Raw genomic sequence first — 71,500 nt, forward strand, 5'->3', positions numbered from 1 at the left:
CACCGCGTACTCAGTATACGAGTAGAAAAGTGTTGAAATTATCAAGATTTATAAATAACGACCTGCAACCATGTACAATGTAGATAGATAGGGAACACACATTGATTGTTTTTAAAAGAATCCAGGCATTATCATGAATCATGGAACGAGTGCGTAATAATGCTCTATGTTGCGTTTTGACGATGCTGAAGGAAGGGAGCCGTCGCGATTTACTCACAACACACGCACAGAAGTCCACTCGACTGCAATTTCTGACACAAATTCATAAATCCACGAGTACGCCGAGGAAGCTCAGCGGATCTCCACAAGAACTTTCGCCCATCACCTGCAATGGAATATGGGCTGTATGATACGACCAGTGGTTAACACGGGAAGTGGCGTCATTTTCCACAAATCTCGTTTCATTCACAACCATTTGACTGCAATTCAGTGCAATTTCTGCCACAAATTCAACTCCACGAGTACGAGGAAACTCAGCGGATCTCAACACGAACGTTGGCCCATCACCTGCAATGGAATATGGGCTGTATGATACGACCAGCGGCTAACACGGGAAGTGGCGTCATTTTCCACAAATCTCGTTTCATTCACAACCATTTGACTGCAATTCAGTGCAATTTCTGCCACAAATTCAACTCCACGAGTACGAGGAAACTCAGCGGATCTCAACACGAACGTTGGCCCATCACCTGCAATGGAATATGGGCTGTATGATACGACCAGCGGCTAACACGGGAAGTGGCGTCATTTTCCACAAATCTCATTTCGTTCACCCCAACTCAAATAAAAGTGAAGTACAATTAGGGATTTGTCTTGCATTTCCATCGCCTCAGAATAAATTAACTTCGATAAACTGAGAGAGAATGAGTGAGGCAGCTGGAAGATGAGGATGAAAATAGAGATCAGAAGACTCGACGGAGCAATCGTCTCCGTGCTCTAAGAGAAATAGGAGAATCTCCCAATTAGTATTTCAAGAAGACATCACAATTTTCGAAAATATTAATTTCCTTGCCTCGCAACACCGTTCCCTGGCAGCGTTCCCCGGCAGCGCGAGGCAAAGATGTTTTCTGGGAATGTGTGCCGTGTCCTCTCCCGGGCTTTTACGACTCCCTGGTTTGAACACTCGTTCCACCAACTATACCACTTTCAATAAATCGTGACGCCATTTTGTTTTAACACGCATACGGTCCATTGGCAAACCTGTCGTAGCATTTTGGCACATTCTGTACTACTTTGTAGTAGATTTGGTACTCGAACCGTATGCGCAACGGATCGGGAGCTGGCTCACCGCCGATGTCTTGCGGCGTGTTGTAAAATGATGTGTTGTTTTCCTGTGTGATGGCATTCCCCAAACTGTCTCGTCTAGTCGCGTGCATGTGTGAGCATGCGCGATTTTGTAGTCGAGAGTCCTTTTGTCAGTCTTCTTGTTCGTCCCTTTGAGTGTTGTCTCCATTTCCGTAATGTCCAAATATAAATAATGTAACAAACCAGTCTTGTCCTTTGTGTCCTGCGTCCCGGGGAACGGAATGGCTGTGATTCCGTTACAACGTGGTGCCGAAACCCGGGACGCAGAGGATGAGTAAGTTTGTCATGAGTCTGTTCGTCGTCGTCAACAACTAATAGTACAACTAGAGAGTAAGCGTGGGGATGGAGGTGATCAGGAGAGATGAGGAGCTGGTGGAAGTGGAAGAAGACGCGGAGAGGAGGCAGAGAAGGTGGTGGACCGGCAGAAGCTGGGGACTGGAGCCTGGGACGGCAGGTACCGCATGGAGCGTGTGGCCGTGGCTCGCCAGAGGCCAGTGGATGAGTCTGGCATCACCGACTGTGTGTCGTCCTTTGTTGTTCGTCTTGTTGTTGTTTTGCTCGCTGTGTTGTCTGATCGTGTTTCTCTCGCAGTTCAGTTGGTTGCTGTGTTGTTGAGTTTGGTTGTCGGTGTGTTGCTCTTCTCGTCGTTCTGCATTAATTTGCGTTGTAGATTTATTTTGCGCTGCTGCGCGCATGTTGTTATTTGTTGGAGCTTTGGCTCTCATGTTTCGGTTGGCCTTGTGTGCTTGAGTTTAGAGCGTCGGCTCTTGTGTCTTGGTTTGGCGCTGTGTCGTGGCCCAGTTTTGTTGTGCTACAATGTAAGCTGTTGGTTGGTTTTTCTGTTTTGCTGTGGTTCCTTTTGCTGTTGTGCATGTGGAACGTGGTGTCGGTTTATTATTTTGTGGAATGTCATCAAGGGGGCAGGTGTTGTGAAATGATGTGTTGTTTTCCTGTGTGATGGCATTCCCCAAACTGTCTGGTCTAGTCGCGTGCATGTGTGATATGAGCATGCGCGATTTTGTAGTCGAAAGTCCTTTTGTCAGTCTTCTTGTTGGTCCTTTTGAGTGTTGTCTGGATTTCCGTAATGTCAATATAAATAATTGTTATGTCTGGCCCTAAGGGCCCACACACAGCATTACTCAGGTTCGTACAGTTATTGTAATAATCAAGGAAGAGAAAGACAAGGAAAAGAGAGCTCACATTCTCGGACCTAGTCCAGCACAGCAAGCATGCAAAACCAGCCACGAGCCCAGGCGCGCATGCGCGCCTTATCACATCACGTACACAGCAATCGCCCCCCAAGAATTTTTCCCGGGGTAAAATTATAACATAAGCAAAGAGGCACTCAAATTTGGCGCCGACAGATATAGCTGTTGACACTACAACGGCCAGATAATACAAAAGCAAAAAAGTTCAAAAACATTGCACACATATACTTATAACAGTTACTGCAGCTTCCAGAATAGTCCATGAGAGCTGAGCTATAGATCGAGGTAGGAATGACAGATAAAGTCAGCCAATATTGCATAGCGTTGGGGAATTAGATCAGATCAGAAAAGGAACCATGCAAATGTTTCAATGAATTAAACGAAAACAATCTTATGTGAAGACTGTTCGTCATGACCTACATGTAGAATATTCATCTGGCCCAGAAATGTCCACTTCCTACACTCAGGCCGCATCAGATCAAAGTAACAGGACAAGCAATACATACTCAAAGGCAATAGTACGGATACTTAGCAGTTCTCAATCAAGCGCTTGGGCGCGGAGACATGTCGGTCGGAGCGACGCAAGGGTGCCGGTGCAACAACACTGGGAGCCGTCTCGACTCCAACGGCGTCTGCTGCTGGGGCTAGCGTATCATCCGGCCTGACAGTGCTACTGTTGCTGCTAGCGTCCGGAAGTGGTAGAGGAGAATCTAGCACTGTCGGCGGGTCACTGGTCGGTGTAGGCAGCTGTGCGACCGCCTGGTCCGCAGAAGACGAAACGGGTACTTGGCCAAACTGCACCGCCCGCGGTCGTAGTTGGTCCCTATGGCGCTTCCAGACGACATCATCCACCTGTACTCCGAAACTGTGAGGGCTGTGGACATGCACTACAGTAGCTGGTACCCAAGTTGCTCCACGACCAAAGTTCAGGGCGAACACAGCGTCACCGGTGTTAAACTTTGGCGTAGTCAAGCTCTCCTGGTACACCTTGACCTGCCGATGACTCTCAGACTGCCGCAATGCACTGAGCCGGATTCTCGGTTGCCGGCCCATTAACAGCTCCGCCGGCGTCTTCCCACTGGTGGTCGGCGTTGTTCGATGCGCTAAGAGAAACCGGTCGAGCCTGACGTTGAGTGGTTCACCAGTATTCGACATTTCTTTCATCTTCTGCTTGAAGACGCCAACGTAGCGTTCGGCGAGGCCATTAGTTGCTGGATGACCTGGCGCCGTTGTTGTGTGTAGAATGCCATTGCCATCCAGGAACGCCTGGAATTCCGCACTCGTGAACTGACTGCCGTTATCTGTAACCAAGTGCTCAGGCAAACCAAACACAGAAAACAGATGGCGTAAAGCAGAAATCGTGGTCGCACTGGTTGCATGAGCCTTGGGTATTACATCCAAGTACTTAGAGTAAGCATCTACCACCACCAAGAACATTTTTCCCAGAAATGGCCCGGCAAAATCAATGTGTATCCGTTTCCATGGACCCGTCGGCCATGACCAAACACCGGGTTTTGCCGGTGGGCATTTGGCATTCTCTTGGCATTGCAAACACGCATTGACTTTAGATTCTATATCCTGGTCAATATTGGGCCACCACAAGTAGCGCCGGGCCACTTGCTTCATTTTCACCATGCCAAAATGCTCTGCATGCAGATCTCGTAGCAAGAGCATTCGAAGTGAGTTAGGAATCACCACCCGGTTGTCCCATAACAAGATATCATTCTCCACAGACAATTCCATTCTCTTGCTAGCATATGCCTTGAGGTCTTCCTCAATTTCAGCAGGCCACCCATTAACCGTATAGCGAATTACTTTAGCCAATACAGAATCCTTTGCCGATTCTGCTCTCACCACAGCTGCTTTGATTATTGAGTCGTTCTCGATAAGCAAGACCTGTACCGTGACGGTCTCCTCCTCGCTCGGTGACACAGATTGCATTGGTTGTCGCGAGAGAAAATCCGCATGGACGTTTTCTTTCCCCGCGAGATACTGCATTTCGTAATCATATGCCGCCAGTTGCAATGCCCATTTCTTGATTCGATTAGAGGCGAGAGTGGGGACATCCTCGTGATTTCCCAGTAACTTCAAGAGTGGCCGATGATCAGTGACCACTATGAACTCTCTACCGAGTAGGTACTGGCGAAATTTGGTCACTCCGAACACCACAGCCAATGCTTCTCTTTCAATTTGAGCATAGCGTGACTCTGCTGGGGTCAGCTTACGCGACATGAATGCGATCGGTCGTAATTCACCATTCTCCTGCTTCTGCAGTAGGACTGCGCCAAGGCCCACTCCCGAAGCATCCACTTGCAACACTGTTGGCCTTTGTAAATCATAGTGTGCCAGTAGGGCTTCTGAACACATAGCATCTTTCAATTTGCCAAAAGCTTGCTCGTGAGTGGTCTCCCAGTGCCATTTCCCACCCTTTTTCAAGAGGTCGTACAAAGGAGCTGCAATTTCTGCGAAATGAGGCACAAACTTCCGCACGAAATTTGCAGAACCGATGAAAGATTGCAATTCGGCAACATTCTGTGGTGGTTTGGCCATTTTCAGTGCCTGTATCCTGGCTGTTGAAGGGGAGACGCCCTGCCCACTGATCGTGTGACCTAAGTAAGAGAGTGCCTCAGCCATGTAACAGAATTTCTCCGGATTCAATTTGAAACCTTTCTCATCCAGTCGATGGAGTACCCGGTCCACGTTTTCCTCATGGATTTCATCATTTTCCCCGGTACACAGCACATCATCAATGTACCCGCCGCTGCCTGGTAGCGCAACCAAGGCTTCTTCCATTACCCTTTGGAAAATGGATACGGCACTGTGGAAACCAAACGGTAAGCGTTTGTACTGGTACAGGCCCTGAATTGTGTTGATGGTGGTGTATTTCCTGCTTTCCGGTGCTACCTCTAGCTGGTGGTATGCTTGGGACAAGTCGAGTTTGGTAAACTTCCCTCCCGGGCCCAACTTGTGCAACAATTCCTCGAGGGTGGGGAGTGGGTACTGTTCACATTCTGAATGCTTGTTAATAGTCCCACTGTAATCTGCGCAAATCCGTAATCCTCCTCCTGGTTTCTCTACTTGTACCGTTGGTGAGGCCCATTCGGAATGCGTCACTTTCTCAATCACCCCATCAGCCTCGAGTTTGTTCAACGCGTCGATGTACCGCTGTCGAATTGCTAGAGGTACTGGTCTTGCTCGTTTGTAGACCGGTTGTTCATCTGACACGTGCAGCTTTACTTGCACCCCTTGCACCGTGCCCACAGTGGAGTTGTCAAACAGATTCGGGTATTTGGTAACGAAATCGGTAGTGGATTGCCCGCCAGTGCCCACTTTGAATATAGATTTCCATGGCAAAGTAAATCTGGACAAGACATCCCGGCCTAAGAGAGAAGGACCATCACATTCAGTAACTCTGACCAGAACATTCTCCTCTACACCACCCAAAGCCATTTTCATTTCGATTTCACCCAGACATTTGATTGGATTTCCTGTGTATGTAGATAGGGTGATGCTGGATGGTACCAGCTCAGACACGGAGCCATTGCATTTCAGAAAATCATTTTTTCCTAGCAGTGTGACGGTGCTACCCGTATCAATTTCCAAGTGCACCTGGACCCCATTTAGCTCGACAGGCGTAGTGTACGGTGCTACAGCTCTGTCACTCATGGTGGCATTCACATTCAACATCGGTACAGAATCATTACAAGGAACAAGCTCACCGGGGTTTGATGTTGTCCCGACATGCTTGACGGACCTGGCCGCTTTCTTCTTTAGGCAGGCTCGTTCGATGTGTCCCAGTTTGCCGCAAGCACGACACTTCGCAGATTTGAAGTGGCACTCATCCGGTCGATGTCCCAGCTTGTCACAGCGGAAACAGGGCTTGTCAGATTTGAACGTGGCGTTGTCGGCGAGCCCCGGCTCTCCGCGTACTGCATGAACCTGCGTTGAAAACTTCTCAGACTCGCGGAAAGCTGTCTCATGAGCCGTGGCCATGTCGACAACCTGCTGAAATGTTGTCGTCTCCTCAGCCTTCGCCAGGATTTCCTTCGTCGTGCTGGTAGAACCGATCGCCGTGATGAACTGGGCACGCAAGGCCCTGTCGAGATAAGCTTCAAACTTGCAGTCCATGGCTGCCCGTTTCAATCGAGCCGCGAACATGATCGCAGACTCGCCCTCCTTCTGCAGGGTTTTCTGAAATTGATAGGTGGCAGCAACTACACTGATCTTGGGCTTGAAATAATCACAGAGGAGCTTCAGCAACTCTTCGAACTTCTTCTGCCCTGGTTTATCTGGGAGGCACAAATTCTTCAATGTGGAATAAACCTGACCGGATAGTTGACTAATCAGCACGGCGCACTTTTTCTTGTCTGCCGCTGCCTGTACTGTCTCGGTTGCATCGTCTGCAACTTGGCCAATGTCATTAGCCAGAAAATGAAAATTGAGTCTCTCTGCATACTCGTCAAAATCCCCAGTTTCGAAAATTTCTAATCTGGAGTTGCGTCCTGCCATCTTCGTCGCCAATTGTTATGTCTGGCCCTAAGGGCCCACACACAGCATTACTCAGGTTCGTACAGTTATTGTAATAATCAAGGAAGAGAAAGACAAGGAAAAGAGAGCTCACATTCTCGGACCTAGTCCAGCACAGCAAGCATGCAAAACCAGCCACGAGCCCAGGCGCGCATGCGCGCCTTATCACATCACGTACATGTAATACAAACCAGTCTTGTCCTTTGTGTCCTGCGTCCCGGGGAACGGAATGGCTGTGATTCCGTTACAACGTGGTGCCGAAACCCGGGACGCAGAGGATGAGTAAGTTTGTCATGAGTCTGTTCGTCGTCGTCAACAACTAATAGTACAACTAGAGAGTAAGCGTGGGGATGGAGGTGATCAGGAGAGACGAGGAGCTGGTGGAAGCGGAAGAAGACGCGGAGAGGAGGCAGAGAAGGTGGTGGACCGGCAGAAGCTGTGGACTGGAGCCTGGGACGGCAGGTACCGCATGGAGCGTGTGGCCGTGGCTCGCCAGAGGCCAGTGGATGAGTCTGGCATCACCGACTGTGTGTCGTCCTTTGTTGTTCGTCTTGTTGTTGTTTTGCTCGCTGTGTTGTCTGATCGTGTTTCTCTCGCTGTTCAGTTGGTTGCTGTTGACTGACTCTAAGACAGTGGCAGCATGGCGTGTTGTTGAGTTTGGTTGTCGGTATGTTGCTCTTCTCGTCGTTCTGTTGTTCTGCATTAATTTGTGTTGTAGATTTATTTTGCGCTGCTGCGCGCATATTGTTATTATTTTGTTGGAGCTTTGGCTCTCGTGTTTCGGTTATCATTGTGTGCCTGAGTTTAGAGCGTCGGCTCTTGTGTCTTGGTTTGGCCCTGTGTCGTGGCCCAGTTTTTGTTGTGCTACAATGTAAGCTGTTGGTTTGGGTTTTCCTGTTTTGCTGTGGTTCCTTTTGCTGTTGTGCATGTGGAACGTGGTGTCGGTTTATTATTTTGTGGAATGTCATCAAGGGGGCAGGTGTTGTAAAATGATGTGTTGTTTTCCTGTGTGATGGCATTCCCCAAACTGTCTCGTCTAGTCGCGTGCATGTGTGATATGAGCATGCGCGATTTTGTAGTCGAGAGTCCTTTTGTCAGTCTTCTTGTTCGTCCCTTTGAGTGTTGTCTCCATTTCCGTAATGTCCAAATATAAATAATGTAACAAACCAGTCTTGTCCTTTGTGTCCTGCGTCCCGGGGAACGGAATGGCTGTGATTCCGTTACAGGCGCCGATTTTGCTTATGTGAACCAACCCTAATGTACCAGTTCACCATCAACATTAGAGACCATACGGAGTCGGTTATTTTTAAACATCTTCAAGGTTCAAAACAAATATGCCTTGAAACACAGCACACTCATTGGTAGCAAAATGAAAAAAAGGAGAGGAACAGCAAAATAGATAGCGCAGTGCATGAAATACCAGCTTTTTTGTTTCGTTTTCAATCAAACTATAGTGTAGAGGACAAGACGAAGAAGAGTCACTAATTTTTACTCTGGCTTTATAAAATAGAGTGAAACAGCTTGACAGTAGGCAGCTTGAACGCAAGTGGAGCACACATAGGAGCAATGAATTCAGAAAAAAAGAGATTCCAAAAAGATAGTTATTGAGAATAGCAGCAGCAGTTCGGTTGGAGGGGCGCGTGTGGTGACTACATGCATGGGCTAGTTCAAATCAGGCAGGCAGGTGATGAATGCAGGCCAGGGAGTATATGCAGGACTCTACTCACTGATGCAGAATGGCGCAAATGCACAGGCGCTTATCAGTATAATCTAATGCATGCTAAGCGCAAGTGTCTAGAATCAAGGTACAAGAAATAGTGGTGCGCAGATACTATAAAGAGTAGATGGACATTTCGATTTTAAACATGCAGTCGTTTGTTTGTTCCTCCGGTATTTGATGAGCTCACACAATATAGTGCATACTCATTTCTTTTCTTTCATTTCATGCCAATGTGGATGGATACACTGGGGATCATAAATTAGACAATAAAAAAGACAGTAGAAGTTGAGAAGTTCTTCGCAGTGGCTCTCTGGAGAGCATTGCATAGGACACCCTTTATAAAAAAAAAAGTCTGGAGCAGATGAGAGAAGCAGTGAACACTCCCCTTGCTACAGCGGTACACTGACTCACGGTGCAAAGTCACAAACAATTAGTACTTAGCTAGGGGCCGTCCGGTTACCGATTGTTTTTACAAAACGAAAAGTTTTAGTATTTTTCAGCCCCCACCCACCCACCCACCTTTACTGCAGGTAAAACGAATTCCAATAAAATATTGAAGTCAATTTTCGACACCCAGAAGTAACTGGGCATTCTCCATCAGCATTCAATATAGTATTATCAAAACGAAACTCCATCAAACCCACCCACCCACAAACGAAAACATTTCGTTTTGAAAATATTATTGGTAACCTTGGACGGCTCCTTATGTACACACCATAATGACTCACAACAGACAAACACAGCAGACTGACACAAAAGACTGATACAGTACTCACAAACAGACTGACACTCGCAACAGAATGACATTCACAACACTATACACGAGACGTTTTCAGTTTATCCTGATCTTCCTCATTGTCAGACATGGTTTGCGGGTGCTGCTGCTGAGCTCCTTGCTGAGGGGTGGTGGGTTGATGTGACACAATTTGTAATCCAAGCTGTTCTTGTTGCTGCTGCTGTTGCTGACCCAAAACTCGCATCTGCGTGCCTTGTGGAGATGGAATATTGGCAGGGGGCATGTAACCACCTACATGTACACTTGGAGATCTTGCACACTCCGGGGCCAGAGCAGGCTCCTCCAGAGTGCCTAGCTGCTGGAGACCCGGTTGCAGTAAAGGCTGCAGGCACTGTTGACGGCGTTCAAATTCACGACGTGAGGCATACTGAAGGGCATCCAAAATAATCACACACACACAAACACACACACACACACACACACACACACACACACACACACACACACACACACACACAAACATACAAACATACAGACATTCAGTTTAGTCAGTCAGTCAGTCAGTCAGTCAGTCAGTCAGTCAGTCAGTCAGTCAGTCAGTCAGTCAGTCAGTCAGTCAGTCAGTCAGTCAGTCAGTCAGTCAGACAGACACATACACACAAATGCATGACACACAGGAGAATACGTGCACATCCAGCAAAGGATACAAAAACAGGAGTGTACTACTCCGCTTGGTTTGGCGGCTTTAGCCCATGGCGGAATTTTCGTTGACGTAAGCTTTTTTAAGGAGATCATGACTCATGAGTCATACTGTATGTGGATCCGATGTACTATGAGTTTGGAGTAAAAGCTAACGGTTTTGAAAGCGGCAAAAACTTTTCACCCATTCCTTACAGAATTCAATCTCTTGGATGCATACCATCACCGCTACTGTGTGACTTATGGATATAAAAAAAAGTTGTGTTTGTGTTCTTTGACTTCGATTTTCTGCATTTTCTGGAGACTCACGAGATGCCCAAATTCGCATGTAAATTTTCAAAAATTCTCCCGGGAAGGTCCCCGGACCACTCCCAAACTCCTTCCTCCGGCAATGGGTGGTCACGGATCGACTTACTGTATGCAGATAGTTGGCAGCATGGCCCATATCCGTAGCTATCTGTTTCTCAAACGAAGGGGGATGTTTCGGCAATACATCTCTAGATGATGTCAACGTTGACGCAGCTGGATGACGTGTGGGGGACCAAGCAGAGCGTGGCTCTACAGCCTGCTCCGTTGTTGACTGGCTGGCCAGCATTGACGTGGCCAAAGATAGACGCTGATAGGTGTATGCCTGTAATACACACACACACACACACACACACACACACACACACACACACACACACACACACACACACACACACACGTGGCATATGACAACACACAGTCATCAGGGAGCCGCTGAATACATACAGAGGGAGAAAACCATTGCACGGTGCTGTCAAGATTGTTGTTGCTGTTGTTTGTTGTCCAACAGCACTGCTGGGTGCCGAAGAAGGTAGTGCCGAAGAAAGAACAGGCTATAATTTCACCAAGCACAGCATACCAATGTATACACAGTGACACAACTGTGCAAAGATCATGAAGATCAGAACGACCTAGGCTACAAGGTTGACCCCCAGTTCTTCGGCATCCGACAGTACTGTATGCATGTTTTCGTAGATTTTCAGAGGCCCCTACATACGTATACAAGACAGGTTACATACAGCGCGTTGTGACAGTTATCGACTTGATGAGCAGCTTTTCGGCGCAGCTTTTACATTACATTTTGGGGCAGCAAGGCGGAGGGTGAATATTCTGTGTAGAGAAGTGCAGCCTGGATATGAATATTTGGGTGTTGAAAGAATCCCTTACAGCATCACGTGCCACTGACGAGCCAGTACCGGTAGTTGCCAGGCTGAGGTCTGGATATAAGCTAGCATAGACACTGCCACCGGGAGTAAGGCCAGATGACCTGACAGATGACCTGAGAGTTGATTCAGGATCAGGATGTGGAGGGGATCCTGGAGAGATTGTTGATTGGCTCTCACGCATGAGATCCTCACCGGCTACGAATGGTAGAAACACACAAGCCAGAATAGAGGACACTCGGGCAAGTTGAAAACACATGCACGTTCAACCCTACAGCGATGCAAACAATAATTATTCCAGCATAGCCTATCTAACGGCACTATCCACGACATAGGCTACACAACAGGAAACGATTTAACCCTGTTCATGGTATCAGCATTAACAAATCCCACACCAAGCAACAAGTCATACTCGACACAAAAATTCAAGTAGGAGAGCCCAAGACATCAAGACGCATGAAAAGCAAGAGTTGGTGCCTACAACAACGCCAACCGTTTACGGGTAGTGTTGTGCATCAGCAGTGAAGATGAAAAGAAAAAAACAACAAAATGAAGAACACAAGCAGTGAGAACTTACCACTTTCCTTCAAGGACTCCAAGAAATCCATCGCCCCTCTTGGTGGAATCCAAGACGGATTGCTCAAAGAGAAATGGAGCAATGACAGCTTCTCCTTGTAGCTATCTCCATGACTGGCAGCACCTGCAACAAACGAATTATCTTCGGTAGCCATGGCAGAATCAGATTCACCACCAGCACCACCAGGACCTGACGGAGGGCCAAACTTCTTGCTGCCACCAGCCTAGTAGAAGATTAGATAAAGACACACACAATGCACACCATCATCAGAAGAGACAATTGAGAGAGCAGTAAGATGCTGATGCAGACCAGGTCCATGCATGCATGCATACTAGTGCAGCACCGTGATTACCAGGTTGCCACATCATTACAGCTAGGACACAATCTATCCAGACATTAATTACTCGTCGTGCTCTCAGTGAGATACAGCCCAAGACAGTTGCCTCACTTCGGAACTTACTGTGGGTGCTCTCGTTGCAAGCGCAGCAAATGAGCAGATATCTCCAACACCTGTCATAGCATCACAGATATAGTGTCCACCCAACACATAACAGGAGAACAGTCAGAACAGCAAATATTGTACAGGCACTGCAGAATACAGTCATATAGGCAGTATGGCAGGATACATACAGGCAGCACTGCAGAATATATCATTCATGAGAATTATATTTCTTGAAATCTGCAGTATCTCACACTGCTGAAACAAAGTTCTCAGACTGTGAAAGCAGCGGGCATAGATGTCCTGTAGCTGCACTGGAGGCTGTTCTTCAATGCAAAAAGTCCTGGAAACTGCCTTTACATACCAGCAAGTGACACTGTGAAAACTATGAGGAAAGAGTTACACCAGCAGCACAGCACAAGTACAGGAACACACACTGGCAACAATGCACGCCAACATTACATTCGGTTCATCTCATCAAGAGTCCATAATGCATGGCCTCTTGATCTCACCAATAACACACACACACACACACACACACACACACACACACACACACACACACACACACACACACACACACACACAGGCTTTCCAGCTTCCGTACCGTGAACTCGGATGGTAAACTTTTGGAAGAAGTTGATGATTTCCTCAGAGCGCGGTCTTAGGTAGAAGAAGAGTATGAGTGGCGTCAAAATAGGACTCAGCAGCTGCTCCACGCAGAACGCCTGTGTGCAGGAGATATTACATGGAGAGAGCAAGCAGAGAGACAGGCCGGACCACCAATATCTATATGTCACCAAACACTTTGGTTGACGTCAGTTGGCAGAGATAAGCTAACAATACAATAGTGTATTGTGATTTACTTGAAGAGCAACATGCGCCTCGCCCGACAAACATATTTGCCGCCATAATGCATACTGGGGGAGGGGGGCTTGAAGAAAGGGCCCAGGCCAGAAGACAACGCTACGCAGAAGCTAACTACAGTCTGTTAAAAAAAACTAGATGAGATGCCTGGCTTGAAAATTGGAACCGGATTGACTTTTTCCTATTCTAAACTTTGATAGGAAGTACGGCATGTCCATTATGACAGAGGTTCATCAGAAAACATTCTAGAATTTGAAGTTTCCATGATTTTTGGTTGAAAAACCAACCTCATCATTTTCTGAAAGGACTGTAGTATTTGTGCCCCCCCCCCCCACACACATTCTGAGACAATACCACCAAGCAACTGTCAGCTACTTACCACACGGTATGGGAATAGGAGGCCGACTGCTTCCATCACCTGCATGAGAGGACAACATACCCCAAACATATTGACTGTGCTATTTACATAACGGATGCACGCACCCCATACATCCAGCATACACCTTTCTATCTCATGACACACACGCACACACACATACACACACACACACCACACACAACACACACACGCACAATGCTGATGGTACTGGACAGTGAGAGTTAGTATCAGTTACCGAGACTCCAATGCCAACACACTCCATAGAAACGATGGATAGACTAGTGACAGTGTCCTGTCTGTCAGGGTTTGGGCTCTGGGGATATTTAATTGCATCAATATTGAAGGTGTCCCGGTATTGGGCAGCATGGCAGGCGCTGGTTTGCCACTCTGGTTTGTGCACCAAACATAAAATTAATGATGATGCCATTCAAAGGCCTTCATAACTAACACTTGCTGGGCAAACAAATCGTGCTACTTAGAAGATGTGAAACCTTCCTCTAAGTGTAGTATAGGGGGGAAGCGGATAGTGAAGGTTTATCATTCAGTACATACGATAGGCAACTTGTTGCCATGTAGTGCACAAACTAACCGGGATCGTGTGTGCATTTCCACGCCAGTTGGGAATTGGTCCTTGAAACGTGCCACGGAAAACCTCCTCAAGCAATTCTTCAGGGCACGAACCATCGTCCTGAACACATGAGAAAGTAATTGAAGGCAGGCACAAATATATAAGCCACATGTACCAGTATCACAGTACGAAGAACAAGTCTGAAATCAGGGTAAACGAGTGTGTCTAGAGCAAGTTACAATAATTATCTGTTTGCACCCTAACAGCTAAAAAAAAGTCCACAATTTCACACTGAATGCTTGAACACAACATGTTTAAATACGGAAATCTCAAGGCTACTTGTGCAAGTACTCAGTCATTCTTGTACATGTACAAGTGATTCGACAAACTGGTAGTGAGAGCATGATTTACACGGGAGAACAAGGAATTAGGGCCAAAGTTCAGCATGTCATTGGCCGTGCCGATCGACAGAAGCATGGCAACAACTGCCGTATGTCAGTTTGTACGAATCTTACAAGATTTTACAGTTCACCTCAGCCTCCCTGACAGGCTTTTTTATGTCCCGTACCGTAAGGCGCCAGTGTTACATCGAAGGTGAACTAGGCCTAACTAGCCGAGTGAAATTCTACCCAGGCCATCAGGGGAGACACTATTGGTGTTCCTAGCAGCCGAGCTAGCTGTCAGGGCACATGTGCCTCGAATTGTGAGCGACCACACAGAGTCAATCAAACCAGTATACTAGTACATGTATACCCAGCATTGCAGTACTCACATGAGGGCTAAGCATACGTGCCATGCCGACGATGATGCCCAGCACGAAAACAGCCAACGCCACACGAGGTGCAAGCATCTGGGATTCCATCACTCCCAACACAATAAGCAGGGCAAACAGAACGCCACTGATGAACTTGACGGGCCTGCAAATCAAAAACAGAATAAAACAACACAGTCATATGCACATGACCACATAGTAGTACTGTACATGAAGTTACTAGCAAAAAAAATCACATACATCACCATACTTTTCACGCATTCGACAGCGGAAAACAATGCAACCTAAAATTGTACATGTACGTGGATGTGGATGAGAGTGTCAACAAAGGGAGGTGGGGCGTATGGAAGGTGTGCGTACTGTGGGTAAGCTGAATTGGACTTTCACCACGCATGTGGAGATAAACCTACGTGCTCATAAATACATGTGTGCACACACTTTCGTATAGTCCATTACATCACATACCGCGCAATAACTTTGATCACGGGCGATATGAATAGGTTGATGTACTTGGTGGCTGGATCATAGGCTTTAGCCAATCTGCAGGAAATGAAACAGACAGCATCAGGATTACGTGACTTGACAAGGGCAATAAAGCAATTCCACCTCTACCACATGCGCTCTATGGCGCTCTCCCATGCGCATGCGGTCGACGTGGACTTGTTTTATTGATAAACAGGCCGGAAGCTGAGGCTTACCTACCGCAAACTGAAGTTATTCCACCCACTCCATTACTTGGGCTAATGAGGTAAATAGAGCTATCTTAAAGTCTCACCATGCAGAGCAAATTGTAGAGTAAGAGACTGAAGCTTCATGTAAGGCACTAACATGGACCAGTGGTTACTAAATAAGGTGACACATTTACTCAAATAATTGTCAGCTGCTTGTAGACAGTATACAATGCAAGGATTTGTTTCTTCTTCTGTAGTACATAAATGCCTGAGAAATGTACCTTTGCGTAAACCGGTGTTCGGGTTCATTGTACAAACGCAGCTTCTGCCTTGCATATGGTGACCTGCAAGCATACGGGTGAAGGCATGAAAAAGCATCCAAATATCATACTTGATGCTATTGGTGTATACAATGCCACAAACATCTCGCTTTACAAAGGAACAGGGCACAAAGCCTGTTCGGTCCTCCACCTTCTTCCATCATACGATTAGTAATATTACTACATGTATTAATAGTTCGCAGCACTGAGTTATGTCTTGTCTCATGTCACCATCTGTGCATACGCGGTTCGGGCACACGTGCGTGCTCGCGGCTCGCGCGAACTGAACCATGTGAACCGTGAGCAGTACTTTGATCCATACTTGCATGCAACCTACCCTTATTCATACATGTACTGATAGTGCAGTCAGTTCTGTTGTTAGTTTTCTGTTTCGCAAGTGGAGACAAGTTGTAGTTTGTTTTCCTCTGCTCGAATGATGTGTTTGTTCTTGCAATAAGTCCTTCCGAATAATACCTTTCTCCTTGTCTGAGTCATGTTCCATCGTGTCTGTTGTGAGAGTCAAGTGACTTTATTAGTGAGGGTTGTGACAGCCCGGACAGCCCGGACAGCACGAGATTACGAGTCCAGTGATCCGACAAAGCCATTTAGTGGTCCCTCGGCACCGATATGCTAATCATTTCTGCCCATATCCAAGCTGCAAGCACCATTGAATATCGGACCACAACAAGAGCTGTGGTAACTTGTAAGTCACCAGTGCTACTCATGCGACTGCTGGCCCTCTATCAAGTCTTCCGATTTCCTTCAGCTGTGCATGTGCACACTAGAGAGTGATAGATACAGATACACACAAAGAGAGAGAGAGAGAGAGAGAGAGAGAGAGAGAGAGAGAGAGAGAGAGATTTGACATGAACTCACCAGCTGCGCAGACTAAACGCTCCAGCTTTTTGTTGAATAGTCTGCATTGGAAGTGCACACAGAACATAGAACACTTCTTGCAAGACTTTCAAAGACACGAAACCAGAAAACTAGAGATCAGGAGCAAGTACGAGCAATAAAAGACATGAACAGAAAAAAGAAAAGCAGACAGAAGAATCGCAAGAAGCAGCGGCGGCAAAGGTGGCAACAGCAAAGCCAGGTAGTACCCCAAGCAAAGATACCAGTATCGTTGACCTAGTATTCACATAGGCTATTGACACCACAGCAGCAGCAGCAGAGGCACCTACCTCTCCCAACATGGACATAGTGTGGCACAACTGCCACATGAAGATCAGCGGTGACAAGACCATTGTGATCACGGCATACAATGCAATCGTGTTCCTCATCCTGCCAACACAACGTGAAAGACATAAACCCACAGCAACAGCAGGTCAACACTAAGCAGGACAACAATAACAGTAGGAAATAGTGGTTGTGACTTCGGTGATTTCGGTGATGATTGATTCCTCAGCCTACACAAGCTCAACTGATATGGAGTGAATTCCCCGGAACACTGTGTATTGAGCAGGGAGTGGTGCTTTCTTGCAGGTTTGCCGAGTCGAAGGTTCGATGGACTTCTCGTGTGTTCTGGACGGCAGTCGTTCGTCAGTCAAGTGTCAAGTCAAGTCGGCGGAATAGCATGAGCTCCAGTGTGGGGAGCAAAACCTTTCCTAACAATAACAGCAATGAAGAAATTGACAATAGAACTCACGTTGCAGCTAGTGTGCGTGCCGGCGTTGAGTGAAATCTGCTCTTCAAATTGGAGCTGTCTGCAAACGGTGCACCCGGACCCCCTGGACAAGTAGAAGCAAACACGCGAACGCACACACGCACACACACATACACACACACACGAAGGACACATTTAGACGAAAATCATCAAGGACTCTCAGCTAAGGCCGAGCAGATTGCCACGTCCATCATACCAAGAGTTAATACACAAGAGCAAGGGAAGACCGTATGGTAAAACCCGTATCTAACCTAACCAATCAAGGGACTGCAGAATGATGTCCTTCCATTATCAATGACACGACTGGAAATGACACTCTTTAGCTCTAGTTTTAGTGCTCCTCTGGGACAGAGTTTCCGTATCAGACTGGTCCCATGGCAGGCTTTACTGTCATTGTCATAACTAGTAGAAGGAGGCGGTGTTTTCATAATTACGCTCTTCAAAGCAGTTAAACTTAAAAGCAACTCGGCACTAACTGAAGGGAATAAACTTGAGATCCAGGCAGGCAAAAATGAAACACAAAAAGCATGCAATCACTGCAAAACACAAGCAGCACAACAAACACAACGGACATGCTTGCATTAGTGCTTACAAAAGAGAATCATTTCATAGAGGTATTTCAACTCCTCTGTAAAGTACATCCTGAGCAGGAGACAGAGACACACGCACACACACACAAAGACACACACAGACACACACAGAGATACACACATAAACAAACAAAACACACAACAGAGTTCAGAATTGAATACAGCCAGTAAAAGGAATTGAACTATAGCCTTGGTTCCATAATAGCAGCACCATGCCTCAACCCTTCGTAACAATAGCACCGATACACCGTTTGCAGGATGAATGACAGCTCAAGTATACCGGTAGTTTAGAAAGAGAGGTCAGAGCCCAGCTACTGCATGCATGCACACAGACAGACGAAGACCCCCCCCCCCCCCCCCCCACACACACACACACAAATGAACAAGTACAAAGGACTGACCTTGTTCCCATACACGGCACATGGAACTCAACCGGGAGTACATTCTTGGAGACCAACGCAATCGTGTAGTTCTTGAAGCGCAGAATTCGATTATGAATATCTGAAGAAACAATACAAAAACAACAAGGCATCCCCAAATCAATCTAACCTGACTGCTAACGCTACTAGCCGTGGGTGTATAGTACAGATAAGAGAACTGCATCAAACAAAGTACATGCCCAGTGATCGAGTCTGAGAATAACAATGAACAAGGTGAATTTCAGCTTGACATGGGTGTGCATAGGAAGACAAATGGTACCGGTGGGCAAAGGAGAAGGCATGTGCACCTATCAGAGATCTGGACACAGCGGAAAGTGAGAGAAGCATGCTGACTCATCATCAGCATTTGTACATACCCAGCTCTGTCACCCGGTCACTCTGCACAGAGATGTGGTGGACTTCCTGAGCTTTGATAATTGCCCTCACAACTTGCTCCCAAGTGTAGTTCTCCAACTGAGACTATCAGCAAGAAGACAAAACACGAGAAGACATGGCAGTGCTCAACATCAAAGGTATGCAAATATTTCCCACCGTAGATACTGTTACAGACAGCGTTCTAGTCACTAATGCCATGAGTGAAAGTGCAGTGCTGCAATAGACAAGTGCACTGCAACAAACGCTTTCAAATTAACCTCGTTTACAAGATGGCTCAAAACAGGATAGCTTCACTTAGATACATCCGGTGGGGTTCACCGGACTTCTTCGGATGACCTAAGGTAAGCAGAGGCCTCCTTCGAATGATGTGACGTTTCATATCCCTCCTTTTTTTTAAGTCGATTCGCAGCATACACGCATTTGTGAGTTCCTGAGGTTAGACATAGAATCTTCAAGGTAATTCCACTCAACAATATACCGGTACATGCTATATGATAAGAAGAAGCCACAACCATCGGCCGATGACATACCGGATTGATATTGAGAACGTCATTGTAGAACCGCCTTATTCCCCACATCTCGTGTATGCAGACAACCGCACGGATAACACGTTGAACCAGAAAGATTGAAGCAAAGAGTAGGTAGGCATACCACACCCAGCTCGACCTGCAGACCACACAGTAACAATTGCATTCAGAACACACAAAACGAAAACACACATCAGAAATTCGCACGCCAATCTAACAGAATGACAATCTAACAGCACATTATGTAATATACATGTACATGGCTGTAGTCCCATACCCATGCTAGGTCACCGGCAACGGTACCTACCTGCCTGCAAAGAAGTCTTCAAGTGAAATGATATTCCAGACGTCCACATCGTGGTCACTATCAACATTGACATAGGCATCATGGGCAAGATGGGCTGTGTGATGTGTGGTGCTGGTTGAATTGATAAAGCTGGCATTATGCGCTGTGAAGTAGTGTTCTAGAAACTCCTCCAGACGAACACGTGTTGGCGACATTTCCATCAGAGCTCTAAATTTAACCCCAGTCACGAGCACCGTTGCCAAAAATATCACGAACAGGAATTGACTGCAGAAAAACAATAGCAGAATAGCATGATGAGTTCAGCGTGGGACAAGCATTCAGGAGATTATGGAGATCAACTGCAGTGTTTGCCATACCAAGTAGAAAATAGTACTGAACTAGCACATTAGCTAGCGCCAAGCAGTCAACTGCAAGTGATCCACACAAGATTACAGCAACACTAACAGGTGATATGTGCATACGAGTTTGCATTCGCAAAAGTACAAATATATTTCCCTCAATGCCGTGCAAATTCTCAGACAATCCCCATTCATCATGTCACTGTCTATCATCATAGCGCGACATACCAGTACATGCAATACATGCACTGCACGTCTTTGCATGACAACCATGTGTACCAGTGGTGGTGGTGTTTGTGTGTGTGTTTTTGTGTGTATGAGAGAGAGAGAGAGAGAGAGAGAGAGAGAGAGAGAGAGAGAGAGAGAGAGAGAGGGAGAGGGAGAGAGAGCATAGTGCAAGCCTGTGAATGCATGCATGCGTTTTGTGAAGTGTACCACACACACGCAAACCCCAGAAAGGTTTTCGAAGACAAGCAAAAGACATGCGACCACACAGCAAAACCAGCAACAACAAGGTACGTACACTATGCCAAGGATCTCCTCCAAGCAATAGCACATGAAGCCTTTGCCTTCCCAGAACCGATAGACGTGAAAACGACTTGAAGTTAAGGACCATGGTTTGCAAGCATCAGTATTACAATAAATACTTCTTCTAAGCATGTAATGCGGTAACATGACAATATGAGGAACTATATGGCACGAGTGTCACTCGGAGAACCAGTAAGTGCAACTACAAGTATCATACCGCAGTTGGTGGGACAGAGTTTTACAAACACAGGGAATCCTTCTTCTAATACAGCAGCAGCTGTTACTGCCCCAGGAAAGCATAACAAAACCACTGGAAAAGTGGAGAAATGCTATGCATTTCACAACGTGCAATGTACTCTCAACGAATTTCAAAACGCAATTCCTGCGTCGAGACTCAACGATTCAAAATATTCAACAGGTGACATGAAGGATTTCAGCCTTTGAGAATCTATTCACAAACTAAACATGCACATCAGTGATAATTTAGTGGGACATGGGAGGTACATGTACAGTCAAACTCGTGAATAGCAACCTCAAGTATAACAACTTGCAAATAATGACACAATTATCAGACATATTGACAATTTGACTGTATACTTTCAACCTCACAAATGACGACGACTCGTGAATAACGGCACGTTTCTCATGCAAGATCGAGAGCCGTTATTCTCAAGGTCGACTGCACTGTGTAGCAACCACCATGTGCTACGTACATACCAACCCTGTCAATACAGACTGGTGGGCTTTCTGCACAGGTCAAGCTGGTTGTTGAGCATGATGTGAAGCCCTGATGTGAACAGTCACTACTACAAGATCTATACTCAATTGTTTTAATACCAGACTTCACGACGACGGATAACTGAGCAGGTAAAGCGGTCTATAAGTCCAGATCAAGTTCAATACAGTACAGTAGCTGATACTTCCCAATACTAGAAATAACCCATAGACACCAATACCCAGACTCATCCCACCAAAACAGGACATGCCAGTCAAGAAGAGGATATCGATGAGAAGTAGCGGTCCAAATCGTTTATGTGACGCCATCGACTATCCCCTGCACCAAATAAAAGGGAGAGAACAAACGAATCAAACACAGAGAAGACTCTTCACGTACAGAATGTTATACCGAGTATAATACTAATAGTTACAGTTCGCATGTCACTCATGGAAGGATCCATGGGCTTAACGCATCTGCCAATGAAATCCAGGCAGAAGAGCCAACAAAAGGCATCTCAATATTGTTAGAATGTATCGCACTGAGTATGCATACCGGTATTATGGAGAAAAAAAGGGTTGGTTGACTGGCTGGATCAACACATTTCAGGGTGTACAGTGGAAAGCAGAAGACCAGTAGGCAACAGCGTGAAGGAAGATTGGTACTATTACACATCAGTCATCATTCTCCTCGACATACCTGACTTCAAAGGACGAATGTTCGGAGGTAATTCAGGGTCGTTCGTCTCAGCGTCGGTGCTTTCCAGCCGAGAGTAGCGCACCTCATTGAACGACATCTCTATTTCCTTCTTTTACCAAGCCAGATCACAGGCATTTAGTAAATCCAAGGTGGGCTACTACTAGGCGCTACGGCCCAAGAAATTGGCTGCTGTCCGCAGTAGTTCAAATAGAAACAACCGCAATTTCTACAAGGGACAATAAGGGTAATGAAAGCCTGTTCCTGAGTGCTTCGTTCCCTCTTACTCAGCCACGACGAAGTAAACTAAAAGTTAAATGTTAGAAGCTGTCCAATCACAACACGCTGAGCTCTCCGCCTACTCAATCTTGTGAAACAATTATTTCGACTTCACGTCCTTTCTCGATCTTCTTCAAACTTCACCATTCCTTTGCTTTTTCCTACTGCTTGTTCCGTGCTGTGATTGTTCTGGGAAGCGAAGCCCTGCATAATCATGACAGTCATCGTCATTTCGATCTTTCAGTGACGTCACGTCGTACATAACCATGATGTCATCAGACTGTTCAGGGATCGGGAGTTGTAAAGTACCGACGTTCTGCTGATCTGTGATTCATGTTCACAAGACTGTCAAGAGTTCATAACCCCCGGCCCCGGGGTTATGAACTCTTGATGTTCATGATCTGAATCATCTAATCATGATCGACAGCGCAGTACGAGTGCATTATGCAGTGAACTGACCGAGCTCAGGCAGAAAAAAAACAATCAAGAAAACAGCAGTATTCACAATGACTTTTGTTGATTGTTGTCACAGGACGACAATATACTGTATGTAAATGTATTAGTACTACATAAGAATTCCTTCTGCCACTACTGAGAGATGGTATGTAGATGAGTAAGGGAACTAGCTCTCTGAAAGGCGAATACTGTAGAATGAAATAGTGCTGTGGTCATAAGTTGCACCGACCATCTCATCAGTTGAATCATTTTCCAGAATAGATATCAGTTTTGTTCCAGTGGCCGGCGCACAAAGGAATGCTCTGTAAAGCGTGCACAGCATTACTGGAATGGGAAGCACACGATGGCTCCTGCTATCAAGCATTGCCATATGCGTGGCATCGGTTAGAGCCATGTCAAATGCAGAAAAGTCTCTGCTCAGGTATGTTGCTTATACATAATTATAAATCGGCCACTCACACCAAGACAGCATAAATCCCCGGATAGTTATGTATTCTTGATCACACTCATGTGTGTAGTCACGTAACTATTAGTGTAACTGTGGCCTGTAGCTATTACATTGTAGCTATTTGCTACTAAGTCGTGGCAATTCAATAGTTTCATACTACCCCGGGGATATTTGTATTCGTGTGCTCATTCCCTATTCTTGATCAGCAAGTGAAATGTTGAGCAGTTCTATAAACTCAAGGACTAGTACCGTACTGGTTTTCCCTGACTGCATTCATGCCGTTTTGAAGCAATGCGCTTGAAGCTCTGAAGTCCCCGCACAGTGCAGCCCAGGTCCCGTCTGTGTGTGTGTGTGTGTGTTTGTTTGTGTGTGTGTGTATGTGGTGTGTGTGTGTGTGTGTGTGTGTGTGTGTGCGTGTGTATGTGGTGTGTGTGTGTGTATGTGTGTGTGTGTATGTATGTATGTATGCGGTGTGTACACGTGTGTGTGTGTGTGTGTGTGTGTGTGTGTACGCATGTGGGTGGGTGTACGCTTGTGTGTGTGGGGGGGGGGGGGCATACATACAGTAAACACAAATAGGGCCGGCCGAGGTACCGTAGAATCCCGCGGATAAGCCCATGGGCTTATCTGTTTCACAAGGACATTTCGGTGGGCTTATACGAGAACATGGGCTTATACGCGGGCATGGGCTTATACGCCGACACCAAGTTGTGCTATTGAAAAGTATCAAGGAAGTGAGAAGTACATTGCTGAAAACCACTGTGCAAACAAAAACAACCGATGATTGTGCTGAAATGTACGAAAACAAACGATAATGTGCATGTACTACGTACATGCAAGAGTTCATAACCCCCAAGAGTGTGCAACTCCTGATCAGTCCCTGTATGGAAGCCCGCTCGGCGGAATTCCTTCATTGCGTCATTTTTGGTGCAGTGCGATGAGTCACTCCGATGAATTCTTCTAAAATTTACAGTCAAACCAGGATGCTTCCCCAGGGTAAACTGCCTAAACTGCGATTCTAGTCTGAGTCTGAGCCTCAACGACAAGAAGCAAGGCAAAAGTAAAACAAAGCATACGACCCAAGAGACAAAACTATTTATTTTTTCGATGCAATGGTGACTCTTCGCCGACTTCGGCTTCATCGCCTTCTTCTTTCACCAGTGCAGTCAGACTCTTCAAGAACAATTTCTTCCCCAGGCCATCAGCATATTTCCGGTGCTTTCCTCGAAGATGATTTCAAATGGTTGAGGAACTTGAGAGACTGATGATACGTCGAAGGAGCATTTTTCGGCTGAGTTGCACAGCTATCAGAATGATTGTCCTCGACGGCAATGCATTATTTTTAACAGCGTCCTCACTTCTTCCTGTCGCGATGTCCATGGATTCTTGGAGAAAGAGTTTGTTTTTGAGAAAGTACGACTTGGACGTAGATCTACGTCCGAAATGTCTTCAAAAAAAGCTTCGAAAAGTCGAGGCTACAGCCTTGAGTTAGGAGCGGTTCAGGGTATAGTTTCCAGAAATCGCAAAGAACCCAAATTTACCTCGGATGACAAGCTGCGCATGACGTAATGTAGGAATTTCGCCGAGCACTGGGTCTATGCCCGTTGCACACTCTTGGGGGTTATGAACTCTTGGTACATGGTATGGCCAAGAGTCCATAATTTATGGACTCTCGGTATGACCTAGGCCCATGGGCTTGTACGATGAAGCTTTGTGATGTTCGACCAAACCCTGGGCTTATGCGCGGGTGGGCTTATCCGCGGGATTCTACGGTAGTTCAAAGTAGAATGAATGTCGCTGTCTGATTATCGCTGACATACGTCAAACTTTAAGTTACAGCTGCATAGCCTCTCGCCTCGTTCAGTAGATGTATAGTGCAGCACGCCGTACACATCATAGTTGATGTACATGACATTGTACACAGTTGCCGTACGCTCGGTAGAGTCGAATTTCATTTGCATTGACATTAATTAAGGGACTGGTAAAAATTTGATGTGTTCTGTGACGGGTGTCCTTGGAAGTACTGTAGACTGTATCGTGTCTAGTGCAAGCACCGTCTCTACTATACGTGCATCCTGTGTCCCTTCAGAGCTATTAGCGCACTCTCCGATACAAGCCCAGTCTACGTATTAGGGAACAGGTGTAGAGAAGGAAACAAAGCATTGTTGCTGTATTAGGGAACAGTATATGGGTCATGCACACACAGTTATTAATATGCTAGAATGTTTCCAGAGATTCAGCACTGAAACAGTCGGTACAAAGACGTCTTCTAGTGCAAGCAATGGCCAGGCTACGTACTGGGGAACAGGTATAGAGAAAGGGAACAGAGCATTGTTGCCATTATATTATAATAGGGAACAGTATGATCAATTTGACTTGGCACTTGACTGACTCACGACAGCCATCCAGAGCGCGAGCTCCAGTGTGGGGACAAACCCATTCCAAACAAATTATCGCCGAAGTCGCAACCACTATTTAGTATGCACAATTGATCAGTGTTCTTCGTGACGACATTCCGCTGTACTACACACATCCCATGGCACCATGATCAGTGAACATCAACCGAGTTGGCTTGCGAACATGTGCTCACAAACTTTCCCCGTAACCAGCAAGCCTGTCCCCACTCTCAAGTAAAGTGTAGAATAGCTAACGTGGAGTAGACTAAGAGCATGATCGTAGTAGGAAACCAAGGGTATCCAGTGTGCCATGTTAAAGCCTTGCTTGGCAGCGGAGCGATTGCCACTGCCTCTTGCGCTTGGACCTATGAATCATGTACAGTCATGCTGAATTTTAACGAGGTGTGTATAAGTAAGATAGTGCCCTGCATCACAGCACTCAATTCTATCTGTGCACGGTCTAGTAATGTTCACTGCACAGCAGCCAATGCTTTGCATGCACAACCTAGTGTTCACAGGTCTAGGGCTGCGCATCACCCAATACTAACTTACTGACAATACCCATGTTCCATTGAGCGTCTCTGGATCAAGGCTAGGAAATCTTCCCTCATAATTGTGCTTACCTGTGTTTTGGACTTGTCACTGCAGGGACGAAGCGAAGGAAATGTTCTTCCATGCATACAACAGTTACCTGGTACGCTGTTGTGTTTTAAAATTACATCTGGAGAGGGATTGGGGTGGTGGACTTCTTCACACTTTCCTCATTCTCAACAAGACAGTGATACGAAATCCAATTCCAGGTTTACCTTTTTTTGGTAATCTTTGAATAATGAAGCCGAGCAATGTAAGCCAGGGAGGTTTTAGCAATCGCCGAAAAGCATAGGTGCCAGAAATAGACATCGGTGTGGTAGATTTCATAGTTGGATTTGTACTTTGTCAGAGATAACAGCATTTTTTGTTCAAGAGTTTCACCTAGACTAGAAACTCTGAGGAATTTACACATTTGCCGCGTTAAGTGGCAGGTGACGTGATAACTTTTGCTGTCTTGCACGCAATTGCATTGTCCCAATGGGAGGTCAGTGACTCACCTCATTTCAGTTATTAGATACTGTAAAGTGGCAAGTTTTGCAATGGCGAATTTTGCGATATTAGCAAAAGGAATGTTTTACTAGAGTTTATTGGCGTCAATCGAAAATTTTCATGAATTTTCTGTCTCTTCTCTGACAAGCCACACCAATCGCTAGAAAATTCATCGCTAGAAAATCCTCACTAATTTGTCCTGATGTAAAATTTGCTGCAGTTTTTTACCTGCCAAAATTAGCCGTTTTACAGTAGTGTGTCTGTACCATAGGTGATACCTCCAGACACTGTTACTTCTTGTATCAATCATTACTACTTTAGATTGTTGGCACCTGGCTTCTATCTATCGCGATTCCTGTAGTGTAGCAATCTTTTGGGTTGCATCATCATACTTTCTTTCTTCTCTCATGTCATCATTTACTTTTCAAGCCTCTTGCAAGAAGGTGGAGAAAATAGTTGCAGTCAGGTGTTGTACTAGTGATTGACAAAGTGAATGTCCTCATTCATTTGTGCTTTTTTATTTATCTGAGCGCTTCTGACCTCTCTGTCGGCACTATGTCCCTTTGGTGTTGCTTTCTTGTGCATTGCAGAACAATGCATATCCAGCTGATGAACTCAAGCCATTGTCATGTTCCGGTCGCGTACGCGGTGTTGATGCTAGTCGTGGTGATGTTGATGATGCCATGGGCAACTTCGCCATGACCCTTATTGACTCGCTAGACACACTTGTGGTATGCTTGAGATCGTGTCTTGTGCTCAATATTTTGTCTCGTGGGAGCCATTGGCCAATGAAAGGATAGAGAGAGACAGAGGGAGAGTGTGTGTGTGTGTGTGCGTGCGTGCGTGCGTGCGTGTGTGTATGAGAGAGAGAGAGAGAGAGAGAGAGAGAGAGAGAGAGAGAGAGAGAGAGAGAGAGAGAGAGAGAGAAAGAGAGAGAGAGAAAGAGAGAGAGAGAGAGAGTCGTTCTTGTTCTTCTGCTTGGCATCATTGTCATCTTCTTCGTCGTACAGGTTGCTAGTATTCTTGTACTTCGAAGTATGTTGTTCTTGTTATACTAACTTATTGTAGGTTTTTAGCCAAACTATCATGATTGGTGGCTGACTGGCACATTCTGGCTAACGATCCATTACCTTTGCTCCTGTTGTGTACTAGTCTATGCTGAACCACGTGTACTGGCCGTTTTTCTGTGTACTCCTTTCCAGGTTTTAGGTGCTATTCAAGAATTTAGTGAAGCTGTCAAGCGTGTCCGGTTTGAGGTCCGCTTGGACAGTGATGTGGTGGTATCTGTATTTGAGACTAACATCCGGGTATTAGGGTAAGTGGTGTTTGATTGCCATTGTTTCTTTTGTTGTGTTGTATGTAGCTGTTTCTTTACTAGCCTCTATTGAAATTATTCTTGCGGATCCGCTGACTGGACTGGTCGAGAACCACATTTTTGCTTCTGTGGGACACCACCACCCCACAGTCAGGCATCAGACGCAGTTTTTACACTTTGGAGGAGGATCGGTCGGATCCACCAAACAGCAGTGTTATCCTGTCGAAAATATCCTTGTGGCTTTCCCACTTGAGCTTTTAGATGATCGCCGTGTGTCTTCTTTACATAGTTTAAGTCTGAACTCTTGGCAATGCTTTGCCCACACTCCTCCTGCGAGTAACTGTGTATATTGTAGGTATGCCAGGTGCTCTCTCTCTCTCTCTCTCTCTCTCTCTCTCTCTCTCTCTCTCTCTCTCTCTCTCTCTCTCTCTCTCTCCTTAGGCACATTGCCATGGATTTCTTGGTACATGAACAGGGCTGTAGTAGCTACATTGGGGCAATTTGTCTGATTTGCAGTGGCGATGCTGTACCATGTAGAGATCAACTTGTTATCATACTGATGTCATTTTGAACACATGATGCATTGCTGTGATGTGTAGCTGTTTCTGAAATACCCCTGTCTTGCCTGTGTATTTACAGTGGATTACTCAGTGCACACTACTTTGCTGCCACGCTGAAGGCCCAGCATGAACCCCTGCTTTCTTGGTATGACAATGAACTTCTTGGCATGGCCAAAGAGATCGCAGATCGCCTGCTTCCTGCCTTTGAAACAGGAACTGGAATCCCATATCCCAGGGTAAGCATTTCTTCATCCAGCATGGCTTCAAGGTCTTCTACTATAACATTACGCATGTATCATGTTGAGAGTGTGTGTGTGCGTGTGTGTGTGTGTGTGTGTGTGTGTGTGTGTGTGTGTGTGTGTGTGTGTGTGTGCGTGTGTGTGTGCGTGCGTGCGTGTGTGTGTGTGTGTGTGTGTGTGTGTGCGTGTGTGTGTGTGTGTGTCTTCAGCGAGCAAGACCGCGTCATCTGCGTACTCAATGTCGTTGATGATTGCGGCAGTAGACTGGCGAGCGGGCTTAGAGAAAACGCCCTGGTGCTGAGAAGTGCCTTGAAACATTCTGCACGGTTGCCTCTTCCTTTGGCCTCTGCGTCAACGCTGCTAAAACGAAATTTCTCGTGGCAGGTAGCCAAGTCAACATGCCTGATAGAGCCGATATGAACGTCAACGGTGATACTGTGGAGCACGTTCCATCCTTCATCTATCTGGGGTCCGTCGTGACACCGGATGCCCGCTCCTCTACTGACGTCAGTCGCCGCATAGCTGAGGCTTCCAAAGCCTTTGGAGCTCTTCTTCCAGTCTTGTCGGATCGCTCGCTGCCATTAGTCAGTAAGCGAAAGCTATACGTGGCCTGTGTCTTGTCCATTTTGCTGTACGGCAGTGAGTGTTGGACGCCCTTGAAAGCTGATAGTAGACGTTTGGATGCCTTCCAGCATCGCTGCATCCGCACAATATTAGCCATCCCTCGCAGTCAGCAGCAATCCGATCGCATCAGGTCTGTGCAGTTACGTCGTCACTGGGGTGACCCAGTGCCACTCTCTGTTAAGATGCGCCATCGTCGTTTAGAGTGGCTTGGTCATGTGGCTCGGATGTCGGAGGACCGTGTCCCATTGCAGCTGTTGTTTGGTCGTTTGTTGGCTGCGCGCCCCTTCTGCGGTCCCAGGCGCAGGTGGAGAGACGTTGTGGCTACTGACACGAAGTCCATTCCAAACTGGTTTGATTGCGCACAAGACCGGTCAGCTTGGCGAGAGCAGGTTCTGGTTTTTCAGCCTCCTCGGGCAGTAGAGAAATCCGTACTCTGCTCATCTTGCAACCGGGCTTTCTCTCGTCCTCAAGACAAGGCACGGCACAAGTGTTTGGCTGAGCGCCAACTTCCCGTCCACCAACAGCGTGGTTCAGCACAGTGCGTCAGTTGCTGCCGATGGTTCCGTAGTAAGGGTGGGCTTGCAGTTCATCGCTGCCAGCCTGCACTCCCTGAACATGCATATACGGCATTGACGGCGTCTCTCGCTAGTTGCTGCTTTCAGCATTGTCAACGCTGCAATTGCTGCTTCAAGTCCCGGGCTGGTTTTAACCGCCATAACTGCAACCGTGGAAAACGTCTTGCTGCAGCCGATAGGGAATCACTGCCGCTGATCTGCATGCATTGCCTGAAGCGTTTCCGACGACAGCGAGATTTGACGAGGGACCAGAAGTCCTGCCAATGACGGTGCCCTCCAAACTCTGGCCCCCTCCGGGGGTGACATTGCCCAATGGGCAGTCATGCTATAGTAGTGTGTGTGTGTGTGTGTGTGTGTGTGTGTGTGTGTGTGTGTGTGTGTGTGTGTGTGTGTGTGTGTGTGTGTGTGTGTGTGCATGTGTGTGCGTGTCATGTGTGTGCGTGTCATGTGTGTGTGTCTGTGTCTGTGTCTGTGTGTGTCATGTGTGTGTGTGTGTGTGTGTGTGTGTGTGTGTGTGTGTGTGTGTGTGTGTGTGTGTGCGTGTGTGTGCATGTGTGTGTGTGCGTGTGTGTGTGCGTGTGTGTGTACGTGTGTGTGCGTATGTGTGTATGTGTGCGTGTGTGTGTGTGTATGTGTGTGTTTGGCATGCATCAGAAGATTTTGTAGGGTTGTAGTGAAAGTAGTACTGTAAATGTAGCAACACAGGTACATCGACATTGCCTGTCCTGTCTGTTGCAATAAGTCCAGGGCAGTGCCTAATAACATGTGTCTGCTTGTCTTTATGCATGGCTCTTGTAGGTTAACCTTCGCTATGGCATGGTATCATCCCTATTGTCAACCACATCGACATGTACAGCATGTGCTGGCACTATGCTACTGGAGTTTGCTACACTCAGCCGTCTGACTGGAGACTTTACCTATGAGGTGTGTTCAACAGTGTCCGGCTCAACTGCATCCCTGTAGTTTATGCATTAGGCCAGTATGTCAATAGCTCTATAATGACTATATGTCGACCGAGTACTCTACTTCTGTGGATGTTGTGATGCAAAGGATAATGTGAGGCCTTTGTAGCCTAGTCATTGTTGAAATGCATGTAGCAATGCACACCTTCCTTTTTGACCAGTTCGGCCCATTTGCTGAAGGTGATGCTCAAGGGATCAGATGAGTTTCTGATTGTTTCTTGGGACAGCCAAGAATGAAAGCAGGGCGGGTATTTTATCTTGGAATAATACCGTATTTTTCCGGTTGTAAGTCGACCTTTTACGACTTAAAATAGAAGGAGAAAGGGTGGGGGTCGACTTACAACCGGGATTCGACTTATAACCGGGAACTGCCAGTATCTTACAAAAAATGACCTGCACTGCATGCACGAGTGCACCATGTTTACACATTTTTGCCAGTTTATTGGCCTTTTCAAGGATTGGGACGTTATATCCTCCAATAAGGAATGTTTACATGATTTGTTGATGTGTTAGTAGCAGGAGGTGGTTTGTAGTGCTTCTTTGGGTGAAAACTTTAAAACGCAGAATTGAGACCTCCAGATAGGGGGGTCGACTTATAACCGGTAAAATACGGGTACTCCAATGAGTCTTGCCTCTACTTTCTACTCTCTTTTTTTAAGTAGTTTACTTTGAACTAAAGTGACATAGGTTATTTTCTCAGTGATACTTGTTCTTTTTGTGCTTTGGTGTGAAAGGAGAAGGCGCGCAAAGCTATGGATGCTATCTGGCAACGCCGTAGTCCTCATCTCCTGGTGGGAACTACCATTGACGTGCACACTGGGGAATGGAGAGAGCAAGGTAATTAGATAGTTTGATGGCCTCAATGGAAGACTCTGAGACAGGAACATTCATTCTTTGTGACAAGCACTCTTCCCCATGTTTAGCCACCAACACTTAAACAACAAGTTTCGAAAATCGGAAAAACTTTGAACAAATGATAGGCAACAGGTGAAGCGTATATCCCTGGACTGTTGCAACTTGCAGCGTACCATGTGCCGGCTCTGTGATCCGCACATCATATACTGAGTTGTTTTGTTGTGACGAGGAAGATATGTGTACATGATATGAGTAGGTCCAGTGTCACACCACACTGTCCTTTGGTACAATTTAGTACAACTTCACTTTTAACATTTTCACTGACTTAATCAACCTCAGAAGAAAACAAAGTTGACTGTCCTGATCATGGTACATAGTGAGCCAAGAAGAAAACTCGATGACCATTCTTTGCATGTTCTGTTTTAGACATCCTGTGTAGCCTACCCTGATGTATTGTGCTGCCACCCTCTTCCGAGAAAAGCCGGTATCAACGTCTTCTTTTTCCTCCTCCTCCTGTTGCTGCTGGTGGTGGTGTGGTTGTTTCGCCGGTTTATTCTTGTGTGCTGGCAGATAGTGGCGTTGGTGCTGGTATAGACTCTTACTATGAGTATTGCCTGAAGGCGTATGTCCTCCTGGGAGATGCAGAGTACCTGGATCGCTTCAACAGGGTACGGCACTACTTGGCTAATTAGTTTACCCGTGCGCACCCACCAATGCACATTTTGTCATCAGTGTGTGCATGTGTGTGTGTGTGTGTGTGTGTGGTGTGGGTGCGTGTACCCGTGCACGTGTGCATGTGTGTGTTGTCTCCCTGATCAGTCACCCTGATCCTGTTGGTCCTGTTCGAAAGTACAATTACATGTATCAGATTGTTATTGTTGCAGCAGGCATGACTATTCTTGTAGACTGTTGATTTCTCCAGACTTTGGTAATACAATGTTCTCCGGTGACATCTTTTTGGGATGTGTCACAGCTACTATCTACATAAGACTTTCAACAGCTAAGCGGTGTGTTCATATGTATGGGTTATAAGATGGGAGTCCCGGGCCCTGCCTGGTTTGTCTCTGTTGGAGGACGTTTGAGAATGGGAGTCTCCAAGGGAGAAATTTTGTTTTCTGGTTATTTTGGCCGTTTTGAGGTTTTCATTGCATCTCAGTATTCTTTTTCTGACGTTCTGCATGTGTGTCTGTGTGTGTTGTCCTGCCATGCAGCACTACGAAGCTGTGATGAACTACGGTCGTCGTGGCAACACTTTGCTAGACGTCCACATGTATAATCCCAACAATGTGGCGCAGAGTTTTGTGGATTCCCTGGGTGCTTTCTGGCCAGGTCTTCAGGTATGTTTATCCTATAATTTGAATACAGAACTGTCTGGCTGAGCCCTTTTCTTGCACATCGTTCACAGAATCTTCCATATATGAAACATCCCGAAGAATGTGCCCAGTGTGTGTGTGCGTGCGTATGTGTGTGTGTGCGTGCGCGTGTGTGGGTGCGTGCGTGCGTGTGTGTAGTTTTCAGAGTGGTGTTGATCTTTTCCCAATAAATGAGAGGGCTGCATAAATGATGCTCAAAATGTGTTACGTCCCGAATAGGTTGGCACTATTGTAATACGAAACAAACCAATCAGGCCCTCACTTGGAGCACGTCGGAAAAAGGCTCTGCTGCATCTTCAGAAAAAGTTGTACCACTCCCACAAGTAAAATGGTTTGTGCAGTAAATTACTGTATTGAAAACCAACCCACTAGCAGTCTATTCTTCATCAAAAGTATTCTTTCTTACATTCGGAATGTGGTGCGCTGTGTTTTGCACTGTGCTAAGCCTCCTCTCTTGAAATACCCAGTATTACCTAGTTTTCACTTGTACAAGTATACCCTGTATTCATGTATTCTGTGTTCACTTGTATACAATTGTATTCATGTGTTCTGTGTTGTTCTGGATCATGTAGGTCTTAGCTGGTGAAGTACCTGCAGCTGCCGATCTATTCTCCCATATGGAGCATGTTGTCAAGCGTCACAAGTTCATGCCTGAGGTAAATTGCCCGAGCGGTTTTTACTGAGTCTGTAGAAGCTTTACACATGTCGGTACTATTGTCATGCCAATGTGCTGTACTGGAACAGTCTACAAGTACAATAATGTGAAGTGCACCGGGGGCAATGAATACCAGGGCAGTCTTCTTTCTTTTAATGATACCCTTTGCGATCATGGGAATGCTGAATCCATCTGCGTACTCAAACCTGACATATACAGTATTTTCATAGAACTTGTTAGATCCAGGCTGCGTTTACACGACAACGCACGGCCAGTTTTCCGTTTTCAGTCCCGCATTTCTTTTTTTCGTTTTCGCGTGCATTTACATGATCAAAGCCGATCCGAGGTGGTCTCGGTTTGTATCGTTTTCGAGCGTCTACACGGGAGCAAAGGATCTGCCAAAGTTCGTCATGTGCCAAGTGCTGTTGTGGAAGCACCAATCACACTCAAGGAATAGTTGAAAACAGGCCACACGACAACACTCGTCACATGACGTAAATTGTAAAAAACATTTTTTTTGATTGTCGGATCCGTGTGAACGGCCGAAAACGGAACAAATTTGACGGAAAACGAGGCCAGCAGACCGTTTCGACTGTTTACACACCCAAATTTATCCGGCAGAAAATCTCCGTTTTCAAATTCTTCCACCTTGGCCGGCGTTTTGGTGTACAACTTTTACGTTTTGCTCTGCTTACCGTGTACATGAACCATGCATCCGAAAGGATTTTGTTGCGTTTTCACCCCCAGCGTTGTCGTGTAAACGCAGCCCCAGAATGCCAGTGGTATTGACGACTTATCCAGACACGCCTCTTCAGAGCTAATGCAAGGGGCTGGTAGAATTTCTTCTCAATAACGAGAGTTTTTTGTCTTATCCATACTTTATACGAAGCGGACATGTACTTCATTACGCTTCTCTCTTCTCTCGCTAACTCCGTGTGGTGTTTGTCGCTGGCCATGCCGTTGCCTGTGCTCAGATCTAATTGTTTGTTGTGTGTTTTATCGCATGCATCACCGCTGTACATGCGTGGCCGACACCGCTTTTAGCTGTGCTCTCAGCGTTCCGCTGGTTCACTTCAACAAAAACGTGCCATACATACAATGATATGTTGCAGTGAAACAAATTCGAATAAGCCGATGGGCGTGTACACCGATAACCATGGTGAATAAAATAATTAAAGAAGAAAAGTATTGGTCAAGACGGAGAATCATGGGAGGGACAGGTGATGGTGAATCTAGTGAGCAGATTTAAATGCGTCCAGGGTACTGGCATTGCGCGTAGTAGCGGGCAGCGCAAGCTAAGCAGAGTAGGCAACAAAGAGTGGAGAGTATACAAGGTAGGACGTTTTAGCCAAGGGAAGGGCAACAGAGCATCTTGCCTGGGATCCATCTGTGGTTCGGAACCAGTTGTACACGCTAAGATGAGGAGGATGTAGAGCTAGTTTAAATTTGTGAGCAAAAGTGCAAATTAATTTTTGGCGGTGGGTTGACAGTGGGCAAGCATGTGCAAGGGCATACAGGGAAGCAGAAGAGTAGAGAGGGGGTAGTCTAAACAGGATACGAAGAAGACGCTCAGCGAGAACCGAGGACAAGCCACACCAGCTAACAGCAGCGTACATAAAAAGAGGCAGGATATACAGTTTGTAAAACAAAATTTTGCATTTGACAGGAAGGTGGAAACAATGGGGACGTATAACACCTAGGGCAGAGCTTGAACGGCTGCAAAGAGCATCAATATGGTAAGACCAAGAGAGACGATCATCAAGCATTATTCCCAGGTGTTTATGGTTGGAAACAACCTGTATGGGGTATTCACACGACAGGCAAATCCACATGTACCGGAAAGTTGCTATGGTATTTTACCGGTAAACGAGAACAGTGGCTGAAAGTGGCTGAAAAGTGCAAGCGAGCTGGGGGCCCACTTTCACGATAATCGTGGCGTACACGAGTACGTTTACACCAAAAAGCGCGAAACAAGATTTGATTTTTTTACGCGGCTCTTTAGAGCATGATAATTATTGTATGCGTGTTTTGAAAATTTGAAATACCCATGGCTACTGGTCGGTGAAGCATTCAAAAATGCAAACGTGCCTGTCGTCGAGTGCAGCTGTGTGAATCCACACGGTCACTTTTCTCGTCTGTCACTCCCTGTAAAACGTGCAAGTGACTGTCGTGTGAATACCCCATTATGGGTTCTGGGAAATCAGGATGGTGTAAAAGTGACATGGATGAGATTGGGGGAGGGAACATTATTTCGGTTTTAGTCAGGTTGGGTCTAAGTCTGCATCCAGCGTAGGACACTGCGTATCTGAGCCGACGCTCGAGGTACAAGAGCCGCTGAGGACGAGGATGTTGACAGTAGGGTTGTATCATCAGCAAATAACGAGACACCTGGGTCTATAGAGGGTAAATCATTTACTTCGAAGTACGTATTATTATTATATGCACGTACGCGTTGCTGGGGCCCCCATTGGATGGAGGTTGCCCAGGTTCGCATGTGCCAAACTGATTATGGCAACGCCTCATGACGAAAACATACAGAGAGAAACAAATCGTGGGGAAACGAAACAAGAACAGTATTCGTACAAGCAAAAAGGATGCTAAACGATAACAACAACAAAAAATTCAATAGACACCCTTAGCAAACAACGGTAACGCTTTTTTTACGGTACTCGTACCTTGATCACCCAAATAGCGTTGAAGCTGCAGCGTATAAACGTTATGGGGGCTGATTTATCGTTGTGACCAACGGTACGTGTTTTGGCCAAATATTGCATAGTCCGTACGCATTTCACCTTGTATCGCGTATATGGTGACAAAAATGGTTGTACCGCGCAAAATCAAAGCTATTCTCGTGGCAACAGCTTACTAAAAATAGCGTGCATCTTGCTAAAGGTCGAACCCAAATCACGGTATTTCCCCCCCGATAATACCGTTACAACATAACGTTTTTTGCTAAGGGTGTCTAATAAAGGAGAAATGGAACGGCGAACAGACTACATGAAATTGAAAACACAAGAGCATGGACTGAGTCGAAGAGAGGACTAGGGGAAGGGTACACTTAGGTAGAATGAGAAGTGAATGGGAGGTGAACAAAAGAGAAACTGGAAAAAGAACCAGCATACACAGATGACAAATCGCGAACGAAGAAGAAACAGAGAAAACAAAACAGTGAGGACATGGCAAGCTGACCTGCGAGGAATTCGGTGATAGTGGGGGACGTTCTGCCACCGCTCCGCCTTGCCATGCCGACCATGCCCCGCCACGCGCCTTACCGCCACTGGACTGGCCCTCCACCCAATCGTCGTCCTCGTCACATGTTCCCTCGTCGGGGTCCGGTCTATGACCACTCCACCCGTTGGTTTGATGGTGATGTTTTGGTCCTGATTGTCTGTCAAGGCGGTGCGGTGGCAGAACGTCGGCGTCGTAGTAGCGGTGTAGAGTCGGGCGTATCGGTCGTGGTCGTGGTTGCGGGCGTGGTCGTGGTTGTCGGAGGTTGTATGTATGGTGTCGTCGCGGTGGTCGGTACGTGCGTATGTTGAGTCGATGTCGGATGGCTGTGATCAGTTCCTCCGCTGAGGGAGGGCGTGGCGCCAAGGCGAGCTGGCAACGCGCGGCGTCCAGGCGTGACGGCCTGATAATCCCGGGCGTCGGTGATGCGGGCGGAAGCACGGGCGTCTGAGGCGACGGCGGCGATGGCGCTTGCTGCACCCAGTCGGCGAATCACGGCGGCGACCCCCATGGGGAGATGTCCCACGGCTCCAACATTGCGCAGTTGGGATGGGGCGGCGGTGATTGGGGCGCAGGAGTAGGAGGAGGCGGCGAGCAGGGCGGTAGAGGGATCAGGAGGGCAGCTGCCAGTTCTTCTTCCGGAGAAAGAGACATGCTCGCTATATTGATGAGGAATGAAGCCCCACACCCAGGACGAGAACAAACGAAGCAAAACAACCGACCACACTCTGGCATATAATAACAATGCAGTACCGCACACTACGCCGACGGGACTGGGCAGTGCCACTTTGCTGTTGCGGACAGACAGAAACATAATGCCCTGCCTGGCCACACCGATGGCAAACACCAATCCGCCTTTTCCTCGCCTCCGCGGCGTTGATGGCAGCTTGGAGACGCCTTTGCTTCCTGGCATCTCCAGCAAAGGCGTCTCCATCAACAAACTCTTTTCGATCGTCTTGAAAAGACGTCGCGACCTGGTGGCCGTGCCTTTCGGCTAACATGAGCCACTCTTGCCTATGCCTCAAGCGTTTCTTACCCTTTTTGGCTGCTCTCCGTCGTCTCCTCTTCGAATCCGACTTCGTCTCTTCGAAGAGGTCCAATAATTGGGCATTCACCTCATGCTGCCTGGCATAGCTGGTGACTTTCCAGGCACCAGCACTGGCAACATGCTTCCTCTTCGGCCTTGAGGCGGGGGATGGTTACCTCGAAGAGGATGATGAGGATGATGGTGGAGAGTCTCTCCTCCTCCTTTTCTGGGACCTGCCCCAGAGCTGGCTGATTGTCCGTTCCAACATCCGGACCTCGGTTTGGAGCATTTTTCGCTCCGCATTGAGCTGCGTGTGAGGCATTCGACCCTCATCGACTTCGTCTTCCATTGCAGAAGCCGTTTCACACCGTGCGTCCGATGATGAGGACGACGATGACGATGTAGACGTATTCATTTTCACTGGGAAGATAGTTGAAACACAACTAGGTCAGGACAACAGAAAAAAATAGTGTGGCACCAGGAGAAATAAACCACAACTGACTGGCCAAGAAGATGAAGAGGAATTTTTGTCGAAAGCCCAAACGAAAATGGGTTCAAAAAATACAAGCTGTGCACTGTAGTTCCTTTTTGGGTGCACAGCTGCAAATTGGGAAGTGCTGTGCTGTGAGAAGTGCCAGGAAAGGCATCAGTTGAAGAAACACATGTATGGAAAAGTGCAAGTGGTATGCAGTTTAGTACTGGTATGGTGTTTTTGCAAGTGATTTTCAGAATCTGGCAAATGAACTACTGGTATGCATCAATTTACTTGTGACTCATCGAAAGCACAACATTAAAGTGCACACCAGATGAGTTGTCTAAGTAGATGGCAAAATTGCTAGAACCTTTAGTGGCAGCAGCACTTGTTTTGGGTGGATACTTGTGCCACTGTGGTCTGGCACCAACCTTGCATCTAACAACTACTGCAAGCCTAAGCCAGTCAGCCACGGCCTAAATCTCAGTTGTGTGCGTTCTTTAGCTGGTTTTTAGGTGTGGCCATGGGCTTATACTCTGGTGGGCTTACACAATATTCTTCGGTGGTGGGAGTTTTCATGAAGAGCTCCGGGGCCAAGCTGACACTCTTGTTCCCAGGAACCAAGCTGGCACTCTTGTTCCCAGGAACCAACCTTACACTCTTGTTCCCAGGAACCAAGCTGACACTCTTGTTCCCAGGAACCAACCTTACACTCTTGTTCCCAGGAACCAACCTTACACTCTTGTTCCCAGGAACCAAGCTGACACTCTTGTTCCCAGGAACCAAGCTGACAGTTTGCTCCTAGCTCTGTTCATCAGGTATTATGATTGCATTGTGTTCACATTTGGTTTTCTTGTTCTCCTGTTTTTTTTCCTAGGCTTACAGTGTTGATGGAGATGGTTACTGGTGGCATCATTTCTTGCGGCCTGAGTTTGCAGAAAGTGCCTACTTCCTGCATCAGGTATGTGCCATTGGCCTCTGCTAGCTAGTGTAAACTGCATGTATTCTTGTATTTCCGACGTATAAGCCACGGGGCCAATTTCAGCAATAAAAGTGCATATTCAACTCCGTAAAATACAGATAATTGTAGACAACTTGGTAGCTGGTGATTGCATTCTTTGTGTCAATGCAATGCCACAATCTGCCCTATCTCTCTCTCTATCTCTCTCTCTATCTATCTATCTCTCTCTCTCTCTCTCTCTCTCACACACACACACACACACACACACACACACACACACACACACACACACACACACCATACACACCGTACACACATACACACTCTCTCTATCTGACAGTGATATGGTTGGTGTGTGAATAGGCCACCGGAAGTGAACGCTATCTGGAGATTGGCAAGACTCTGCTCAAGAACATACAGCAGCATGCCCGTGTCAAATGTGGATTTGCTGCTTTCTCTGATGTACGCACTCTTGCCCATGATGACAGGTGAGTGGCCAGTGATGCTGGACTAGAAATTATACCGGTGTTGAGCTGCTGTGAAGCGCCAATCACTATTTTTACATTAGTATGCCGCTGGATATCAAAATCAGAGATCCAGATGTGCGTGCGTGTATGTGCCCCCGTGCGTGCACATGTGCATGTTTGATATGATACTAATATGGGTATACAACATTCTGCCTTTCGTTTTTGTTTTCCTCCAGGATGGATTCATTCGTCCTGGCTGAGACTTTCAAATATCTCTTCCTGTTGTTTGCAAATAAAAAGGATATACCAGTGGAACTGGATGACTATGTCTTCACCACCGAGGCACATCTTCTGCCATTGGTCGTTGCAAGAGTAAGGAGTTGTATGTGTAGTATGTTGGTGTAGTGAATCTACTATCCAGGCGTGCGTCCGTATACGCACACTAGCCTGCACTCTGTAACTCAAAAGGCTGTGTTCGTATGGAATGGTTTCACATCTATCACATGACAATACGGGACGGGAGCCACGTTGGTTCCAATTCCACCCAACCCCTGCAGTATGGATCACGTGATGTCGACCTTGTTGTTTCCACTGTACACATGCCATGATCACTTTCTGCACGAATTTAGTCACATGACAATACGTGAAACCACTATTGCCCCGAGTTGCCCCTTTCTAACGCAGTGTGTGGCGCTTTCCATGGCCTCTTTGTTTGCTGTAGAATCGATCTTCTGTGGTCAATGCCCACAGTGTCGACTACGAGATTGATGGCAGATGTGCTGCTGTGCATCTTAAAACTGAAAATCCCGTTGAGGTTTACTCGACACTGATGACCGGGGAGTTGAAGCAGGACATGTCCAGTCCAAGACAAGCGCTCCATGCAACTTACAACCAGTGCATTCACCGGCAGGCCAGCACACCAATGTGAGTACTACTGTACATGTCCGTACTTGAAGTACCATATTTTCGGCAATACTAGCCGAGACACTTAGTAGTTTGCGAGTCCTAAAGTTTCACCCAGTTTGAAAAAAGTCCGCACGAAAGCCCTGAAATGATGGCGTTATTTCAGACAGGGGGTAATAAAAGACCGGCCCTGATTCTATTCTTTGTTCGCGTGTATGATCCACTCTACCTTCCAGCTCCTATAGGAAGGCAAGTAGCTTGTGGGAGACGCTAAAGTAAAAGAAGAGTGGTTTGGTTACCTCGGCTGTGGTTCTGCTAAGGAACAACACGTCCGCAAGGAAATGTCAAGAATTCTGGCGCCCAGTGATGTATTTCTCGCCATCCAGAACGCAGTGGAGTAATTCGGTCAAAGTACAGTACATGTACTGCTCAATGAAACCTGGGTGCTGTTAGGCATCTAACACTGGACACTGTACTGTGAAGTGTGTACTGTGCAGGGCTCTGCCAACTTATTCATGAACCCTGGGTTCATTGAGCAGCACTTTAAATGATTTTGGTAGTGCATAGGAGGCAAAGAAAGTGAAATGACAACTTCAGAACGTGTTCCGACCTGTATGGATTTCTTCCTGTTTCAGAAAGCTGCGTCTCAAGCCTGAAGAGCTCAATGCTGAGAATCCCGAGCACCTGCAGATGCTACATGACATGGGCATCAGTATCGATCTCCAGGGTGACGGACGAGTGCAATTTTCTCACAACTCCAACAATGTAAGAGGAACTTAGAGCAGCCATTTTCCTGTGCGTATATTCTGGTTGTTTTTCTCAACACGTGAACAGATTGAGAAGCACGGGGTCCATAGAACAGCCCGGCCTCAAGCTGTTGTTGATAGTGATAGGTTGATTGTGTCCCTGGGGCGTATGAATTGTGGCAGACATACGCGTATGGAAGGACTTGATGAAAGCGAGGAGGGGATCCGGCACTCCAGCACAAGCAAGCATGTGCCACATACACTCTCTGGGAACTGTGTCATAGACCTTGCGCAAGTTGATAAAAACCATGTAGCCTTTGATGTTGTGCTTGAGCAATTTCTCAAGAAGTTGGCGCACAGATAAGATCACGGTAGAGCACGACCGCCTCCGCCTAGAACCACACTGACACACACACACACACACATACACACACAATAAGTGGGATCAAAACTGCGTGCTAGGTATTGTTCCTTTCCTGCACATTCTGTTCAACAATACGCCTGCAACGACAATCACCCACACCTGCACATCCACCATGGGTATATACATCACTGTGTGCTCCTGTGAGTTTTGCGTTCTTTGTTTGCGGTAGCTTCAATAGGAAATCTGACACCCCAATGTCCTACTAGAATGACATTCAGCAAGCCGCTGTTACCTACAACAGACAGCTCTCCCTCTCCCTCCTCCTCCTCCTCCTCCTCCTCATCCTCCTCCTCCTCCTCCTCCTCTCTACCTCGGATATTTTCTCAAAGCTAATGTATTTCCCCGAATATAAGCGGCAAAGAAGGGGATGCGACTTACAATCGAGTGGGACGTCCTACTTATGTGGATATATTGAAACAATATGTCTCAAACCTGAAAGTGGGAGTGCGACTTACAATCAATAGCGACTTATAATCGGGGAAATTCGGCACTTGAACTGTCTAAAGCATTGGAGTATTTTGAAAAGCAAACAGTGGATATGTGTGCGTGCGTGCGTGCGTGTGCGTGCGTGCGTGCGTGCGTGCGTGTGTGTGTGTGTGTGTGTGTGTGTGTGTGTGTGTGTGTGTGTGTGTGTGTGTGTGTGTGTGTGTGTGTGTGTGTGTGTGTGTGCGCATGTGTGTGACTCTAGGCGAAGACACCGGCTGACTCGCAAGAAGGCATACAGTTTATGCAAGCTCTGATACAGCTGCATGACAAGATCAAGTCAGAGCAAGGTACATGTAAGCACTTCTATTGTCCATTCGTCCCAAATACGCCTGCTGGCTTTTGAGCCCAGCTCTGGCCAAATTGAGACTGAAGGGATCTGGTTCTCCATACCATTTGCCCTGGCATACAGTCAACTTCGCTTATAACGACACTCGGCGGGGCATCAAAAAGGTGTCCTTATTCGCGAAGTGTCGTTATACCCGAAGTCTCATTATATGTATTACAGTGGGATGGGACTTTGCTCTGGGCATGGAAATTCTGTCGTTATTCGCGAATTGTCGTTATATCCGCAGTCGATATTAGCAAAATTGACTGTACCTGTCCTAATTTTGTAAAACCTGGTTGGATTTCGAATTCCCTATCCTAATAATAATTGCACGGGCCACACAATGCAGGATGTACTGCTGTTTTCACAATTTTTCATGATATCTTAAAAGTTACAATTATACTAGTACGTGGGAGACACGAAAGAGTTGGGATGCGAGTTTTTGGATGAATGGACGGGAGAAGTGTGCTATTCTGCACCAGGTAATGTGCACGTGAACATGTTCTCATTTATTTGCTATTGTAGTTTGGCATGCTAGCCGTTTTTGTCATGGTGACACGTGAAATGCGTTTGCTGCCCTCAGATCAGTTCCAGGACCATGCCGAATTGAAAAGACTAAGCCATTCTGTGTCATTTGAAACTCGGATGTTGAGCCAATAATAAATGTAGAAAGGAAACTCGTATCAATATGTCCTTTTCCTTTCTACATTCATACTGTGTCCAGTGATGATCACATTGCACCCACTAGTATTCTCTGTGGTCTGCCGCTGCTGTGCATTTCACAGCTGAGTTCGTCCGAGTAAACATCCTGGAACCGGACAACTTGAAGCAAGTTTTGATTGCCGGTGGAGCCCGTTTCGGTCCCAATCTCACCAAGGACCCGCCGTTTATGGTAAGCTTGATCTCTGTCTGTTCATCTCTGGTAGGGAGTTCAATCGAAAAATCAAATTTGCTAGTTTTGCGTAAAACGCTAGTTCTTCTAAACCGGGGAGATGTGAGAAATAACGTATGACCAATTTATCCCAAAATTCCAAGGCAATCTAGAGTTATAGTCGATTGAAGAGTGGAAAATGGGAGTGAAAACAGTCACAGGAGTAAATGCAAGTATGTGTATGTGGGTGGTGTGGTTTCTGTCCAGCACTGCACTATCTGGTGCGTACATGCAGAAGTGCATGGCGATACAGGATGTGTGCATGCACGCAGTGTGCATGCATGCCATGCGCATCTACTTGCACAGCTCGCACGTTTGCACCGTCCCCGCTTCTACAGTGTGCGCGCAGTTCATTTGATTTTTTTCATCCACCACCAGGAAATCGCCGCTGGCTGGTTTCTGTGATCATTTCCCTTCTACCTCGATAAAGCGCGAGCCTAAATGTTCTGGAATCCTCTTGTTCTAAAGAATAATTCGAGGCCGCTGAACACGAAAATCGGGTGTTCCTTGCGGTGCCGAGTAAGCACCTGGTCGAAATTAGTACTTCGAAGTGCCTCTGCGCAAAGCGCGGGAAGCATTTTTTGGAAGCATGGCATGTGTGGCACCATTGGAAAGGTAATGACCTCAGCTACCTAAAAATAGCATCGACAGTACTGAAAAGGCCACGGGAGAAGATACTTGGGCCTCGAACTCATCCCGAACTGCTGGCACAAGACGCCCATTCACTTTGTACATGCGATCTGTGACTGAATTTTTCCCAGCAACCGGAACTGAACTTCCTATCTCTGGTGTCCTATAATATGTGATTATGATGCACTCAAGACTTCACATTGTGTATTGTACAGCAAGCTAAGTTATGCCACCTGCTGGTGTGACCAGCTACTCAGGAGTGCTTTGCATTTGCTTAGTGGTAGAACCCTGGAGAATGGGTCTTCTAAATTATATAGCTCGGCTTTCTTCTACACTGACATGTAGCCAGTGGCTGTACCAGTACAGTCAACTTTGCAAATAAGGACATTCGGCGGGGCATCAGAAAAGTGTCCTTATTCGCGAAGTGTCCTTATATCCGAAGTCCCATTTGAATGTATGTGAACCCATATTTTATAGTATGACATGCATATCGAAATGAAGCTCTTTTGATGCTCTATGTCAATTTGTACTTTATTTTCGTATTGCAATTGAAAGGAACAATAAAGTCAATATCCAAGGGAAATAAATCGAAAAATTAACCTTTTGGAGCCATCTACAGGGACATGTTCATGTACATGTATGAAGATTAATGTGCAATCATGTACAACTACATGTACAATACAGAGGCGTAGGAAGCAGTTTAATATTGGTGCGGCGAAATTGTGAGAGGGGGGGGGGGGTCCGGGGGTCGTCCCCCGGGATTTTTTTTTAATTGGGCCTAAAAGGCCATATTTTAATGCTACAGAATAATATGAGAAATAAGAATATGCATGCTGATGATACACCGCATTGTCGATGTAAAACATGGTACCTGTACAAGAGTCGACAAGCCATCAACAAGGTTGAAATGTAAAAAAAATCGAAAATTATTGCAGGGATCGATTTATCCGGGTTCGCATCGCAGTTTGCGAATCAAAATTCACTGGCTGCGATTCGCTTTTCGTTTTTTATCGCCCAAAACTGCGATGCACTACAAAGACCAGTTGTGTGCAGTCTACATGCGACTGTTGTACACACTGCTGACTAGGGAGTAGCATTTTACTACTCCAACCAACTGGCCTGTCCTGCTCAGTCCGCGCGGGTCGCGGATCGCGCTCTTTCGATTTTGGACACTGCACCAGCACTGGTCGTACATGACTGCATGCAGTCTTCTGAAGTTTTGTACACGGCGGTGACTTTTCATGATGTTCTCCTTTCTTCTTTCACTGTCAAGCTCAGTTTGTTTCTGTTCGACAAGGCACAGTTGAAGTAGATGGTTCTTAGTCTCATGTAGCCAACATGTCAGTGAATCTGATCAGTGATTCACTGTCCAGAAGAGGGACAAAGAACTGGACGCGCCAGGAATGTCGATTCGTTTCCATGAAGAAAAGGAGAAAAGTGAAATTCGATGCGCTTTGCACGAAATGTCACGATCGTTTGAGCGCTTTCCTGAGGTTTCTTTGTCGAAGGAATCAGTGGAACTGCCCTGTTGAAAGACATTGTGTTGTGAAGAACTCGAAGACGGATGGACGCTGAACATGTAACGTGCCCAAGCGAAAACTCTAACGTAAATATTTAGGTCGAACATTCGCTTGGAAAAGCAAATAGCAACTGCAGCTATTGTCCTCTTCTTTACGAAATCCTGCTATTGTACAGCTATACATGCAAACTTTTGATGAAGGAAAACTGCTAATCAATACTGGGAGTTGCTAGTCAATTGTAAAACTGTGTAGCAGTGACTGCTATGCAAAAAAATCAAAGTAAATCGATCCCTGTATTGGTCCGGCACCGGCGACCGCCGGGCCTGCCGGACCGGTTCCTACGCCCATGCAATAGGTGTGCTGATCATTCCAACTATTTTGAAGAAAAGAAAAAAGAAAAAGCACCCCCCCCCCCCCCCCCTGGCTGTATCTTCTTGAATCTTGTATGTGTGCCTTATCCATCGCCATGGGTTCTGGTACTTCTGCATGACAGGTACTTGAAATAGCTGTCAAAAAGCCAGAAAGTCGTTATTCAAGCAGTGAATATGACCTCGGGGCACTAAAATCATGTCGCTATTCGCGAATTGTCGTTATTCAGATAGTCGTTATATCCGAAGTTAAATGTATACAGTCAGATGGGACTTTGCTCTGGGCATGGAAATTCTGTCGTTATTCGCGAATTGTCGTTATATCCGAAGTCGTTATTAGCAAAGTTGACTGTATGCTGAAGTGAATCAACGTCTTGTGCAAAGTAATTTTGCATTTACCGGTAGTTATTTCTCTACAGTGGAGCCATGGATGAGAATCTACAAACTTCAAAGCTGACATGAGCACACCTAATGCAGTCAACCCGGCGAATAACCACCCTCAATCGTGCATGACCAACGCATATGGCCGATTGGTTTGCAGGCTTGCCTGCGAATCATGAGGTCCCGAGTTCGAGACCCGCGCTGGTAGCAGGGAGCGTGTAAAGACTTTTTACGTGAGTAAAGACTTTTTATGCGTGGTGAACTGCGCCGACACCCACGGTCAACTGGGTACTCACAGCTCGGAGTGAGGGTAACACGGATGCAGTTTACAGGGTTATGGGCCGTTACACGCCCGATTGGTTGAGAGACTCACCTACTCTCCCCTGACTCACTTGTGAGGTCTGCATTCGCCACTAAGGTGTGCAAGGCATAGGCATAGTGGTGGCCTGCGGAAGCGAAGGCTAGTTTGTGTGTTTCTGAACATTCAAGCGATGCCAACGCGAATCCCGCGAATTATTATTATTATTAATCGTGCATGAGAAAAGTGTCGTTATTTGTGAGTTGTTGTTGTTCGTGAGGTTGAAAGTATGTAGTCAAAAGGTCACTGGGTGTGAAGATTGTGTCGTAATTCGCAAGTTGTTATTACTTCAAACTTTCGTTCAAAGTACACATACCCGTGATCGTCATTCACGAGTTGTCTGTACTAAAAGACAGGCACAGTACATGTATTTAAATTCGATTTGACTTTGCGCAAAGTTCTTTTCCTTGTGACAACTCTATAGTGAGTCTTCTCTACTTGCCCGTGCGCAACAAGAAGAATGTTCAATGGTTGATTTCTGCCTTTTAACGGCATATTGCTCCTCTCTTATGGTCTCATGATGGTTTCAAACCAAGCACAGTTTACGAGCAGTGACTTAACTCTTGGGTTTTGATTGAGCTTTTTTGCCGACTTTGTCTGTTGTGTGTTGTAGGTAACTGGACCGCTCAAACACAGCCTACCGGTGAATGCGTGTTCATCTCTTGAAACCGACATGACTGGGAGAATAGCTCTGGTTCAACGTGGCTCGTGCATGTTTGTCGAAAAGGTACATACCAGGATTTCTTTCCTCTGAGAAGCAACAATGGGTCGCCTTGTGTTAGGAATGTTTGTGTGCAGATAGGCAATTTACTTGCTAATATACTTATTGATTTTCTTGATATAATCCTATGGCCAAGTATGTGGTCTATAGTTTGCGATGCCTGTAAGTTCCATGCTCCCATTGCAGGTGAATGCTGCATGGGCGGGTCCCATTGTGTAATACTCTGCTAGCGATGTTGCTCTTCGTAGTTACTAACTTGACAATGCTTAGCACTACAAGTTAATTGAAGTTATCACGGGGATTATTATCATAGCTAATGGTCATGTAACGCACAGCTGTGGCTTGAACTGGTATCAGCTATCTTCGACTTTCAGGGCTGTATCACCCATGTGTGTTGTTGGTACAAAGTGACACTTTCGGAAGAAGAAAAAAGTGCTTATGTATGGCGAATTAGTGTTGCTTGTGAAATTAATGACATCAAAATGTGGCAAGACCTGGTGTCACAGGTGCTAAATAAAAAATGCACTACAAGGCTACAGTCATGAATTGTGACATCCATGACTCCTCAATAATGGCTGCGGCAGTGAATATATCGATTCAACCTTTCCGTTGGTATATGCACAGTTGGATTGTGTCGTTACCGTACTCTTGTTTGTACTGGTATGCACGTGACGTTGGAAATTTGAAGTCCAGCTTCCACGTATAATTATAGATGTCTAAGGTTTTGCGTGTGACAATTCTGTATAAATTATTTTGAAATGCACTCATTGCGCCTATGTTGTTCCACTTCTTGTATGGTGAGTATGCCACTGTTTGGTTTGCTCTCCACTCCATTCTGGCCTACTAGGTTCTTCATGCAGAGGCAGCTGGAGCAGCTGGTGTCATCATTTATGGTAGGTTGATGTCCCTTCTCTGTCTCTGTGAGTTTGGTGGTCTAAAGCTCAGCTGCTGCCTCTGACTACATACCGTAGTGACCCACATAAGCCCTTGCGTTTATAAAGCAAGTTTTGCCGTAATTATTTGAAATGTTTTCAAGGTCGATGGGTCTCACATTATAGGCGCATGCGCTTATAATTGAGTTATTATTATTATTATAATGCATTCCCGCGGCAGCGTCAACAGTGCAAGTGCAAGTCACCCATGCACAAACACAGTCCACACGTCCGCTTATGCTGGACATGGTAAGAGAAGCAGTTGATATAGGAGACAACAAGCACAAACGTAGCTGTAAATCCGTTGTGTATAGAATGTTTAAAGTGTATCGAGCGATATTTCCGTGATCTGGGAAAAAGGCGACGGCGCGGTTTCATCGCCGAAACCTCTACTCGCAGATCATATCCAGTAGCTGCCTCCATTCGCTTCGAACTGCAGCTACGTCTGATAGGCGCTCCAGATCTCCCAGGCTCTGCAATCGCCCGCACGCAGCTCGGTTGAGGTCGTCGTCGAGCTTCACCGGCAGGGTGATGCGAGGGCGACCTCTCCACTTGTGGTCATCACACTCAAAGTAGCTGACCATCCTTAGGACGGCGGGGGCATCACTGGGAAGTCGAAGGATATGGCCAAATAGCCTCCACCGAGCTCTGGTGATGATGCGGCTGATGGGCTTTGCCTTGCACCTGTCGTAGAGTGCTGTTGTTGCGATCTTCTGCGGCCAGACGAAGCCAATCAGTGAACGGAGCTGGCCGCGGTGGAATGCGTCGAGTCCATCCTCGGCAGCCGCCGTCAGTCCCCATGCACCGGCGTTGTATACTAGCACTGGTAGTACAAACGCATTGTAGAGACGAAGCCTCAGTTCTTCTCCAACGGTACTGCGCCGGCTCCATAGTGACCGGAGCGATCGAAACGCTGCAGCGGCTAGTTGTTTCCGCCGAGAGACATCCTCGTTATCCCCGAGGAGTGAGCCGAGCTTCTTGGTGGTGCGCCACTGTTCCGCTATCCTGTCCAAGGATCGGCCCAGAACGGTAATTTCTGTTTTATCCGGGTTTACCTTCACAGCCCATCCGCTGAGGACGTCACCAATAACCGGCTCCAGGTCACCCAACCAGCCAGACTCTGTGCTGATGAAATGCGTGTCGTCGGCGTACGCAATTTCAAATGGCAAGCCGAGATCCGATGATGGCCGAGCCCTGGCAGTAGCAGTGCTCCTTACATCCCGCAAAGCTGCCTCAAGATATACCACAAATAGAACAGGGGACAAGGAATCGCCCTGGGGCGTCCCGATAGTGGTATCGGCGGATTCGGATGTTGCTGTGCCGATGCGTACACAGTCAGAAGTACGTGTTCGCTAGTAGGACACGGATGAGACGGATCTCGTCCTCGTCCAGGAAGGAATTGAGAACTGCCAGTAGACGGTCTCTGCGGATGCAGTCAAATGCTTTTGACATGTCGATGCCGAGGACCACCAATTGCTTCTTGTATTTCTGACAGGCTGCAACATACCAATGGTGGCTCCAGACCACATCCGCCGTTGGAATTTGGAAGTTGTACATTAAATGCTGTAAAGATGGTATCATGGTGGAGTCAGTGTGTCGTGGGATTGGGTTCGCTTATAAGCCCATGTGCTTATATGTGAGGGTGCGCTTATGCCCGGATATAGGGTTGGTATGAAGAAAGGGAACGGTAAGGGTGGCAGGGAGTAAGGGTGGGGTAATGTGATTCAGTAACTGTTTCTGTGCACTTCGTTTCTCAGTCTCCTCTTTCATGTGTGGGTTTGTTCATTGTAGATACGCAGAAAAGAGGCGAAGGCCAGCAGCTGATAAGCATGACAGGCAATGGCAGTTTTGTTGCTATTCCGTCAGCTTTCATATGGATGGAGCAAGCATCACCATTGGTCGATGCTCTGACAAGCGGCTTGGTAGTCGTTGGAAAGCTGGAAACAGGTATGGGGTTTGAGTTTCTGTTACTTTGTTTGTACCACAGCTTACACTATAGCATGCATTGCAACCCTTATACAAGACTGGCGGAAGCAGTTTTGATTGGTTCGGCCATAACCATAGTCTTTCATACTTTGTGTGTGATATTGAAGGCACACCTGACCTCCTTGCAGCAAACACGCGTAGGTAGCCGAATAGTTGGTCCGGTCATGGCCTGACCTACCGGACCAGTTCCGCTAGGCCTGTTATAGAGTGGAGCCTTGGTCTGCGGCCACCTTGCTAAAACTACTACCTATTTCGTGTGTCTTCCTCACCTTCACATTTTACTAAGCATGTGTGTGTTTTGTACTTTTTTCCTCTCTGCTTGTGCTTGTGACCAGCTGCTGCAACGGAAAAAGATGCAGTTGAGCAAAAACCGGAGGAAACCGAGGAACAACTGGAACAAGTCCCAGGGGACTCTCCTGATGACTCAACAATGAATGGTGCTGGATCAGCTGTAGACAACGAGCCCCAGGAAAACAACAGCATGTATATTCAAACCGAAAATGAAAGTGGATTTGATCGTGATAGTGGAAGAACGCATAGCGGAAACCAAGGCGGCAATGCTAATCCTTGAAGAGGTCATCCTAATATTTCTGGTAGGAAGTGGCTTCTCCTCATCATGCACACAATGATAGTGACATGGCAGCTCTCCAGAGAAAACCAAAGCAACAAAAAAAGTAGTGTGTTGGTTTCCTCAAGAGCTCCAGACGTCCACGTTGCGATCATGTATTCCCTGGCCATTGAGCACTAGAAAGAGTCAACTTGTGTTGCTCCATTCATTATTTTACTAACCTGTAGGACGACTTGCTGACACGATGACGATACCTGACGACACCTGACGACACCTGATGATACTGGGTCAAGTTCTTCAGTGACAAGCTGGCACACTTGAACCCGTTTCAGAATCATGATACTCCCCCCCCCCCCCCCCCCCCCAGAATTGTAGGAATTTTTAATTTATTCTGCTTCAATCAAACCAACTCTACAATAATTTCATCCTGTGTCCTTGATTGTGTGCTGTGTTTGAAGTGTTTTCGACTATATTTACTGCGGCCCACCGTGTGCGGCTCTACGCTAACTGTGTTGCCAAGCTGTTGTGACCGTAGTTGTCTCCCCATGCCTTGGCAGATGAAATTCGCTGGAGCTTGGTTTCGTGCAGCTCAATGTGAATATGTGTGCACCTGCTCTGCATGTGCTTTTCACTATATCAGTATGCAGGACAGGCTCCTTGCCTGTGCTCCAGTGGCTGGATTTCATTTGCCCCGCTGTATTGTATACTCTGTGTGAAAACTGACCACGGGTGTGAACAGTCCCACTCCGTTGACCAAAGGTCTGAACTTTTACCTTGTCCCGTGACCTCAGGTTTCCCCGTGAGTGTGAATCCAGCGGTACTCGCACCCTGCCGCATGTTTGGCCATGAATTTGTGGCGGGGGAATTAAAAAATATCTGTGCTGCATTTTTGAAGTACATTCTGTACTATGTGTTGCATTCGTCATGCGCGATTTTCCAATGGGCACTGTCCGATAATGCAGGCTGCGATGCACTCGTACAACTAGGGTTCAGAGTTCTCGCCAAAGACAAGATCTACGCATGCGTGTCTTATAGCCATGGGATTTTTCCCTTGACAAACTAAACGCCCTGAGGCCCACGGTCACGGCTTTGCCATTTTTTCCGGAGGGGTTCTTCCTTTCCCCAGTACCATGGTTTCCATAACAACTTTCCCACAACCCTGGTTTTACCCATGTGTGTGAATGAATCCCCTATTAGAAAATGCCGCAGAGTAACTCCTTTTCCCCGCGGAATGTGACGGGGAATTTAGAATTCTTGTCCGCATTTTGCAAAGGGGCAGCCAGACATACATAATTATGATTATACAAATGCACACAAACACTTGCATCTTGCAAGTGCATTTTTTTTACTTAAGCTGTGTTCACAACTGGCATGGCGCGTGTATGCGGTACGCTTGCAGTTCATGCGTGCCCAAACACGCGCTCAGGCTTTCACAACAAACAGCAATCCGAGTCGTATTTAGCGCGTGCGACACCTTCGAGTACTAATTTGTTGACCCCGTCAGTCAGAAGTGACGGCATGTACACTGGTACGCGTTGAAAATTCCAACATGTTGGAATTTCCATCATGTTGGAATTTCCATTTCGGCGCGTTTCCGTACGCATGGCGCACCAAAAGCCAGCAAAAATACGCACAAATGCGTGGTTTCACGCGTACACGTGCCAGTTGTGAACACAGCTATAGAACACAACCCTATTGAGAAACATGTGGAGACAAACACAAAACAAGCAAAAGTCTGAAAAGAGGATGTAGGGAGTAGGGACAACGTGCCGATGTACAGGGAGCAACTCGACCGACCAGAGGTCTCGGCATTAGCGTTGCAACCTGGCATCAAAAATGCGGGGGGGGGGGGGGACAAAAAAAGTAAAAATCATAACAACCAAACTGGTGTGGGGGCGAAGAAGGGGAACGATCGCAGGAGGTAGTCAGGGGCTGTGCGAGTGGATGTCCACTGTACCTGGAAGCCATGGTGCACCTGAAGTTGTTGCCGTGTGCGCAAGCTGGATACGCCAGGGTGCTTGGTTGGTGACAGCATGGCCTTGACCTGGGGAGGCCCTGGAATGTAGTGCAGCTTGTATAACTAATAAGGGCTGCTACCAACTGGCAGAGCTGGAGACTTTGGAGGATGGTTTCAGGTCTCAGGAAATGCAGGACACGCTGCTGAACCTTGTCTAGATGCAAGGGCGTCGGAACCGCACCGGCCGGGGCATGGCCGCCCCACTTTTTCGGCCGTTTTTTTATTTTTTAGCACAGTGCAACAAAGCGCGATGATCTCAGCGCAAACGTGGCAAATCCTTGTCCCTGATTGTGGTTTGTTGCAGAATCAAAAGTCCATGTACACTGAAATGGCACCAAATGCCTGGGAATGCTTGCAATTGGCTTCGATTTTTGAATTTTTTTCCCGGGGGAGGGTAATGTTTGTCCCTGATCGTAGCATCTTCTTGTTTTTTTGCAGAATCAAAAAGTCTTTTTTTGTAGTTACCGTACACTGAAATGGCACCAAATGCTCGGAAATGCTTGCAATTGGCTTCAATTTTTGAAATTTTGTCCCGGGGGAGGACCCCCGCACCCCCCTTCCATGGCCACCCCACCTCCAAAGTCGGTGCGACGCGCCTGAGATGGGCCATGTTAGTTGTGGCTGCGCTCGACCAGGCCAGTGGGGCATATTCGAGTAGCGGTCTCTTGAAGCCCTTGTAGACCGCCACCCGACCATGGTGGTCCAGGATGGGTGCTGCCTTTCGTAGAAACCCCAGCCTTTGGGAGGCGCGCAGTGCAACACTGCGAGTGTGGGCTCTGCAGGAGAGAGTAGGGGCCGGCGAGCATGACTCCCAGCAGCTTCAGGGTATCTGTCTCCTGGAGCGCTTCACTTCCAAAGATAACTGGTGGAATGCAGGGAGGAACGTGTTTGTGATGCAGAGTCATGTGCTGTGTCTTGGCTGGTTCGAAGTAGATATGCCACTTGTGGCCCCACTCCTCAAAGCTGCTGGGAGACCCCTCAGTGGAAGGAGCCAGTGGACTGTTGTAGATCGTCCGTGGGCTGTACTAAGCTGTATACACTGTAGTGTGGTATCGTCTGCAAAGCTGCTCAATTGCCGCGTTCCTGGAGTTACATTGTTCAACAGGGTCGTCGGAACCGGTGCGGCAGGTGCGGCCAAAGCCGCACCAATAATTTTCGATATTTTTTATTTATTTTTTACATCTCAACCTTGTTGATGGCTTGTCGACTTTTGTACAGGCGGTACCATGTTTTACATCGACAATGCGGTGTATCATCAGCATGCATATTCTTATTTCTCATTATTATTCTGTAGCATTAAAATATGGCCTTTACTTTAGGCCCAATTTTCAAAAAACATTCCCGGGGGAGTGCCGCCGGACCCCTCTCTCACACTTTGGCCGCACCAATGTTAAACTGCTTCCGACGCCCCTGTTCAATGACTATGTCACAGCCTCACAGGTACTAGGTGTATACGGGAACTACTTACTCAGAGGAAGAGGCTGGGTCCTGTAGGATGCTGCCTTGGGGGACACCAGCCTGGATGGGTCGAGCATCTGAAGTCTGGCCTCCAACTACAACGCGGATATTTCGGTGGGTGAGATAGTCGTGTAGCCATGCAAGCAGATCTCCGTTGACGCCGGCCTGCTTCGCTTTGTACAACACTCCTGTGTGCGATTTCCAATCAAACGCACCTGCAACATCAACATCGATGACCTGGACACAGCCGCCAGTACTAATGGCGTGGACCCATTCGTGTTGGAGAGCTTGTTGGAAGTTTTATTTTACATCGCAAACCAAACGGGCATTGATGCCCAGTATTATCATCGGATGGCGATAGAATAAAAAGTGCCGTTTTATTTAGGGTGTCCGCGGTTCCTCTACCCCGTCAGTTGGGTGATGACACAGCCCTTCATGACTTTAGACATGATACTTGATAGGATTAGGACTTAGGAGTGACGGTAGGTAGGTTACTCGTAGATGGCACAGATCTGGAGGACCGCTTCTGGACCGGGACAACATGGGCAAGTAGTTTCCATGCCGCAGGTTGCACACCGGCTAAGAAGCAGAGAGCGTATAATTATGACCATGATGACAGCAGACAGCATCGGTGCAGACCGTGAACTGGCTGCGCTGGATCGCTACTAGACGCAAGCCTTTTCACGCCTTTGGCCCTGTTATGTAGCTCTGGTAAAAACTATCTCATTTCCGCTGTCTAGCATCTACATGACATTGTACTATACTACGGTCTAGCGCGGCTGTGTACCGCGTGTACGTGCGTAACAGACAGGCCTTCATGTATACAGTCGGTCGATTTCTTGTTGGATTCGGTGTGGGAGCGCCGGCCGGAAAATCGGCCTTGTGTGAACCAGGCTTTAGCCTTTAGTCCATCCAACCGATGCGTGCTGCCCTATCATCGTGCATCAGCAGTGGCTCCGTAAATAGAGTTCAGAGTTCAAACACGCAGCACCGACGCATGATCTACCGAACGTTGCTCGTCAAACAGGGTTCAAAGTTCAAACACGCAGCACCGCTGCTCGAAGCCTCCGGTGCGCGCCAAAATGTAGCTGTTCAGTGTTGTCTTCGTCGAAGAAGAAGAGAGGAGGCCATTTTTCCTTGTCCTGAGGTTGTCCATTATATTATTGGCTCTCGTCTTTGATTGGATATTTCCATGCGATAAGTTTCAGGTAAGATGCCTAGAGATTTGAACGCCATTTAGGTGAAGCTATCCGACCGTCGATTGCGCCAACCAACTGTTAGTGGGTAGCAAGGTTACCGAGCATTGTCAGAAGGTGTCGGAAAGGTAGTTGTGCGCTAACCAAGTGCCAGGTAACGGTGATATTTTATCGCTTTCCGATTGTGGTAAGATCAACTCCCTAGTTTCAAAGGGGAGAGTGAAGCATGCATGTTTTATATTATCGTTATGACAGCATCCCTTTTGAATGTTCTGTTATTCAACAAACAACCATGGAGGTGTTTTTCGCGTGGAGCTCTAGACTGGACGGAAGACTACAAACTAAGATCTATCCGTGTTCCTTTTAGCTTTCGGCTTTATGTTTTGGCTTCCGCCGAACGCTACACCAAAACTGGTGCCCATTCCTGGTGGATACTCCTTTGCATCCAAATGCCGCTTTCTCTTGGTCTCTTTTCCTCCAGACCGAAAACCAGCAGCGTCGCCTTCGTTTCAATCATCTAGACCCCCCACTTCCATGGTTAGCAAACTCTGGAACACTTACAGAATCTCGCGTGGATGGCTGTTGGGCGCTTTCGAAGGTGACACTAGGAAGAAGCCATCAAGCTTATCGGTTCCCTCTAAACCCAAGTTGAGTGGAATTCGATGCTCCTGTGCATGCCCGAATATGTACATGTACTTTGCTTTGTAACTGTGGTTTGTGCCTAGTATAGGAACTTACTTGTACCCATGCTATGGGGCGATAGACTGCTCTCCTATCTCGTTGGCACAGCACTTGGCGAATGGTTTGTTTCCTTTGGCCCTTTGGGGGGTTTTGTGCGAGTGTTCCATACAGCTATCGTACTACTGGCACTCGCAGCGTCGTGTCTGACACTCTGGGTCATCGCGTCGACTGGTGGTCTCTTGGCTCAAGATGAATTTCGTTTGCATATTTGGACCTTCAGGTAAGAATTCTGTTCTTCGATTGTCACTCTGTCACTCACACACGATAGCAGGCTTAGCAACCTACAGACCCCGTGATTTCGCTGGACCAACCGTCCAACCTTCCCACTGTCTCCATCTAGCGTTCTCTTTCTCTCTCTCCCGCTCTCTCTCTCTCTCTCTCTCTCTCTCTCTCTCTCTCTCTCTCTCTCTCTCTCTCTCTCTCTCTCTCTCTCTCTCTCTCTTTCTTTCTCTCTCTCTCTCTCTCTCTCTCTCTCTCTCTCTCTCTCTCTCTCTCTCTCTCTCTCTCTCTCTCTCTCCCTCCCTCTCTCTCTCTATCTATCTATCTCTCTCCCTCCCTCCCTCCTGGGAGTTGCATGATTTCAATGTCATTTTGTTTGTTGTTTTCTCTCTTTCTTGGTTGTGGATGTAGTTATTGGTCGCGGGTCTACATGTATCTGCTTCTGGCTTTTCCAGTGCATGGTTTGATGCACTCCGAGAGCAAGAACCGCTGATTGGTGTCACGACTAGAAGGCAAGTACTGGATGCTATAAGTTCTTTTGCATGATTACCGAATGTACTTTGTAACAGTTGTGTGAGCATGTGTGTACGTGTGTGTGTGGATAGGGTAGGAGATTGTAACACTAGCAGCTATCGTGTTTGGGGGAACATTCGATGCTACTGTGGTGCAATTTGTGTGTTTGTCCTGTATTTCCTCTCATTTTTCTGGAGCTGCCAACAGCGCGACGTCCTCCGGCCATCCGAAACGCTTTCAGTGGAGATCGGTGAATAGCTGTGGTGCCCCACCTTGCTCTTGGAAAAACCGGATCGTGAGTGCTGTGTCTACATAATATGGCCGCCCAGGTGAGCGACTTGACTGTAGACCGTGACACAGTGTACTGGATACAGCGGGCATATTATTGTATTATATCTGCTGTCATTGCTGACGTAACTGTTGGGTTAGCCAAGCCAAAATACACCACAGATGCGCCTCATCCTCCCACACTGAATCAGCCTGGAGCAGTCTAAAATTTTCAGGTTTTGCGGTTCAGGCTGATCATTCCTGATTCGCTCCCTCCTGGCACCTAGTGCATCTCAACTCTAGCTTATGCCTTTCCTTTTTCTAGGGCTGCAACGGGTAGGGGTTTGGTTGGTAACGAGTTTGGCTATTTCTATCCGGGTAGCACGGGCACCCTGTCGGATATTGTTTGACATAATTTGTACAGTGAGTGTGCACTTGCACTACATAGAAAGTGTACAGTAAGCACGTAGCCATGGTTTTTTACATGCACTGTTGTGAAAACACTGTACTCCAGCTGCCTGATCGGATTCACAGGAGCAAACTGCTACGCGAATACCCGCTCCAATTACGGGTAGCACGGGTGCCCTGCTGCCCGATGATACCCCTACTTATTACGGTATTGTTGAATTGATACATTGATGTGGATTGGAGTCTAAACAAAATGCAGGGAATCTTGTTATACTGTACTATGGGGAACGGTAGGTGGGAAATCACTAGCCCTTTCCCAAAGATGCCATAATTTTTCGCAACTTATGCTTTTCCCAACCGTACCAAAACAAGTGCTAGCTGCTGAAATCGCATCCATATTTTCAGAAAAAGCTCAAAAGTTGCTAATATCGCAACTCAAAATTGGAGAGTTCTTGTGCAAAACCTACAAAACAGGGAGCAGAAGTGCAGCAACAGCAAACTCGTACATGTAGATCTACACCCCTTCCTGCTGTGAACCACCACTTTACACAGTGCCAGTAGCCTGTTGTATGTATCCTACATGTACATCATTCCAGTGCACGGAAAAGGGAATGCACATAATTATCGTAACTACCGTTGATCTACTGTTTCTCAGAAATGAGTCTGAAGGCAGGCGAGAAATGAGCGAGCACGAGTATGTATTTGTCCAACATGTAGTCGGCACCATGACCTTTTGACCCCATGCCATTTGGCCAATTCCGCCAAGGTTGCGGAAAAGTTGCGAAATAGTTCCGGAAAATGAAGAAAGTTGCAATTTCTTCCTCAACAACGAAAAGTTGCGAAAAAAGTGGCGAGCATCTTTGGGAAAGGGCTAGAAATCACGTTGGGAAACCCATCGCAAAGATGGCATGCACCAATAACATTTATTGCAAACTTAGTATGGTTCCATTAGAGAGGTTCCGGGGTACGATTTTCCGTGCCAAAATCCGTATGGCCGTTACGGATCTTTTCCAGGGGTGCTCCATACGATTTTTCGGCACGGAGAATCCGTGTGGACTGGCTTTCATACGAACCATGTTTCGTATGGAGATTTTGCGTCATCGGGTGCAGAAAGATTTTTCGCGGGAAGTTTTGATTTCGGTACAAATTTTCAAAGTATAAAGGCATGGCGCGGGAATGTGACGTGTTTGCGATCGTAACCTAGGCAATGACGGCAAACACATAAGTTCCGTACTCCGGAGCATTTCACTGCTCGAAAACAACGTATAAAAAATCTGTAGAGCCTCTACGGATTTTGGCTCAAAAGATCCTACTCCGGAACCTCCCTATTCTAGACCAGTAAAAACTTATACTGTATTTTCTCTAATAAGAGCCCAGGGTTCTTATTTTTTAAGTGACAGCTCTACCCGCGCTACTATTAGAGACTGGGCTATTATTTTTTCAATTGTCAACTACCAAGCCAACTCCAGTCTATACAGGCATAAATTGACCATATCAAGACTGATTTGTCAACCCTAAACTCAGGAATATTGTCAAAACAGATGCTTCACAATAGCATTGGCGCCAGGAAGGAAGCAGTAGACCGAAAACCTCTTTACAAATATGTTCTTGGCATGTTGTACTGCTGTTTTCTATGCAGTCAATAGACTTGTTGCATACTCCAATTGTGACCCGCGCTATTATTAGAGACTGTGCTCTTATTATTTCAAACCACCCTCACCCCGGGTCATTATTGGAGACTGGGCTATTATCGGAGACCTGGGCTTTTATTAGAGAAAATACGGTAAATGGGCTGTAATACTAAGTTTCACGCACATAGCAGGGCTAAGGAAATCCTCAGACAACTGCCAGCTCTGACAGATCTTGCTCAAAATACACAGGGATTAAAATGGATGGTTGTAATAGCTTGGAAATGTGAAAGAACTTATTCTACTCTTCTCACTGGAATCCATGTCCATGGATGCAGCTAATGGGGTTTCTCTGTCTGATGGGGTTTCTTGGCACTTGTGCCAGTGGTTGTGAGACTTCTCCCCTCACCCCCACCTTTTGGCGCTGCATCTGTCGCTAGGGTTTGCCGGGTGTTAACGACCGTCGTGAGTTCCCTTCGGGAACGGACGCCATAACTTACAAGCAAGTACTTACTCTTTACTTGTCACTAGGATTTCCAGCTACTGTAAAACGACAAACTTTCGCGGCGGCTAAATTTAGCGTTTTGGAAAACTGGACCAGTTAGCGGCGATTAATTTTAGCGATTTTACCTTCCACCGAAAATCAAAGAATTTTATTTTACGAAGCCTCGGAGTGATGGGCGCAGAGTGCATGAAGAATGAGGGAAGAAATCAAAGAATGAAAGAAGGAATCAAGGCATCAAAGAGAACCATAAGGTAAGTACTAGTACTGAGAGAAAGGATGGCACGTTCGAAGAGGGATCATCGGAAGACTTTCTCTTCGAACTGCTGAGCCACTGCGATACTCATCGCGATAAAAATAATTCAGAAGACTTCTTCGAGCAGTACAACACTAAAATCTACGCAACAGCAAGCTGGCCAAACGCTCCAAGAAGTTCAACAACACTTTCCACAACACTGAGACATTCTTCAGTCGATCGATTTATTCTCTTCTAGTTCAAGTCGCCGTACTCCAACGACAACTAATGAGTAATGTTTGTTACTTGCAAGACTGGTGAGTGGTGTTGGTACGTAACCCGTCGTTGCAACAGCTGCGCTCTTTGGTTGGACATAGCCGGCCGTGCAAGCATCGATCAGCGCTGTGAATGTACAGTCAGTGCTAGTGAGTGATACATGCGCGCGCACGTAGACCTACTCGTACGACTCGTACTGTACAGATCTGTTGCAAAACGATCGATCATCGACGCATCGATCGCGTAGTACAAAATAATAATTTCATATTCGCGTGTCAAACTTTCGCGATTCGACCCTGCTCGCGAAAGTCGCGAAAGTTAATCGCTCGCGAAAGTTTGTCGTTTTACAGTACATTGGGCTGCATACGTTGGTTTGTGATGTGGTTCAGATATGAAATGTACTGTATCAAATATTGTAGTATGAAGTCTTTCAAATTATACACTATATTACACTTTATCGCCTTCTTAGTATTTGACCCCACTAATTTCCCTGATACCTAAGCGGTCAAATATATCGCGTATTTGACTGCTTAGTCAAATACACGATATATTTGACTACTTATATTTGACTCCTTAGAACTTCTTGGACTTAGAAATTTTCTCTCCAACTTAGAAAAAGAAATTTTTGAAGAAAGCAGAAATACACAAGATGGGACTTGAACCCACAACCTTGTGAATCTCAGTCACTCTTCCTTACCACCCAGCCACTGTGCTACCGATGCTGAACCTAGTTTAAACAATGATCTTGACTTTCAATGCAGTACAATGCGGTATAGGCTATAGTATAATACTAGAATTACAAGGATATGTCGTATATGAAGAGAAACTATTGCGTGGAGAACACGATAAATAGATTATAGACCTCATAGTTGGTCTATACAGGATATATAGACCTCGTAAAAGACCTCGGGGGACCTCGGTCTTTTACTCGGTCTATATATCCTGTATAGACCTCCTAACCGGTCTATAATCTATACATATTACGCTTTATCGCCTTCTTAGTATTTGACCCCACTAATTTCCCTGATACCTAAGCGGTCAAATATATCGCGTATTTGACTGCTTAGTCGAATACGCGATATATTTGACTACTTATATTTGACTCCTAAGAACTTCTTGGACTTAGAAATTTTCTCTCCAACTTAGACATGGCCAGCAATCGAGGACATCTGAGAGTTGTAATTTTTGTACTCCTCCGAGGTGTGATTTTTGGCGTGCTGGGCCAAGCACAAGGAAGCCATCTGCAAAAAAACTGCAGAAAATGGTTGTTGTTTGATCCTTTGGGGTAATCTTTGTTTCTAGTCGAAGCTAGTTGCTGTTTGGAGCAGAAACGCTGAAATTGACTATTTTCTGCATGTACTCATACATGTACTCATGTACTCAGGCATGCAGTCTCACTCGTATTTTAGCTCTTTTTCTGGAATGGATGCTGCTCTGCGCCCCTTGGTGAACATTTCCTGCGCTCGTGGAGCAGCTGAAAAGGACCACTGGTATGTCTGGTTCCTGGTTTGAAAGTGGAGAGTCGACTTTTGTGCCTTGAAAAAGGAGTAGAGAGCGATAAAGGTACGTCTGTGGCTGATTTTTGAGTGCTCCTCGTACATTTTTGATCGTGATAGAAATTCTCAGACCAAAGTCAGACCAAAGTCAGCGCGATGATGGTCGTACAGTTTTCTTGTGGATTTTTTAGTTGTTTCATCTCGTATCTATGTCAGCATCGTGATGGTGAAGTGGAGAGGGTGATTTTCTTCCTCTAGGCTTCGTTCGGCCGACTTTGCTTCGTCCTCGTTGAAAAGTGATCCTGAAAAAAGGTCGATTCGCAAAATTATGTTGATTTTCAATGTACGTGATGACATGCGATTGCTGGCTATGAAAAGAAATTTTTGAAGAAAGCAGAAATACACAAGATGGGATTTGAACCCACAACCTTGTGAATCTCAGTCACTCTTCCTTACCACCCAGCCACTGTGCTACCGATGCTGAACCTAGTTTAAACAATGATCTTGACTTTCAATGCAGTACAATGCGGTATAGGCTATAGTATAATACTAGAATTACAAGGATATGTCGTATATGAAGAGAAACTATTGCGTGGAGAACACGATAAATAGATTATAGACCTCATAGTTGGTCTATACAGGATATATAGACCTCGTAAAAGACCTCGGGGGACCTCGGTCTTTTACTCGGTCTATATATCCTGTATAGACCTCCTAACCGGTCTATAATCTATACATATTACACTCCGTCTTTCTTGGTAGTCTTACTTACCGTATGTCTCTGTGTGTGATTGTGGTGATTCTCTCTCTCTCTCTCTCTCTCTCTCTCTCTCTCTCTCTCTCTCTCTCTCTCTCTCTCTCTCTCTCTCTCTCTCTCTCTCTCTCTCTCTCTCTCTCTCTCTCTCTCTCTCTTGGTTTTCCTGGGTTCCACTGCGTCATTCTACAGCAGTTTATAGCTGCTCAAACATGGTGCTGGGTACTAATGAGTGATGCAGATGAAAGGTGAACACCCTAGTAGGAGTGTTGCCGTGGCGACATTTGGTTGATATCGGTCCAAAACAGTAAGCGAGACATATCCTGCTATTCATGTGTTTGCACACTGGAAAATGCTCTTGATCAGTCGGATTGAATGGAAACTTTGTTTCTGTACAGTAATAGGTAAAGTACATGACACTTGGTGAAAGGAACAAACTGTGCCAGAGCATTTGCCTGACATCTTTTTTTGCCATCTGTCTTTGTCCTGTGTTCTTGTGGTCTCTTCTCACTGCTCCAGGAATATTCCATCATGAGCCAGCTTGGCCTGCTGCTTTCCGGTGCCTAAAATAGGTTGGGGGAAATGTGACAGGTGTTCCGTTCAAGTCCCTCGGGGGGGGGGGGGGGAGCTGCCGGTGACATCTCCTTGGGTGTGATCTGTTTTTCAGATTATATCCAGGGATAAAGAGAACAATTCGACTCGGCTTCCGCTTCAGCATTAAAAAAAGAAAGAAACATTTCCAGCTCGGAGGAATGGAAACTGGACTTCGCACTACATTGAACGAAATTACTATGATGGTCATTTCAAACATATCCAACCTCGAGTCTAGATGAATTGTTCATCAGTTCAACAACTAAACCAATGCTACATCTCTGCTCTTCCTCTTGCAGACCACACACTACACGAACAATGGGATCGTCATCAGACATCACATCAACGCCGCACCACATAGGTCTAGGTTTGGGCTGGGTCTTTCAATGGTTAAGTGGGAATGGGGATGGGAGTATAGATTAGGAACACACACATCTTTACCACAACACATCACACCAACACAAACAACTCATCCGTCGTTCATCGCCGGTAAGGTATGCCTAGCTAAGTAAGTGAAATAGCATCGTTTTCATGCATTCTTTGCTTGCATTTAGCTTTACCCCCGGCTTCTCTGGGGGCTTTATATCTAACCACATGCTGTTAACGCTTCCTGTTGATTTCTAGGATACGTGTCAAGCGGCCTGGACAAGGTGCTTCGCTCTGCAAGGACTACTGAGAGGTAAACTTGCATGATATGCATGACTGGCTGCATGTATGGTGCATTTCAGATGTATGCTTGTCATAGATAGGTTTCATGTGATAATCCATTGCTTTTCAGGTGGTTCTCTTCCTGTTCTCTAGCCAGGTATTGGCCGATACAACCACTGCAGTCAACTCGGCTGGCCTTGCTGACGGCTGTGCGAAGGAGATAAGTATCCTGGGTAACTATTTCGTGCATGTGGTTATCATGTACCGTGGGGGTGGTGTGTGTGGTGTATGTGTGTGGTGCATGTGTGTGGTGTATGTTTTACTAGATAGTATGCATGCTGATGGTGTATGCATGGTAGGATGTATAGGTGTTTGTGTTGTGACCCATTGCTGTTCAGATGATTCCTGTATCTTGCCATCACAGGCAGGCTCATCACGTCGGTGCAGGAGCTGGCGACTCGGCATGGCCTCGACGATTTCGGCACGCAGGGGTGGAGGTAGTCGCAAGCACCTCCACCCCAAAACACCACAAGGTAAATGATGCAATGGATTTGGTGTGTGATTGGTTTGTTTCTAGAGTTATGGTATGCATGCATGGCTTCACTCTTTGAGCTATTTTGAATCACCTTCACGTTGCAGTGTATATAGCACATGTATTGAGTCAGTCCCACTTTCATTTGATGCTTGCCATGTATAGATCTCTGCGATAATCTTGAATTCCAGCTTTTTAACTTGTTTCCAGGCATGCTGACGAATGCGCAAACGGCAGCAGGATGTTGCATCGCCAACAGCTGAGCAAGAAGTCACCGGCAAAACTGGTCCCACCTTGTGTGGGCAGGGGACTTGAACGGAACACCTGTCACAAGGGGAAGGGAACCTTATGGTTTAGAACCATCTTTGCTGTCTTAGAACGTTTGGATTAATTCCTGCAGATTTGAAATCACGTCCTATAACTTCGGTAACATTCTTTACTGGGCATGGGGGGGGGGGGGGGGGGGTAGGGTTGGGCTCAACTGTTATTTGCCGATATTATGTGCTGGTGAAGATCTTTGGCCACTGCCACTGTGGACATTGATGTAATAAAGTTTAGGGTTCACGGCTTGCCACTAAAAGCACCCGTCACGTGCGCCTCCATTTTGGATTATGGACGCGCACTACAGGCCGCAACAGCGCATATCGAAGTAAAAAAATATCGACTCGAAGTCTAGCCGGAGAGCGTACTTTTTGAATTTTTCCTTGGCTTCAGTGGCTTCACTTCACTCGGGCTTTGCACTTTTCTGACTGACCTGGACTTGATGATGGCGGCAGTGGCGGTCTTGGCGAAAGATCCAGTTCCATCTGAGACACTCTGTCGTCTTTTCTTATCTGCATGCTGAGGTTCTGGCAAAGCGCAGCTGCATCGAACCTGACTAGATGTAGCTGCACGCATCCTTTGTTTGCCCTGCAAATCTCGATCTGTTGCTCTTCTTGCTGTTTGGCCGCTGATGCCATGGAAGAAAATATTCTTCCTGTAAAGAGGCCGAAACTGAGCTAGGGCACGTCAAGATATGTAGGGTATACAAAGAAAAAGAAATGTCATGGTCGTTTCAGCAGCTCACGACAGCCAACACGCTCCATCGTCGGGATTGGAAGTATCCAGCACGGCTGTTCCGAGCGCTGCTGCTCTTGTTATTCTTCTTCTTCAGAAATTCTCCACACCTTGTCGGCCAAAGTACGCGCGCGCGTGCACGGAAAATAGATGCGCTGAGCCGTTTCTTGTTCGATTTTGACAAATAATGGCTTGTTGTTTTGCTCTCGACCTTGGCTATCTTTCTACCGTTCAGTATTTTACGGAAACGCAACGGCTCCCCCTGTTTTTTTAGCCGAACTTTGGCCAAAGTTACTGGAAAACGCGGAACTCGTTTGAAAAAATACGAACGGTGGAAGTCTTGGAACGTCTTTCGTGCGTGTGGATTCAAAAATTCAGGCAGTTTGAGCCAACCGTAATGAATCCCGTAGAGTTGAAAGTGAGTGATATTGATGGGAAAATGCGATTTGAGCACTGACCGATTGTGTGGGACAGTATATGCACGCGCCTGTCACGTGCATGATGTAGCTGGCGACGCTAGCATGCCAATCCGTGAACCCTAAAGTTTCTACCTGGTGGTCTAAAGGTCTCACCAACGCATGGCATGTGTGTGAAGGGGGGGGGGGCATCAGTATGCATGCACACATACACCCTCATGAATAAAATAAAGGATACTGGGAAACCTATCGCCAAATTTTCCACTGCACGTGCCTAGTTGCACACGCACCATTTTCTCATGAATATTTGGGGTGGGGGGGGGGGGGGGGGGAGGAGGAGGAGGATATATGACTGTATCTAAATCTATAATGCGTAGGCAGCACAATCATTCACGGTGATATGCTTGCACATACATTATAATAGTCAATATAGTCATGAATTTCATGGGAGACCGATTTGTTGGATCTTCACTGCACAAAGTCGAATGATTGTCAGTGATTCTGTCAATAATAACAATCATTTGATTATGTCAGTTAGTTGGCTGGGGTGGGGAGGGTTAACGCCATGCATGGACTCCCAATACCAGTGACTCGTCTGATCAAGGCTTACTTCTTAGGACACTGTAAAATCAGTTGCCAAATTTGTACTCCACTGGCTAATTTCTCGTGCAGACAGATGGAAATAACCCAATACCAGGGAGTCGTAAAAAGTATTTTACGACTCCCTGCCCAATACTAGTGTACACATTTCCGCTTTTAATTTATGCATGCCAAACACACCTCGATGCTTTCTTTGCGTTGGGATAATCACTCTACATAACACCCTGCAGTGTCCACGTAGGTTCCACCCTGGCCTAGCCTAGGCCTTGGAAACACACACTGGTTGGACTGATGAGACACACCGGCCGAGACAACGAAGACACGTCCTGTCATGACTGTGCTACCACCAAGAGTAAAATTAATAAGCTCCCGGATCCCTAGGCCCTATTTTTGCTACTACATGTACTAATACTTACTAGAACGATACATAGCACTTAGCAGTACTTCATGCGTCTCTGCCCATACCATGGAGTCGATTTACACGTACACAGTGTAGATCTACATGTCAGGTATGCTAGTTAGTATCAGTATGATGCCACTTGCACACAATAGCAGTGACACTACATGATTGCAATGGAAGGCGAAAGGCCACTCTATAAATCCATGTCACACGCTACATCTTCAGGAAGGGAGGCCATGGCCTTTAAAAAGCCGCACATCGTGGGTCAACAGCATGGTGCCATGGAGGTATTCAGGCAACATCCCGTAGAGTTCTTAGTGCATATAATTTAATTTGCATGTCAGTCATTTCGGATTGGACAGACATGTTGCTCACATCGCACATGTAGATCTACACGCACTTGATAATGATTAGAATAATTCTGATCATGCAGACGATACTCGGATAGCGGGTTCAAAGAAAATCGCCGCACTACTACTACTAGTTTTCAGCCAAGTACAAGTATCGACTGGTCGATATTTAGCCGAAAAGCCGGCCGATATTTAGTTCTTGCACGGGATGGAGCGGTCATCGGACCAATCACTGTAGCCTACAGTCATGGTGAAAATGGTGAAGTCATGGTGAAAAGCCTACAGTGTAGGCTTTTCACCATGACAGCAGACAGCATCGGTGCAGACCGTGAACTGGCTGCGCTGGATCTCTACTATATTATCTAAGTACCAGACGCATACAAGCCATTTCACGCCTTTGGCCCTGTTATGTGGCTCGTGTGAAAACTATCTCATTTCCGCTGTCTAGCATCTACTACGGTCGATCTAGCGCGGCTGTGTACCGCGTGTACGTGCGTAACAGACAGCTAGTACAGGCCTACAGTCGGTCGATTTCTTGTCGGATTCGGTGTGGGAGCGCCGGCCGGAAAACCGCCTAGTGTGAACCAGGCTTTAGTCCATCCAACCGATGCGTGCTGCCCTATCATCGTGCATCAGCAGTTGCTCCGTAAATAGAGTTCAGAGTTCAAACACGCAGCACTAACGCATCATCTACCGACCGTTGCTCGTCAAACAGGGTTCAAAGTTCAAACACGCAGCACCGCTGCTGCTCGAAGCCTCGGGTACGCGAGTGCGCGCCAAAATGTAGCTGTTCAGTGTTGTCTTCGTCGAAGAAGAAGAGAGAAGGCCATTTTTCCTTGTCCTGAGGTTGTCCATTATAATATTCGCTCTCGTCTTTGATTGGATATTTCCCTGATATAAGTTTCAGGTAAGATGCCTAGAGATTTGAACGCCGTCTAGGCGAAGCTATCCGACCGTCGATTGCGCCAACCAACTGTTAGTGGGTAGCAAGGTTACCGAGCATTGTCAGAAGGTGTCGGAAAGGTAGTTGTGCGCTAACCAAGTGCCAGGTAACGGTGATATTTTATCGCTTTCCGATTGTGGTAAGATCAACTCCCTAGTTTCAAAGGGGAGAGTGAGGCATGCATGTTTTATATCGATATGACAGCATCCCGTTTGAATGTTCTGTTATTCAAAAAACAACTATGGAGGTGTTTTTCGCGTGGAGCTCTAGACTGGACGGAAGATTACAAACTAAGATCTATCCGTGTTCCTTTTAGCTTTCGGCTTTATGTCTTGGCTTCCGCCGAACGCTACACCAAAACTGGTGACCATTCTTGGTGGATACTCCTTTGCATCCAAATGCCGCTTTCTCTTGGTCTCTTTTCCTCCAGACCGAAAACCAGCAGCGTCGCCTTCGTTTCAATCATCTAGACCCCCACTTCCATGGTTTGCAAACTCTGGAACACTTACAGAATCTCGCGTGGATGGCTGTTGGGCGCTTTCGAAGGTGACACTAGGAAGAAGCCATCAAGCTTATCGGTTCCCTCTAAACCCAAGGTGAGTGGAATTCGATGCTCCTGTGCATGCCCGAATATGTACAATCATGTACTTTGCTTTGTAACTGTGGTTTGTGCCTAGTACAGTGTATAGGAACTTGTACCCGTGCTGTGTGGCGATAGACTGCTCTCCTCTCTCGTTGGCACAGCACTTGCGAATAGGTTGTTTCCTTTGGGGGGGGGGGGGGGGGTGTTGTGCGAGTGTTCCATACAGCTACCGTAGATCTACTACTGGCACTCGCAGCGTCGTGTCTGACACTCTGGGTCATCGCGTCGACTGGTGGTCTCTTGGCTCAAGATGAATTTCGTTTGCATATTTGGACCTTCAGGTAAGAATTCTGTTCTTCGATTGTCACTCTGTTACTCACACACGATAGCAGGCTTAGCAACGCACAGATCCCGTGATTTCGCTGGACCAACCGTCCAACCTTCCCACTATCTCCATCTATAGTTTTCTCTCTCCCTCCCTCCCTCCCACTCTCTCTCTCTCTCTCTCTCTCTCTCTCTCTCTCTCTCTCTCTCTCTCTCTCTCTCTCTCTCTCTCCCTCCCTCCCTCCCTCCGGGGAGTTGCATGATTTCAATATCATTTTGTTTGTTGTTTTCTCTCTTTCTTGGTTGTGGATGTAGTTATTGGTCGCAGGTCTACATGTATCTGCTTCTGGCTTTTCCAGTGCATGGTTTGATGCACTCCGAGAGCAAGAACCGCTGATTGGTGTCACGACTAGAAGGCAAGTACTGGATGCTATAAGTTCTTTTGCATGATTACCGAATGTACTTTGTAACAGTTGTGTGAGCATGTGTGTACGTGTGTGTATGGATAGGGTAGGAGATTGTAACACTAGCAGCTATCGTGTTTGGGGGAACATTCGATGCTACTGTGGTGCAATTTGCGTGTTTGTCCTGTATTTCCTCTCATTTTTCTGGAGCTGCCAACAGCGCGACGTCCTCCGGGCATCCGAAGCGCTTTCAGTGGAGATCGATGAATAGCTGTGGTGCCCCACCTTGCTCTTGGAAAAACCGGATCGTGAGTGCTGTGTCTACATAATATGGCCGCCCAGGTGAGCGACTTGACTGTAGACCGTGACACAGTGTACTGGATACAGCGGGCAAATATTGTATTTTATCTGCTGTCATTGCTGACGTAACTGTTGGGTTAGCCAAGCCAAAATACACCACAGATGCGCCTCATCCTCCCACACTGAATCAGCCTGGAGCAGTCCAAGCTTTTTCAGGTTTTACAGTTCAGGCTGACCATTCCTGATTCACTTCCTCCTGGCACCTAGTGCATCTCAACTCTAGCTTATGTCTTTCCTTATTCTAGGGCTGCAACGGGTAGGGGTTTGGTTGGTAACGAGTTTGGCTATTTCTATCCGGGTAGCACGGGCACCCTGTCGGATACTGTTTGACATAGTTTGTACAGTGAGTGTGCACTTGCACTACATAGAAAGTGTACAGTAAGCACCTAGCCATGCTTTTTGCTTTTTACATGCACTGTTGTGAAAACACTGTACTCCAGCTGCCTGATCGGGTTCGCAGGAGCAAACTGCTACACGAATACCCGCTCCAATTACGGGTAGCACGGGTGCCCTGCTGCCCGATGATACCCCAACTTATTACTATTGTTGAATTGATACATTGATGTGGATTGGAGTCTAAACAAAATGCAGGGAATCTTGTTATACTGTACTATGGGGAACGGTAGGTTGGAAATCACTAGCCCTTTCCCAAAGATGCCATAATTTTTCGCAACTTATGCTTTTCCCAACCGTGCCAAAACAAGTGCTAGTTGCTGAAATCGCATCCATATTTTCAGAAAAAGCTCGAAAGTTGCTAACATCGCAACTCAAAATTGGAGAGTTCTTGTGCAAAACCTACAAAACAGGGAGCAGAAATAGCAGAAGCATAGCCAGCAATCGCATGTCATCACGTACATTGATAATCAACATAATTTTGCGAATCGACCTTTTTTCAGGATCACTTTTCAACGAGGACGAAGCCTAGAGGAAGAAAATCACCCTCTCCACTTCACCATCACGATACTGACATAGATACGTGATGAAACAACTAAAAAATCCACAAGAAAACTGTACGGCCATCTTCGCGCTGACTTTGGTCTGAGAATTTTCTATCATGATCAAAATTGTACGAGGAGCACTCAAAAATAAGCTACAGACGTACCTTTTGTCACTCTACACTCCTTTTTCAAGGCACAAAAGTCGACTCTCCACTTTCAAACCAGGAACCAGAC

General features: G+C 46.6%; 3 protein-coding genes across 4 annotated transcripts; 1 reads left to right on the forward strand and 2 right to left on the reverse strand.

Annotated features, from left to right (window-relative positions):
* Positions 1–3,041: 3,041 nt before the first annotated feature.
* LOC135810428 (uncharacterized protein K02A2.6-like) lies at positions 3,042–7,022 on the reverse strand. The gene has a single exon (XM_065323922.1). It carries the CDS (start codon positions 7,020–7,022, stop codon positions 3,042–3,044), a length of 3,981 nt encoding a protein of 1,326 aa, XP_065179994.1.
* A 2,401-nt stretch (positions 7,023–9,423) lies between these two features.
* LOC135809087 (autophagy-related protein 9A-like) lies at positions 9,424–22,615 on the reverse strand. The gene is made up of 22 exons (XM_065322349.1): positions 22,164–22,615; positions 21,754–21,803; positions 20,745–20,809; positions 19,884–20,147; positions 19,580–19,715; positions 19,031–19,133; positions 18,636–18,735; positions 18,237–18,286; positions 17,627–17,708; positions 17,163–17,262; positions 16,855–16,895; positions 15,940–16,002; positions 15,453–15,527; positions 14,988–15,132; positions 14,237–14,335; positions 13,648–13,686; positions 13,009–13,129; positions 12,423–12,472; positions 11,963–12,185; positions 11,390–11,583; positions 10,611–10,826; positions 9,424–9,923 (listed from the first exon to the last, which is right to left on the reverse strand). Exons 1-22 carry the CDS (start codon positions 22,258–22,260, stop codon positions 9,576–9,578), a joined length of 2,661 nt encoding a protein of 886 aa, XP_065178421.1. The 5' UTR covers positions 22,261–22,615; the 3' UTR covers positions 9,424–9,575.
* A 303-nt stretch (positions 22,616–22,918) lies between these two features.
* LOC135809088 (ER degradation-enhancing alpha-mannosidase-like protein 3) lies at positions 22,919–52,196 on the forward strand. Of its 2 annotated transcripts, none has more exons than XM_065322350.1 (21): positions 22,919–23,316; positions 26,388–26,433; positions 27,410–27,550; positions 28,022–28,134; positions 28,774–28,930; positions 30,931–31,056; positions 31,829–31,931; positions 32,520–32,617; positions 33,161–33,286; positions 33,895–33,978; positions 39,582–39,665; positions 40,029–40,153; positions 40,369–40,504; positions 40,854–41,056; positions 41,671–41,800; positions 42,894–42,984; positions 43,802–43,908; positions 47,818–47,931; positions 48,773–48,818; positions 50,649–50,804; positions 51,179–52,196. In XM_065322350.1, exons 1-21 carry the CDS (start codon positions 23,225–23,227, stop codon positions 51,412–51,414), a joined length of 2,514 nt encoding a protein of 837 aa, XP_065178422.1. In that variant the 5' UTR covers positions 22,919–23,224; the 3' UTR covers positions 51,415–52,196. The 2 variants fall into 2 exon arrangements, with proteins under 2 accessions (XP_065178422.1, XP_065178423.1); XM_065322351.1 differs by having other exon boundaries at positions 42,894–42,978.
* The last annotated feature ends 19,304 nt before the right edge of the window (positions 52,197–71,500 follow it).

Source organism: Sycon ciliatum, chromosome 2 (genome assembly GCF_964019385.1).
Source record: "Sycon ciliatum chromosome 2, ocSycCili1.1, whole genome shotgun sequence".
Taxonomy (NCBI): Eukaryota; Metazoa; Porifera; class Calcarea; order Leucosolenida; family Sycettidae; genus Sycon; species Sycon ciliatum.

Bases quoted from the DNA above. Each gene is read 5' to 3' on its own strand.
- LOC135810428 (XM_065323922.1), bottom strand. From the start codon at position 7,022: ATGGCAGGACGCAACTCCAGATTAGAAATTTTCGAAACTGGGGATTTT.
- LOC135809087 (XM_065322349.1), bottom strand. From the start codon at position 22,260: ATGTCGTTCAATGAGGTGCGCTACTCTCGGCTGGAAAGCACCGACGCT. The intron at 16,003-16,854 runs GTGAGTTCATGT...GTATGCTTGCAG, and splicing joins GCGTTTAGTCTGCGCAGCTG to GTCACCATATGCAAGGCAGA. The intron at 14,336-14,987 runs GTGAGTACTGCA...TCATGTGTTCAG, and splicing joins CACGTATGCTTAGCCCTCAT to GACGATGGTTCGTGCCCTGA.
- LOC135809088 (XM_065322350.1), top strand. From the start codon at position 23,225: ATGGGAAGCACACGATGGCTCCTGCTATCAAGCATTGCCATATGCGTG. The intron at 28,931-30,930 runs GTAAGCATTTCT...TGGCTCTTGTAG, and splicing joins CTGGAATCCCATATCCCAGG to GTTAACCTTCGCTATGGCAT. The intron at 33,287-33,894 runs GTATGTTTATCC...TGGATCATGTAG, and splicing joins CTTTCTGGCCAGGTCTTCAG to GTCTTAGCTGGTGAAGTACC.